This window comes from Manihot esculenta, chromosome 1, assembly GCF_001659605.2.
Source record: "Manihot esculenta cultivar AM560-2 chromosome 1, M.esculenta_v8, whole genome shotgun sequence".
NCBI lineage: Eukaryota > Viridiplantae > Streptophyta > Magnoliopsida > Malpighiales > Euphorbiaceae > Manihot > Manihot esculenta.
Window position 1 is genome coordinate 26,281,391 of NC_035161.2, and position 72,089 is coordinate 26,353,479.

The 72,089-nt window shown below is 36.2% G+C and overlaps 2 protein-coding genes, 2 non-coding genes and 1 pseudogene across 5 annotated transcripts; 4 read left to right on the forward strand and 1 right to left on the reverse strand.

Annotated features, from left to right (window-relative positions):
- Positions 1-8,952: 8,952 nt before the first annotated feature.
- On the forward strand, positions 8,953-10,776 carry LOC110626906 (elicitor-responsive protein 3). Its single transcript, XM_021773093.2, has 5 exons — positions 8,953-9,273; positions 9,509-9,574; positions 9,993-10,116; positions 10,209-10,326; positions 10,430-10,776. Exons 1-5 carry the CDS (start codon positions 9,207-9,209, stop codon positions 10,445-10,447), a joined length of 393 nt encoding a protein of 130 aa, XP_021628785.1. The 5' UTR covers positions 8,953-9,206; the 3' UTR covers positions 10,448-10,776.
- Positions 10,777-16,889: 6,113 nt separating this feature from the next.
- On the forward strand, positions 16,890-23,909 carry LOC110627895 (general transcription factor IIE subunit 2). 2 transcript variants are annotated; one of them, XM_021774288.2, is made up of 6 exons: positions 16,890-17,071; positions 17,360-17,465; positions 18,110-18,379; positions 20,812-20,943; positions 21,083-21,199; positions 23,196-23,909. In XM_021774288.2, exons 3-6 carry the CDS (start codon positions 18,110-18,112, stop codon positions 23,532-23,534), a joined length of 858 nt encoding a protein of 285 aa, XP_021629980.1. In that variant the 5' UTR covers positions 16,890-17,071; positions 17,360-17,465; the 3' UTR covers positions 23,535-23,909. The 2 variants fall into 2 exon arrangements, with proteins under 2 accessions (XP_021629980.1, XP_021629973.1); XM_021774281.2 differs by having other exon boundaries at positions 16,890-17,061.
- A 14,311-nt stretch (positions 23,910-38,220) lies between these two features.
- On the forward strand, positions 38,221-38,292 carry TRNAC-GCA. Its single transcript has one exon. It is a non-coding gene; the product is annotated as a tRNA-Cys (tRNA).
- Positions 38,293-43,881: 5,589 nt separating this feature from the next.
- Positions 43,882-43,953, forward strand: TRNAC-GCA. Its single transcript has one exon. It is a non-coding gene; the product is annotated as a tRNA-Cys (tRNA).
- Positions 43,954-46,163: 2,210 nt separating this feature from the next.
- LOC110622316 lies at positions 46,164-48,123 on the reverse strand (annotated as a pseudogene).
- Between the last annotated feature and the right edge of the window lie 23,966 nt (positions 48,124-72,089).

A 72,089-nucleotide genomic window follows, 5' to 3' on the forward strand; every position in this document is an offset into this window, starting at 1 on the left:
GAATGTGTCTTTATGGCTATCTGCTAATATAGAAAAAGTAGGGTTATTGGCTAATGGAATACCATGGGATGTGCTTTTTAGTTCGGCTGTTTGGTGGTTATGGAAGCGAAGAAACTTGTTGGTTTTTAATGAGAATAATGACCAGGATACTATTGATGCGTCCTTTATTCAGTTTCGAGCAAAAGAATATGTTCATGCACGGAGGTTTTCGATGCAAGCTGGGTCTGGACCGAAAGGCCGGTCTTTGAAGTATGTTGGGTGGAAGCCGCCAGAAACAGGCTGGGTGGTAGTGAATTCCGATGGTAGTGCATTGTTGTCAGTGGGAAGGGCAAGTTGTGCAGGTTGTTTTCGAAACAATGAAGGTAGATGGCTTTTGGGATTTCAACGGTTTTTGGGCAATTGTGGAGCAATGGAAGCTGAGCTATGGGGAATATATTATGCTTTAGTATTAGCATGGGATTCAGGGTGGAAGAAGATTGAAGTTCAAATGGATTCTCAACTTGCGTTAGATTTATTTGCAGGTAGAGGTGCAGGAGTTTTTAGAGTTGCTAATTTGGTGAGGAATTGTCGTGATCTTATCAATAGAAGCTGGGAAGTCAAGATGGTAAAAAGATCGTTTGACTAGTTTAACCATTGGTGATGATTTTAATTTAAAAATTCATCAATGGCCTCCTGTTACTATTAAATTTTTACTGGATGCTGATAGGTTGGGGCTTTCATGGCCTAGATTAATAAAATAAGGGCTCTATCCCTCTTTTTCTAAAAAAAAAAAAATAAAATAATTATATTAATATTAAAATATTAGATAATAAATATAAATTTATAAATTTAAAATTAAATTGATTATATATAATTTTAAAAATCAACTGTGAACTATATATCAAAAAAATTCTAACAATTTTAATATAATCTAAAAATTTCTTTATGTAATTATAAAAAATTTATAGTTTTAATTATATAAAATTATCATATAATAAATTATTATTTACAATTATATTTAAATTTTAAAGTGGACAATAATTTTTATTATCTCAATTTATTTAAATAATTAAATAAATATTTAAATTATGATATATATATATATATATATATATTAAAAAATTAAAATTTTAATATAAAATTATCAAAATAACACATTTAAATATCGATGAATTCTGAAAAATAAATAAATAATTAATTTAAAATTATGAAAAAATATAAATCATTACAGTGATAGATTATAATTTTAAGAATAAACTTAATTTTAAATGTTAACCATTTTGATTTCAGAAAAAAAAAATGTTAACCATTTTAATATTTTCTAAAAAATTAATTATGTGCATATATTGATAATTATAAAATAATAATAATAAATTTAGTAATATTATATTATAAGATAATAAGTTGTTTATATTATTAACTATTATATTGAAAATTTAAAGTGAATAATAATTTTATTATTTAAATTAATTTGGAGTTAGTAAATATTTATTTTAATTTTAAAAAATACATAATAAAATAGATATTTTGAAATAAAATTTTTAAAATAAATTTTAATTTTGATAATATTAAATTGGTAGATAAGAGTTTTAATTTTAACATTAATTATCAGATAGTAAAGTGATAATATAACTTATTTATATGATAATGATAATTTTATATTTATTTAAAAGTATTAAAATAATAATTATAATATTAAATTATAAAATAAAAAGTCTTAAATTTATAAAATGGTAATTATAAAATAATAAAGTGAAAATTTTAATATATATATATATATATATATTAATAAATTTGATAATATTAATCTTAAATTTTTTAAAAAACGAATAAGCTAATAAAATAATTATATAATTAATTTTTTATACTTAAAAAAATCATAAAAAAGTAGTTTATATTAACATAAATTTATTTTTAATGTGTTAAATTAAATTTCAAGATAATTAAAATATTTTATTTATTATTTTTTATACATCTCTTTATTCTAAAAATTTTAACATAATATTTTAATTTATAAATATTAATTATTTTTAATATAATTTCATTTTATTTATACTTTTATAGTTAATTTTTAGATGAAATTATTAATATAATAATCAATGTATAAATTATTTCTATTGATAATTTATTATTTTAATTAAAAATATAAATTATTAAATTTTATTTGATGAAATTAAAATATACAGACTAAACTATTAAATTTTAAAACAATAAAACATATATGTTAATTATTATATAAGTTAGGATCGAATGAAAAAGTAATTTAGCAAGTCAATTAAGATTATATATAGAGATAGAAGGTCCCATAAAATAATTAGGTAGTAATAGATTCCATAAAAATAAATAAATATTTTTAATAAAAAAATAAAATATTATTTTCTATTTTTCGTAAAATATCAATTTAGAATAAAATAAGAAAAAATATTTTTTAATACCTGAGGTATAATATAATTAATAAATTTGTCTCCTTATTTTTAAAATTCAACACTTTCATATTAGAGATTTAATTCCGTTAAAATTAGAGTTTTCTCTGTAAAAGATGTCGTTAGTGACAAAAAAAAAAGATCATATTACCATTTCTAGAACCGAACACTTTAATTCCTGAAATTTAATTCCTATAAATTTATAGATCCATCTCTTAAAAAATTAAAAAAAAATAAGTTTTTGTCTTTAAGATATTACATAATTAACAGATTTGTTCCTCTATTTTTTAAATTCAACACTTTAATCTCTTAAGTTTAATTTCGTCAAAATTTAAACTCAATCTCCATAAACAAATAAAACTTTCAATAAATTTAAGATTCAAATTCAGTAAAGATAATAAAAATTAAAATATATAAAATTTAAATTATTAAAAATAAAAAGTTAAAACTCAATAAAAATTACTTTTGTGATGCCGTTCGTTGTCAATCACTGCTCGTCATTTAAAAAATTTATTAAAATGTCTCTGATATTTTAAAAATTCTACTATTTAGTTTTTCCATTAATTTTAGTCATTAAGTATTATAAAAAAAATCTAAAATACCCCTGATATAGAGGGACTAATTAGTAAACTTTTTAATAATTTGAGGGACCAACTAATAATTTTGCTAAACCATATGAAATATATAGTAAAATTTTTAGTGATAAAATTAATAGAGTAACTGCACTCCGAGGCTTAGCCTAGTGGAAAGTGCATCCTTGTAGCCTTGTGAGGTCAAAGGTTCGACTCCCCCCACCCCCTATTTCAAAAAAAAAAATTAATAGAGTAACTAACTAGTAGGTTTTTTAAAATGTCAATGATATTTTAATATATTTTTCAAAATTGAGTGACTAAATAATGAGTTTTTCCATACTATAGGACTAAATAGTAATTTTTTATTTTAGTATTGATAAGGATATTTTTGGAATTATATTTATTCTCTTTCATTTGACTAAGTGGAAATTGTTGACTTAACATAAATTTTTGATGGAGAGACCTTGGATTTTGACGGAATTAAACCTCAAGGACGAAAGTGTTAAGTTTTAAAAATAGAAGAACAAATCCGTTAATTATGATATACTTTAGAGACTAAAAAAATAATTTTTCCAATAAAATATGATATATAAATGAGATTGATAGAAGTGAAAAAAATACTTTAGAAAGATAGAAAAATAAAAATAAATATATCATAGTTCCATGTTCGAGTTAAAGATATGTTTTAACCATTGTGAATGATTATTTAAGAGCAAATTGAACGTTTTTACTAAATAATAAAACTAGAGTCCTGAGAACCTTACAAGATTTTATTCCCATGGTCGGTTTCAAAAGCTTATCAAAATTGTCAGGTCAAACAATATTAGTGAATTTGCTAGTGATTCATGTGAAGACTTATTCAAGACAAAGGGAATTATTCATAAAAAAATCTGTCCCTACACACCATAGCAAAATAGTATTGTAGAAATAAAGCACAAGCAACTACTACAAACTGCTACGGCCCTTATGTTTCGTTCAAAGCTACCTAAACAATTCTGGGGGATTCAATCTTAACAGCTACTCACCTAATCAATCTCCTACCTAGCAGTGTTCTAAATTGGAAAACACCACACGAGACTCTATTTGGAAAAATGCCAAATTACTCAGATTTAAAGACTTTCGATTGCCTTTATTTTGCCACTAATATCCAGCCACATAAAGATAATTTTGCCCTAAAAGCCACTAAATGTGTTTTTATTTAGTATGTAACAGGTTCCAAAGCCTATAACCTCTACAATTTGTCTGAAAAAAGGATTTTTATATCTAGAGATATCATGTTCTATGAAACGCATTTTCCATATATCCCTCACTCTGAATTCTCTTCAAATAGCCACCCACCTTTGCCCATAGTGCATGAAGAATCACAAATTAAAACTCCTCAACAAAGCACAATCATAGAACAATCACCAACACAATCCTCAAAATCACCTGATTCATCCCCTGTTTCATCCTTACAACCTATGACATCAATCCCTACATTACCCAACCCTTTCAGGAAAAGTAGCAGGGCTACTACTAGACCAATGTGGTTATTAGATTTTATTGCATCAGCAAAGACACAGGCATCCAGTGGCTATGCTGAAAATGACCCCATTTCATCATTCTCTCTTTCCTTCCTAACACCTTTTTTTAGTGACTCATATGTGAATTTTGTGGCTAATGTTTCTATTACCAAGGAACCTAAATCTTATATGCATGCTAGAGAGGACAGAAATTGATTAAAAGCTATGCAAGAAGAACTAGAGGATTTGGAGAACAATCATACATGGTTTCTCATAGACCTACCCAAAGGAAAAAATCCTATTACATCCAAATGGGTATACAAGCTGAAATACAAGTCAGATGGTACCATTGATAGGTATAAGGCAAGGTTGGTTGCCAAAAGATTCAGTCAAATCCCTAGTATTAACTTTCATGACATTTTTCTCCTCTTGCTAAATTAGTAACAGTTAAAATTTTCTTTGCAGTTGCTACTGCATAAAATTGGGCAATACACCAGGTTGACATAAATAATGCATACTTGCATGGACACATTGATGAAGATATTTATATGACACCACAACCAGAATACATGAAAGTAAAAGAAGGAGAAGTTTGCAATATGATTAAAAGTCTGTATCGGTTAAAACAGGCAGGGAGGCAGTGGAATAAAACACTAACTTGTAATTTAAAGTAATATGGTTTCTCTCAATCTGCATATGATCATTGTGACACTATGCATCCTAACTATAAATTTCTAGCTATAATTTTCTATGTTGATGATTTACTAATCACTGGAGTTTGTGAAGAAGCCATCTTATAGGTAAAAGAATACCTAGACAGCAAGTTTGCAATCAAGGATTCGGGATATGCCAAATACTTTCTAGGCATCAAAATAGCTAGATCAGAAAGTGGAACTTTCATGAATAAGAGAAAATACATCTTTGATATACTCAAAGATACTGGATTACTCGAAGCTAAAGCCACAACTTTCCAATTTCCTACTAGTACAAAGTTAAATCCAGACGAAGAATCTTTACTTGTAGACCTAGAACAGTACAGACGCCTAGTTGGGAAACTTTTATATCTGAACCTAACACGTCTAGACATTACCTACTCTACTCAACAGTTATCTTAATACATGCAAAACCTAAGAATACCATATCTACAGGTAGCTATTCATGTATTAAAGTACCTTAAAGGAAGTCCTGACAGAGGCTTGTACTTTCCCTGGGATGCTGACTGGGCGACAGGCACGACTACCAGACAGTCTTTAATGGGCTTCTGCGTGTTTTTAGGGGTCTCAATTATCTCCTAGAAAATAAAAAAGCAAAATACAGTCAATAAATCAACCGTAGAAGCCGAATATAAAAGCATGGCTTCTACAGTTTACGAACTCAAATTAATCTACAATGTGTTGCATGAATTTGAAATCTCACCTCCTTTACCAATTCAATTACTCTGTGATAATCGTGTCGTTCTCCACATATCAGCCAACCCGATCTTTCACAAGCGCACCAAGCACATCAACATCGATTGCCATATTTTTCGTGAATAGTTGGAGAAAGGGTTAATCTTGCCACTGTATATTTCCTCCAGATAATAACTCGCTGACATTTTCACCAAACCCTTTGGTACTTTCGTCTTCAGCATTCTACTTGATAAAGATGAGACTTATCAGTTTGAACCTGTCTCCATCTTATGGGGGGAGTGTTAAGAATCAAATAACAAATGACGCATTTTTGGATAAAAGGCCGAGAATAAGTAAACGTTGGGCCAAAATACACATAAGAGTTTCGAGCCTTAAGCCCAAAAGGAGGCAGAAACCCTTCAAGAAGGCAGAGAACATTTCTTTTAGAATCTGCTAGATGTTTCTTTAGCGAACAACTGTACAAATTTTATTGTAACAAATTCTTTCCATTCTTTTCTAGAATCATCAATAAACCTGTATATAAACACATCATTCAATGAGAAAAATATGAGATTTTTCTTCTCTCCCTATATTTTGTTTTACAGATACTAGCGTTACTCCTCTTATGATGAAGTAACTAGTTGCGGATGAGGCCATCTTCTGGAGGGGGCCAAGAAACATAGAACTCAAGTAGTCTCTCAAAAAAGAATAGACAACATAGAAGCACAAATGGTCCAAAAGCCACAAAGCACCAAACGATGGAGAAAATCTCTAGATTCACTTTGCACCAATGAGAGGTGGAGGCACAAGGGCTCTTTGGCAACTCCCTCATGCCTTTTAGGCCATCCACAATTTCTTGTGATATACCACTTGCAAACAAGTTTACTACACCTTTTGTCGAACGAAGGGCAAGATGAACAATAATTTGATGTTCTCAACCTTATCTATATAGAAAAAAGTAAACACTAACGCAGCACAAACACAACAATTTCTGTTGATAAGAGACTAAAATCGATCCATAGAGGAGATAGTTCAAAGAGAAAATTTAAAAGAACACTCTCCCATGAAGCCCAATCTACAACAAAAGGAACTCAAAAAAGGTATCTACATCTTCTTTGACACACATGTTGAATGAGGAGCTATTCCCTACTTAAAAAGACGGGAGAGCCAGAGGGACTGTAGGAGAAAAAGGCCTAGGGCCTTAGAGAAAAAAAATCCATAAGAGAAAAAAAATTATCTATCTTAACCCTGGTGAGAGAAAGTTTCTTAATTTAATTTAACCAGATGGATGACTTAAGTGTCTAACAAAAGAAAATTTATGGGATTAAATAGTATTTTAAATTTTTGAATACAAGCAGTGGCGGAGTCAGGAGCTTCCCTTTGATAGGGCATCGGCTGCGCCACTGCGGCACCTTCATACCCCTTCAAAGCATTTTCTGGTCGCCGGTACGGCACGTGCCCCTTGCCGTACCTTTCCTCCGCCCCTGAATACAAGGATTTCAATATTATTGACTATAAAATTCAATGACTAAATTAGAACTTCTTCTATAATCATACACAGTCAAATGATCAAAAGATAAGTTTTAAAAAATTTATTTACGTGTTGGTGTTGAGTTGAAACTTATTTACCCAAAGATTGACATGAGTATAAATTGTGAATAAATTAAAAAAAGAAAAAAGTCAATCAGGATGGTCAGTCACATTTGTCAAATACAATCGACAATTTGTCATACTAATATGTCAGCACTGAACGCGTTAGTGATAGTGTCTTTTTTTGTAAATATAATAAAATATTTAAAAATAAAAAATTTACTTTTAATTATATAAAAATAAAAATTATTTTTTCTTTAATTTATTACACTATTTTTTTACTTTTAAATATTAAAATAAAAAATGAATATTAATCATGGAGTAATTCCTGAAACTGCAGCTTCCATATTTTTTTTAATTTAAATATTAAAATATTAATATCAAACATAAAAAATATATAGATTAGATTTAATGGATAGTGATAAGTTTTCATAGTACTTGACTTCTAAGGATACAATTTAATTATAGATATTATTATATATTCCGTAGATTGTACATTTTTATCAATAAATATTATTATTATAAATCTTAAATTGTATATTTGAATATAGATATTTATTGATAAATTATTATTATTTTATTTTTATATTTTTTAATAAATTATTATAAAAAAATATAATAATAAATATTTTATATTATATTTTATTTTTAGAGTCGCAACTGAATTTTCTTTTTTAAAAAATTATATATAATTTTTTTATATACGAAATTTTATCTATAATCCATTTATAATAGACTTATGAAATAAGATTTATAGTACGATTCAAACATAAAATAAAGGTGATTCATATAAATGTATCTTGATTTCATCAAGAATATGAATTAACACCATTATTGCATTGTTAATGAAATACATGGCCATTTAAGACAAGTATTAAATTTATTAAATTTTTTTTAATAAAATTTTTGACATATTTTATTATTATTTGATGGGTGTACAAATCCCATGAAGAAAAATTTTGTTTCTACTAAGTTACACTTTCAACCAATTATGAGCGACTTTTGAATTTGGGTAGTGAGAGGACGGTAAGCAAACTGAGAAAAATCACCTAAACAAACTAAGAACTTATTTAAGGGAGAGTTTTTTAAAATTATGAAAAGTTTTACAAAATTTAAAAATCTTAAAATTTGTGTTGAGTAGTGAGAGGGGATTTTAAGGCAAGACTTTTGGAGATTTTTAAAAATCTCTAAAAAAAAATTAATTTCAATTCATCAATTTAGTAAATAGTTTTTAACTAAACATTTCTGAATATCTCTATTTCTTCTAAATAATAATAAAATTTTAATATTTAAAAATTATAAAAAAATCCTATTTTATAAAACTGTACCCTACGCAACTTTACTTTATATCTTTCTAAATGGTGTAAGGTTCATAATGGGTAGAAAAGGCTTACGTTATCTTCTAGATCAATTGCAATAACTTTCAAAAGAAAATTCATTTACTTAACCATGAAAAAAAAAAAGCATTTCAGCTTGTTAATGGAAGTTGTTTTGCAGCTCAAAAAAAAGGAAAAAACCGCGTAATTGGGTTATCGCCTTGGAAGGCATCCATGTCCTGCCTAAGTCTTTCATTATAAATCAGCATTAGTAGTCCTCATTAATCATTCACTTTCCTCTTTACACAGATACCCAAAAGGCAGAGATCCAAGAAAAATCTTATTTCAACTATTATATTTGCAGCTTTTGTTTTCCTTTTTAAAAAAAAATAATAAAAAATTTGATATTTTTGGCTTTGAATTTTGGTGTGAGAAAATGCCTCAAGGAACTCTCCAAGTCCTTCTCATTAGTGCTAAGGGTCTTGAAAACACTGATTGCATCAGTAAGCCTAAATTTATCATTTGTTTGATTTGAAAATTGAGATATGGGTTTTCAGTTGTGAAATCACTTCTCGTTTTCTCTGTTATTTGGTCTAATCTGTTTGTGTGTTGGTATATATTTTTTTTTCATTGACGATTTTCCTTATAGAGTCAATCTCTATGGTCTGCAATGGATTGTTGTTTGTATTGTTTTCTTCCATTTCTAGATTGATGAGTTTTAAAATAATATATGAACAGAGGGCATGGATCCTTATGTCGTCCTCATTTGCCGTAGCCAGGAGCAGAGAAGCAGTGTTGCTTCAGGTAGTCAGACTCAGATCTCTAATCACTCTCAATTCTTACCTTCATTTCAATTTTTTTTTTAGTAGATTATTGGCAAAATTTTGCATTGCAACATTTATCTTGACAGGCTTTTTGCTCAGGCAGAGTGTAAAAAAAAAAAACAAAAAAAAAAAGAAAAAACTCACCTTGGGAGTTTGAGAAAAAAAAAAGGTAATTGTAATTTCTAAAATTTAGTAAAACTCAAGACTGACTTCATACTTTTTTTCATAATAAATCATTTAATTTTTAAAAATTTTATTTTATTAACAAAATAATTATTCTATATAAATAAATAATTAATAATTAATTTCTTTTTTCCAAAACTCAGGTATGAGAAAATTTATTTTTTTGTAACCTGGTTGGGCAAAATGCCGGATATTGACGGACAAAAGTGGTGCAGGGCAAGGGAGTGAACCAAAGTGGAATGAGAATTTCATATTTACAATAACAGAGGGTGTCACAGAACTCATATTGAAAATCATGGACAAGGATCCTATTGCACATGATTTTGTTGGAGAAGCAACGTGAGTTCCATTAAGTTTTCCATCTATAAACTAAAAAATTTCATAAAACGCTGAAAAGTTCTTCTTGGTTTTGGGTTCTGTAATACATGCAGAGTTCCTCTGAAGCCATTGTTTTTGGGAGGTAACATTCCACCAACAGCATACAGAGTAGTGAAAGAAGAAAAATACAAGGGAGAGATTAAAGTGGCCCTCACCTTCACTCCAGCTCAGGTAATTAGAGATAAATCTTTATTTTTTTTTCTGGGTTTTTCGAATTATCAATGATAATGTTATTCTGATAACTGAAGTTCGTGTTTGTTATTGCTCATTGTAGGGTGGCCGAAGCCGTTGATACTAGGCAGAGGAGGAAAGCTTCGGAGGATGGAAAGAGTATGAAGCAACTTGTTAAGTACGTTGTTTTGGAAATGGCGTTGTTTGGGGATTGTTGGCCCAGTGAAGGTCTCTGGCTCTGGTCTGGCTTTTAAGTGGATGTGCTGTAAGGACTTGTTTTTGTGTTTTATTTTCTTTGCCGAAGATTTGTTTTGATGTATAGTGAAATGTCGAATTTGAGAATCTTTTCATGTTGAAACAGACTTGGCTTTGACATATCCATGTAAAAATTTTATACTTTTATCAGTAATTAATACATCATATGAATATCTCATAATTTCTATAATAAAATATATTATTCTCATTAATTTTTTAGTATATATATTAATTTAAATATCAAGAACATTGTTAAACTTATAAATAAATATGATGCGAGTAACGTAAATAATAATAATAATAATAATAATAATAATAATAATAATAATAATAATTTTTAATGTGAAGGAGATAGACTTGGCTACGGTCCAGTTTGGACCATGAATTAGATCGATTAATTAGTTATCTCTGTTGTAAAGCAAAACTAAAATAAAAATGAAATTCGATTGCTTTGAACTTATAGTCCTATTCAGTTTCAATTCAATTTTTTATTTATAAAATAAATTATTTTATAAAACTATTTCATTGATGTATAAACAAATTAAATTATCAATAATTAAGTTATAATTTTTAACTTGTAAAAAATATTATTTTCATTTAAGTGTAATAATTTTATTTTTTATATTATATATAATATTATTTTATTTTTATATTATGTAAATGGTACATTTGTACAATTTATTTATTTAATAAAATATGCATTCAACAATATTTAAGACTCTTATTTATTGTTTTATTTAAATTTTTACCTTTTTAAAAATTTTTTAAATTAAAATATCAATTATATTTTAGATTTAATTGAATCGAAATCAGAACCGTAACACCCCATAAAATCAAACTGAAACAGTAAAAAAATTAAAACTATTTTTGAATCATCATAAATCAAACCGATCCAATTCGACTTATAAATCAAATCGAATATAAAATGGGCTTTTGGCCAGATCTAAAAGGAGGAGATAACTTAAAAAATCGGTAACCAGCAACTCACTATACTAGAACAAGCAATACTATATAAATATTATGGATATCGAAATCATTAAAAATAATTTGGTCGATTCCATAATACTCGAAGAGAAATAATTCTATTGAATGAATAAAAATAATAATAAAAATAAATTAGGAAATTTTAAATACAAAGAGATAAAAATTAATTCAATGGAAAAATAAATTAAATTAATTTAAAGAGAAAATCAATATGAGATGAATTCAGTCAAAAAATTAATCTTAGTTTCAGTTTTATTGGTTGAACACAAATGCAAAAATAATTCTAAATTATTTATTAATAAACCAGTTATAGATATTAAAAATATTTTATATACCTAATCCTTCCTTAGTTTTTAAATTAGCTAAGAGACACTCGTTAATTAGCTCTAAATCTTGGACAATCGTAGGAGACGCTCCTAGAATTTAATCCAATTATCGCATTAAAAATTAGAAGAACTTGATTTTAACTAATAAACGCGAGATACTCGGTTCATTTAAGTTAGATTATATTGTTCTTTAGAAAAGTCTTACGGAACATAATTCATCACTTATTTCAGACTAAACTAAACAATTACGGATTTAACTAATATGAATAGCAATATGTTATTCTAATAATTGCATAATGGGCCCTTATTGTAACAATCAATAGAGTAATAATAAACACTAGTTATAAGAACAATATAAATACTAAAAGATAATAATAATAAAATAATAAAATCAATTAGATCTCACAACCCATTGAGATGAAACTTTAATTATCATTTAACTGAAAATGAGAATTTAGCCACACATATTCATGGCTGACACACAAAAAGAAGAAGAGTGTTTTCAGTCTCCTAAAATTAATTCAGAATAAAAGATGATGTTATACATCAAAATATCATCTTTATATAGTACTAAAAATCCTAGTTCAGCCTAAATACTAGTAACTAAAATAAAATGGAAAGTTTTTTTTTTTCCAAAAGTGTAGAGTCTGATATGTATTGATATATGAGGATTTTCTGATTATGTATCAGATTTGAAATTGGATGTTGATTCTTCTCATTAAATACGTTATGCCTATTATGTAATCTATAACACAGTACGTCCGAGAGTTAGAGTTCAAGTACGACTCTACTTCCTTATTCTCTTGTGAAATTAGTTATATCCATAACTCTTTTTAATTTCAGAATATAAAGTCCAAATACGATTTTTCTCTTATTATTCTCCAATCCTTGATTATCCTACCAAGATATCAAAACTCAAATAAATCAACATGTTTTAAGTAAAATTAAATTCAAAATCTAAGTGTTTCAGAACATTAAAACTACAAAAATATGCAGATTATCAATTTCTCTATACTTAGATCAGACTTGTCCTCAAGCATTTACTCATTGATCATTCTATCTTAAAAATTCACATGCAGCTATCTACCATCCTTAAAATTAATGGCTTAAAGAGTTAAGCTAAATCACACTAAGCAACTAGCATGTTACAACAAGATCTCATCAATGTATACAAATCATAAAAGAAATATCAACACAGTTTTTAAAGCTAAAATGCAACAAACTCATTTTTAATATGTAATTACACAATTTAGTTCAATAATTTTTTAAGTTAATACATAAAGAAATATTTATCCAACCAATTAAGGAAGTCTCTAAAATTGTAATTTTCACTAAGGAACACAGAAAAAATTTTTCTTTCTTTTTTTCTTTTTTTTTATTTGATGATCTTGGTTCGATATTTTTATCAGCTGGGAGTGTACTCTTTCAACACTAGTTTTTTTTATTATTATTCACAAGAGACATCCCTTACTTAAGAGGAATTGGTTCGAACTACTCAAACCAACCAGTGATGATAAATCATCTCATTAATGGTATGTTTTGAAGCATGTGGTATAATTCTTCCAGTCATAGGCTTTCTCTATTCATAAGTGACATTCCTTACTTAAAAGGACAAATGTCGTACCACTTAAACCGGCCAATATTTGTGAATCATTTATTTATCTTATTTATTTTTTAACATTCTAGGTTTCTCGGGACATTATTCTTCATTAAGACTCATCAAAGCAAGTTCAGCAAAATTTCAGAATGCACTAACATATCTTGTAACAAGCAATATCAGTTCATTTAAATAGAAGTTTGTACATTTTAACCTATAGAGATAAATTTTAGAATCGCTCATGATTTGTATAAAAAAATAAGAGGAAGTCATTTTGCTAGTTACCTAAAGTAATTCAATCTAACTCTAAAAGTCACAACTCTTTAGATCTTATTTTTTATATCTAGAAAAGAAAAAGAAACAATAAATAGATAAATAAACATAAAACAAAAGCTAGAACAGAATAAAAATTAAAACAAAAATAAAATAATAAAACTAAACTAAAATAAATAAACTAAAGAAAAACAAAACTGGACATCACGAACATAGACATATACTCTCTAAACTTCTCCCCCACACTTAAGTCACATTTCTCTAAATGTGGAATAAATTCATATAAAGTAAGTTATAAAAAAAAAAACATTCTTCCCCCACACTTAAAATTCACATTTAAATCAACAAATAACAAAAGATAGAGATTCAAGTACTTCTCTAGTGGGAGGAGAAGAACTGTTGATGGACGGGAGACAGTATCGTAGGTTTAGTTGTGGGCATAATTAAAAGCACAGACTTACTTCTTGTAAGCATATCAGATAATAAAATCATCGAAAGTGTTGTGCATATTATATCTTTATGTCTTTGCTTTCCTTTTTGCCAAAAAAAATTGTTTTTTCTATATTTTTTTAATGAAGTTAAAAAAAATAACTAGGAGGATAATGAAAGAAATGATTTTAATTTATAGTCTAAGCTAGACTTTATTTAAACATTATGACCATCAAATAATTGGTGTTGAGTCACTTAAAATGACCTCCTTAGCTGGTTCCATCTTGAATCCTTCATGAAATCGTTTGAGAAATACTTGTTGAAATGGTAATTTCAAACTATATGAAGTGTGATTATCATTCATAAATAGAGGTGGTTGACTGGGCAACGACTTCAGTTCCACTTTTGGTTCCTCCACTTTGCAAAATCTCTCAAAGATCTCATTTTCTTCTTTCTCCTTTTTGGACTTGCTAACCTTGATCAGAAAAATCAGGTTTGATTAGGTTTAGCTTGTTTATGTACCGATGTCGATTTACTATTTACTTCAGGTGCTGGAATTTCATTCTACAGGGCTGCACTTTGGTTGTGTCCACTACTTATCTCACGAGGATTTTGCAACAAATTTTTTTCACTTCTCAATGTAACAATACTTACATTCTCCCCTGAGTTGACTATTGTTTGGGAAGGTAATTCCTCTTAAGACTCCAATTTGCTTAAGGAGGTAGTTAGTTAGCTTATTTATATTTTTCAAATTTTGGATCATTTTCCTTATTTCCTACTAAAATTTTTGAATGTTAATTGCTAAACATTTGACAAGATTCTCAAGAGACATACCTAAATTTGATGAAGATGCTGGTTTTTGCTGAGATTATTGAGGATTTTAGGAACAGGTCGGTGTTGCTCCACAGTTGAAATTTGAATGATCTCCCTATCATTAATTGTAAGTATTTAAACAAGCGGACTATAAAATTCACTCATTGCATTTATTTGTTGTTGCAAGTTTCTTATAACACTACTTTGAATCAAAGTGATCAAATGTAAAAGTTGTGACGCAAGCCAATTTAAACCAGTTTCCGACGATAGCACAATGGGTGTCGAAATCATAAAAAATAAATTCCTACTTTTTTTAAATTTTAACAATAGAATAAATTTGAATTTAAATAAATAATCATTTATTTAGTTTTAAAGTTTTAAATATTTTAAAAAATTTCTTAACTAACTTTTAAAATTAATTTCATAAATAAATTAAAATTATAAAATTATAAAAAGTAAAAAAAATCATTATTATCAAACTCATAATAGTTTTTTTAACTTTTACATATTTTACTACTAAAATTATTTTTAGTGTCTTTTTTTTTTTAAAAAAAGATTGTATATTTTAACAAAATTTAAAATATAAATTCCTTTAAAAAATAAATATGAGTGCAAATAGTTTTTACATATAAATATAGGAATCCTTTTATTTATATTTATATTTATATAATCTATATACATAGTTTTTTTCATAAATATAATTACATAAAAATATACGTCGAATTAAATTATTAACGCACGTAATTTGAAATTTTATATTTTTAATTTAAATTATAATATAGAATTTAAGTGCAAATAATAACAGAATTTTAAATTATCTAAAAATTTTAATAAAACGTTTTAATAGCCAATTAAATTTAATTGTTCATTGTAAATTATATTAAATCAAATAGACAATTTTTATATATTTTTTAAAATTTCCTTAATTATAAAAATAAAATTATTATTAATTTTAAAAAAATAAAATTATTAACTATTTGAATAATTAAATATTATTATAAATAATTTAAATGACTTAAAGATATTATAGTAAATTCCATTGTTTTTCTCTCTTTCCTTATAATAGTATAGATATAGATTAAACATAAATGATTCATATTACTAAAAATTTATCAAAAGAAAGTGAATATTAATCATGATTATATTCTAAATTTTACTATATTCTGAATTAATAAACTTAAATAAAAGTAATTTTATCTTAAAAATTAGAGTTTAATTAATAAACTTTTGAATAATTATTTTTTATTTCTTTTGATAAATTATTATTAATATAATTAATTTATATATAATTGTTATAAATTTTCTAAGTTTAAGTATTTAATAAATTATAATTTTAATGAACTAATTTAAAATAATATAAAAGTATAAATATATTTATCAATATATAAAAAATTACTATTTAATTTTTATATTATAAAAATTTATTAATTAAAATTTTAATTTTAAAAAATATATTTCAATATTAATTAAATTTTAGAAAATTTATTAATTAGTCAATATATAATTTTAATGTTTAATATTATTAAAAAATTAAAATATCTCCAATACAAATAGATAATTAATAGATATTTTTATAAAATATGAATTTTTTATATTATAAAAATCAAATAATAAAAAATTTAATGAATAAAAATAAAAAATATTTAGTAAATATTTTAACTATATTTTTAAAAATAAATAAATTAATTAATAATTTTTCCACGATCAATGAAAGCTTGAGACGTTTACAAAGATTTTTTTTTTTTGTCAGAATTTACAAAGATCCGCATGCTAATGGAGGATAAATATATATATATATATATTGAGAATAGTGGATAAATAATTAAATATATAAAAATACAAGTGTCGTGGTTTTATGATAAAATGCAGCCGTTTGTCCTGGGCTCCCGATTCGGAAGCTCTCGGCCCAAGTTTCGAAGGCAGAAAGTATTCATGGCTTGTGGAGGCTGTTTATTTATACTTCTTATCGGCACAAAACATGGGAATTTGCGGAAGACGAATAACGGCGGGAGTGAGGAATTTGTTTCTCCTTGAATTCGATGCCACTGATCCAAGAATGTACGTATACGTGCGTACACACATCTACTGTGAATTTCTCTATCATCACTTATCAGCTGGTTTATGCATTGGGAGTTAGGGTTTTAGGCTTTACTTTCTTGGATTGAACTTTTCAAGTAGGATATATCAGAGAAAGATAATGTTCTCTGTTCTTGTTTAACTTTATAATGAAGTTCAAAATTAGTGTTTAGCGCCTTTCAATTTCAATCTTAGCTTTCTTCTTCACCACCTTCCCATCCCTCCTCCTATTTCTACCATATAATTGTTTAATGATCTCTTTAATGTACCATGATTGCAGTTGGAGCAATCAAATTATCAAATAGCGGCTGCAGCCGTAATTAGAGCGATCAAATCATCAGAAAGGAAGTGATAGAGAGTGTGCTCGAATTTTCGAGTATTATCAGGTAAGTCTTCATGATTTTAGCTTCAAGGTCTTGATTATGGTAACCGTTACGAATTTTGAATGCTATTGTTTTGGGTTTCTTTGGTTTCATAAGTTAAATTCTACATCTTAAGGAGAATTTGGATGGGACAATTTTTTTTAATTTCTCTCTTAGCATGGAAAAAAATTGTCATGAAGTTTGGATGGTCTAAGTTGGTTAGCGAAATCGTAGTTGATTTTAGACAAATTAGAAGATATATCGTTTGAGCTAGAACAAAAGTTGGAGGTACTGGGATTTGTTTCGCTGGCTTTCTTGGGTCAATATGGGTAAAGTTTTGTTTTCTTGGATCCTATACTTTCATTTTTTGTGCATCTCAAATTATCACCCAATTTCTTTTTGAGGTAGTAGTTTATTTAAAATGCCTCTATTTTATAGATATTGAGAAAATAATCCAATAGTTTGAATAATAATTAACATGAGGTTTCGGTTTTTTAATTTTTAAGGGAGCAGTATGAGTGAACCATATATTAGGAAAAGACTAAACAAAATATATTGCTTTAACTTTATTAACTATATTTTCTTTCACTACGTGAAATTATAAGTAAGCCTATCTATCTTTGTGCTTTTCTAATATCGAATGTTGAGGATTATGTTGCTGTGCATAGATGGCGCTGCAAGAAAAACTAGAAAGATTCAAGAAGCAACAAGAGAAGTGCCAGTCGACCCTCACCAGCATTGCAGCCAAAGCAGGGTCTTCTAAATCAGCCTCGATTAAAAAATCTTCACCTGTAGCTGTAACACCATTAGCAAATCCTAGGACTCCAGGACCACCAGTCAAGTTTTCAAATGACACAGAGAGACTCCAGCACATCAATAGCATTCGGAAAGCCCCTGTTGGAGCTCAGATCAAGCGTGTTATAAACCTGCTGCTAGAGGTTCAATTCTAAGTGCCTGTTCTTGATTTTGTTTTCTGATGCTGCTAAATAGATTACAGCTTTATAAATGATGTTCATAATGGGTTAATGAGGATTTATACAACAATAATAACTAAACCTTAGTCTCAAATAAACAGAGAAAATAAAATAGTGCTTCTGAGGTTTGGATTTGGCCATTCTGCATGCCTATCAAGTTGTTAAAACAGTAATTTTTTTTCCTGTTGGCTGTTGCTTCTGCTTTCACTTTTACATTTTTGTTAACTTATTCATGTAGCAATTGTCCTCCTAGTTCTTATTGAAAGTCATAAAAGAAGGCCCCTTTTTACCTCCTCGCCTCTGAGAGCACGTATTTACAATCATCGTATGCAAAAGAAAATATGAAACAAGTTTTTACAATCAAACACATTTCTGACATGCGTATGTTTTTGGTTTTCTACTAGATTGTGATGGTTCTTTGTTAAAGAACAAGCAAGATCTTCCTAAAACCATAATGTTGTTTACTTTAAATTGACATTGGTGCAATGAGGTGTATGGATACATTCGATGAATAAATTACAACTGTGGTATATGAACTTAAAGTATGTAACAGTATGGATTTAAATTGTGATACAAAACTCCTCCAACATTAGTTTAGGTAACATAAAAGCTCATTTGACTTATAATCATCAGTTCACAATCCTGCTAATGTGGCATCAAATTAAATAAAAATAAAAATAACCTAAATACCGTCACTATCAATCTTCCTTCCCCTCACCATCAACGTTTCTCCCTATCCAATGCCAAATTTCTATCTTTTTATTCTTTCTACAAACACCAAAATAAAATTCAATTAAATATAAGATTACCAAAAACCCCATTAGATAGATAGATATGTAGATGGAGAGAGAGAGAGAAACCTCCATATTAGGTTTCCCAACTATTAAAAAAAATAGAAGAAGCAAAAAAAGAAGGGGTAGAAAAGCAAATTCATAACCAAACTTACTGTCTTCATCATTGAAAAAAAAGAGAGATTAAAATTAACCCTGTTGTTTTAATGTTAGATTTGGGTTTTTATATTATTATAAGTAGACATTTAAAAGAGAGAGAGGGAGAGAGAGAGAGAGAGAAGAAGAAGAAGAAGAAGTTAACCCTGTGGTTTTAAGGGAGAGAGAGATAGAGAAGAAGAAGAAGAAGTTAACTCTGTGGTTTTAATGTTAGATTTGGGTTTTTATATTATTATAAGTAGACATTTAAAAGTGTGTGTGTGTGTGTGTGAGAGAGAGAGAGAGAGAGAAGAAGAAGAAGAAGAAGAAGATGACATTGTGGGAAGAGAACATTGTGTTGAGATCAGTGCGAAGAGAGAGAAATGATTGTGGTTAGAGAGAAAAGTGGAGAGATAAACTTGGGTGAGGAAGATAGATAGATTTTTTTGCATAATATTTGAGACGTATCAATTTTTTTTAAAAAAATAAATTTAATGTATCAGATCTGTTTTTATAACTGGAAAAATGATAAATTATAGAAGAAGAAGAAGAAGAAGACGACATTGTGGGAAGAGAACGTTGTGTTGAGATTAGTGGGAAGAGAGAGAAATAATTGTGGTTTTAGAGAGAAAAGAGGAGAGATAAACTTGGGTGAGGAAGATAGATTTTTGCAGAATATTTGAGGCGTATCAATTTAAAAAAAAAAAAAATTAATGTGTCAGATCTGTTTTTATAACTGGAAAAATGATAAATTATAGGTCATAAGGGCTTTTATGTTATTGAAATTAAAATTGAAGGGGTTTTGTGTTACAAATTAAATTTTAGGTACCTTATTGTTGTAAACCTTCAAGTTCAAGTACAAAACAGATGTTATTTACCTTATATTTGACTATTTGTTTTTGCTTGCACTGTTCAGTTGTTGATTTGCTGTTGATGATGATCACCTTTATTTTGTAGTCAATATGCTATTCCTGTCAGCAAGACTAGATGATTGTATCATTGTAAGATGTTGGCTAGTTGGTTGTGAATATATTAGGTGAAGAACATTTGCAGCTTAGATTAGACAGCCAGCCGTATTGGTTGGTGGGGTTCAGACTTTAATGGAGGAAATGAATAGCAGATTTGGTATGTGAAGTCAAACTGGGATTCTGGTTGATCTGTTTGCTTGCTGTCTTATATTTTTTTTGGAACCTATTGTGTTTCATACTTCGTGTGCCTTCTCTTGCTAGTTGTCCTGTCTCCTTCCTGCTTCTTATCTTTGAAGCATCTCTTTCTTGGATGATGTGCTACGGTTTTTCCCCTCCCTCCCCCCACTTCTACTTTCAATTGGTGGTGGTACTGTTTTGTTAATGTTGCACGTGCTTGATTAGCTTTCTTGGTACCATTTGATTTCTTCTTTCACTGTGTGAGAATTCCCTTTGTGCATGTAATATATCATTTGCCCTTTTTCTTGTATTTCCATGATCGCAGAAAAGGCAACCTCTTACTCCAGAACAAATAAATGAAGCATGTTTTGTTGATGTGAACTCAAACAAAGCTGTATTTGACAGTTTGAGGAACAACCCAAAAGTGAACTACGATGGAAAGCGCTTCTCTTACAAGGTGACTAATATTATGTTCCTGCAAACCCTGATAGTTTGTGCAATCTGGATCAGTAATTAAATCTTTGTTGCTGTTCTAGTTACTACCTTAAAATCCCCTTTCATGGAAGATGATAAATTGGGCTTTTAATTGTTTATAGTCCAAGCATGATTTAAAGGACAAGAGTCAGCTACTTGTCTTGATACGGAAATTTCCAGAGGGCATTGCTGTAATTGATCTCAAGGATGCATACCCAACTGTGATGGACGATTTGCAGGTATGTTTTATTAGTGAATATTGCTCTATTTTGGTGTATGTTATAAAATTTGTTTTTTCAATTTTCCAACAAATGTTTGAGAGGAAAATGCTGAAGACTTCCCAATTTAAAGCAAATCTGAGCAAGTGAACTGGGATAATACCTCATTCATGAAATTGGTCTTGGGTGACCCTCAACACATACCTGTCATTTAAAAGAAGCAACTGAAATCCCTTTGGCTTTTTTTGGCGAGCTATCTTAAAAAAGCCATTTTACTTGAAGGGCAAAAAAGGGTTTTTTCTTGAAAGGAGAGATTTGCTTCAAGTGTTGACTCTGGGAACCATTTATCTTCAATGTTTTAGTTTAGTTTTTCTTTTCCTTTGTTTGCATTGTCTCTCCCTTTCTTTTTAGGTGGCTGTGGCTCTAAAGATTTTCTTTTTTTTTTTTTTTTTTTTTTTTTTTTTTTTCTATTTTTTCAACTATCTCCATTATCCAAAATCAGTTGTATACTTCTTATAAATGCTTTTATCTTCATTGATGATGTCAAGTTTTTAGTTGTCATTGATCTCTCTCTCTCTCTAAAATCTAAACCAACTAACAAGGTTATTTTCAGCCATTGTCCTTCAACTTAAATGGTTGTATCGGGAACGTCCCTCAGTTTCAATTTGTGTCGTGAAATCTCTTGAACTTTAATTTGAGTATCGCTAAAGTAAGTATCAATATCATTAAAGTCCCAGTGGCTTGCTATCGCTACTCTACGAGTTAACTTATAACAAAATTTCACTTATTGTTCCTCAACATGGATAACTAAATTATAAGCGTCTCTCAACTTTAAATTGTATCACAAAATAGTTCAGTTTTATATAAATAATTTTTATGCCAAATATGCTTCAAAATTATTTGATTTGACATTTTATTTTATTACTATAAATAAAAATAAAATATAAATATAATATCAACCTATGTAAAGAAAAAGGAATATCAACTATATTAAATAGAGCGTAATTAAAATAAAGTAAAATAGATTTTTTTTTACACATTAAAGTAAAATCAACAAAGTTAAAATAAATAAAAAATAAAAAAGTAATGTCGTCCTAAAATCAAATTATAGAATTTTAAGGTAGCTATAAACTTAAATAAATAGAAATTACATAAACAAAAAATTTAAAATTTAAGCTAACTATAAATTTTGAAAGAAAATTGCACAACTACAATTTATAATTTATTATGAATGTTTTTATAAAAATTATACAGAAAAATAAGTCGTACTGAAATTTGAAGATTTTTGTTATGCAAATTAAAGTTAGAGGTGGTTCTGATGTGACCTTATCAAGTCAATTAATGAAAAATAGTATAGTTGCCAATATCTAGAGCAAGTGGAGTAGTGGGTTGTTGAAAATCAGTGACTGCCTTAACAAGCTTTAAGTTTGTCACCAGTTAAATGGTTGTGTGGGTTGTGATGAAACTGTTTTCTGGTCTATCAACATACCATGAAGGAGGGTGACTGGACCTCCTAGATCTGGACTGTTTTGCACTTATTTTCCCTCCTATGTGTTTTGTTTGCCAGGGATTTTTTTATCATTCTTTGCATTCCACAAAGATAGGCATACATCCGTCCCAAATTATGAGGTCAATTTCTTTTTTGAGATGCTAGTTTATTTACTAGCTTACTATTATGCCCCTGTTTAATATGCATAGTAAAAAGTAAAATTCATATAGTTCCAAGGACAATTTAGTAATATGAGTCATTTTTTAAATAGAGCAATATAATGGAGGATATATTAGGGAAAAAAGTAGGTAAAATTTGTTGCATAAATTATATCAATTTTATTTGCTTGAATTGTGTAAAAGTTGAAGGTTATCTTTGTGGGATAGCGGGAGTATTATTTTGGAGCGAAGTAGTGAATCTGTTATAATTCAGTATTGAAGTATTGCTTATATTAATAGTTAGTCCTTGGTCCTATAACCTTTCTTGTTTTTTCCATGCCGAGGCTTGAAAAATTCCTTACATTTGTAGGCATTGAAAGCTGCTGGGCAGATGTGGTTGCTCTCAAACTTTGATTCACAGGAGGATATTGCATACCCAAATGATCCCAGGGCAGTTATCAAGGTAGATGACGACCTTAAGCAGCTCTTTCGGGGGATTGAATTGCCTCGTGATATGCTGGACATTGAGAAGGATCTGCAGAAGAATGGCATGAAACCTGCCACAAACACAGCAAAGAGGAGGGCTGCCGCGCAAGTGCAAGGCATTTCCTCCAAGCCTAAGATCAAGAAGAAGAAGGATACGATCAGCAGGAGGACTAAGCTGACAAATGCACATCTTCCGGAGCTTTTTGCTAATCTTGGTTCTTAGAACTTTTGAGCTAAATAGAGTTGCTAAGCTGACCGTATACAGATGATCATATGTAGACTGAGGAATTCCATTTGCTTTGTACATACTAGCTTGCAAACTTAAGAGAAATGGAATTAGTCAAGTTTATCATGATTCTTCCTTTGTTTTCTATATTTGTTAATCATATGTGTAGCAATGAGTTAATCATGTAATTTAAATGCCAAACTGTAGCTAATTTCCCAGTATTTTAGGCTTTGCTCAGCACAATGGATTTGTACAGTTACTTCTTTTGCCGTGTTAGACTTGGCAAATGATGTGATATTGATTTAGTTTGGCTTAACTGTAATTTCATCCCTGTACTAAAGGGAGTTAAATTTATTCTATTTTTAATTTTTATGCAAATTAGTTTAAAAGCTTAAAATTAAAGATTTAATCCAGTTGACAAAATAGGTTTAGCAATGGATACTTAATTATACAGTCAATCACCTACTAGCAGTTCTTCATAGAAAAGAAATACGAGAGAATTAGTCATTATTACATATTAAAATAGACTCGAATTTCTGCTTCTGCTTTGCTAAGAATCCACTCTTGTAAAGCAGAAAGGCATCCGTCTACTCTCATTCTCCTATCAATATGGTTTAAACCCCAAACTTTTATTAAAATTCACATTTAAATCTTGTTATTATTTTTATTTTAAGAAAAAATTAAAAAGCACTCAATTTTTTAATTTTATAATACTTATATAATTAAAATATTACATACTTAATCTTTAAGATTTTAATTTCAATAACATTTCAGTGCTTGAATTTTAATATAGAATTTATTCTTTATTTCTAAGAAAAATCAAAGACAAGGGACCATTGTTTTATTTAAAAATAAACTAGTAAGTCCTTGTTTAATATATAATTCTTCTCTCCTTGTTTAATACGCAATTCTTCTAAAAAAAAATTGAATTCTTATTGGAATTCAATTCATTTCTATTCAAAAAAGAATTGATTTTTTTGAATATAATTCAATTGAATTCTTTTATATTAGATAAATTAATAATAAAATTTAAATTGATTTATATTTTTATTATTTTTAAATAAAACATAAATATTATTATTATAAATAACAATATTTTTATCACATTCATTAAAAAAATTATTATTAATATTTTTATAATATTCAAACTATCAATTTTACATAATTTTTACCATTCAAAACATAAAAATTATTTTTTAAAATTAATAAAATAATATAATAATTTTTTGATATTAATTATAAATACATTAAATAATTAAAACAATTTTTATAAAAAGTAATTATTAATTAAAATAAAAAATAAATTTAAAATTAAAAATAAAAAAAATAAAAAGAATTTTCAATGGCTAATTAAATAATTTTGATGTGAATAATCTTAAGTGAAATTAATTTTTATAAAATTTTAATAATTTTAGCAAGATTTATTTTTAATTCAAAATTAATTCTTACATAATTGAATTCTTTATACAAAAATTTGAGGAAAAAATTATTTTTTTTAAATTTTTTCAAAATTTGACATTCCATATTAGGTAAGAATTTTTTTTTATAAAAAAAAATATCATAAACTAGTAACAGTTATTCATTGAGGAATTAAAATGTAATTAAAGGATTTTATTGTATCTATTTTTTAAAGTGAGAATACTTTAATTCACTACAAGATTTTACAAAATCACCAACAGAAATTTTCGTTGGTGAGCGTTAGTAGAATTTTTCACTAACAGATCTGTGACGGATTTATTCTGTCAGGAAAATCCTTGTTGGTAAATTATTCACTAACGAAAATTTGTATCTGTTAGTGACAGTGACGGCCGTTGGTGACAGTGATTCGGAAAATTCCATTGGTGACAGTGACGGATCATTAACGGAAAATTCCGTTGGTGACAGTGACAGATCACCAACGGAATTTTCTGTTGATGACACTAACGGATTTTTGGTTACTAATCCGTTAGTGAATAAAAATGACACAATTGCAAATTCTACACTCTTGTACCTACCCCTGTAACTGTACCCTGTACATTCATATACATCCATCTGTACCCTGTACATTCATATATATCCATCTGTACATTCATATATATCCATCGACAATAATAATACTATAAACGGACAAAATCAAATTACTCATTAAAATATATTTAAAACGTAAATAATTTGTACTACAATTATAATTTGAAATAAAAATTATCAACTGGTCATAACAAAATATACATACTAAACTAAACTAGCTAGCTTATCATCTGTGTCTAGGGCTGAGCACTATTCGGTTTAAACCGAAATAACCGACCGAACCGAACCGAACTAAAAATTTAGTTCGGTTTTATTTTTAATTCGGTTCGGTTCGGGTTTAATTTTTTGAAAAATTGGTGATTTCGGTTCGGTTCGGTTTTAGATTCAAAAATTTCGATCAGACCGAACCGAACCGAAATCACTAAACTACGTCGGTTTTAGCTCTTCCCCGCTCTTCCCGCTCCCCGCTCCCCGCTCCCCGCCCCCGCCCCCGCCCCCGCCGCCGCCCCCGTCCCCTTCCCCGTCCCCGTCCCCCGTCCCCAGTCCCCAGTCCCCAGTCCCCAGTCCCCGTCCCCAGTCCCCGCTCCCCGCCCCCGCTCCCCGCCCCCGTCCCCGTCCCCATCCCCGTCCCCAGTCCCAGGTCCCCAGTCCCCATTCCCCGTCCCCGTCCCCAGTCCCCGCTCCCCGTCCCCGTCCCCAGTCCCCGTCCCCGTCCCCGTCCCCGTCCCCGTCCCCGTCCCCGTCTCCAGTCCCAGTATAGTCCCCGTCCCCGTCCCCGTCCCCGTCCCCGTCTCCAGTCCCAGTATTGATTTTTTATTTATAAAAATTAAAATTAAAATATTTTAATTGGATTTTAGAATGAATGTGAAAAAAAAAATTTAAAAAATCGAATCGAACCTATCGAACCGACCGAACCGAACCGAACCAAATCGGTTCGGTTCGATTCGGTTATTCCTCTTATTCGGTTCGGTTCGGTTTGTGTAAAATTCTGCAATTCGATTTTCGGTTATTTCGGTTCGGTTCGGTTTTGAACCGAACCGACCGAATGCTCACCCCTATCTGTGTCATCATCACTGTCTGTATGATGATCAGCAATGATAGGTGCATCATCATGCCGCTGCTGTGGGGACGGAGCTGGAGGTGCCCTAGGAGCAGATGGTTGTATGGATGTCCCAATACCGTATTGTGCCATCATCCTATGCATAAACGTCTGCAACTCGTCCAGCACTGTGGTAATTCGACCATTCTCTGTCTCTAGCTGATCTATTTTATTCTGCATCCTAGTCATTGCTTCAATTGCAGGAGGATCCATTAGGGTTGCAGACGTGTATGAAGCAGAAGAATGAGATGGGTCATGAAAATATGCTGAAGCCTGGGATCCTAACCCATAAACGCGACTCTTTTTCTGCCCGCCAACCGCTTCGTAGTACAACTGGGCCTCATTAATGCACGTCGGCTCATTGCTTCCCTCCTGTTGCTGTGTTGCAGCCTCCTTCAGTTGGACGTATTTATCCTGCATTACAAATTTAAAGTCACGTATAAGTAAAACAATTTAAGTAAATCAAATTTGTTAATAACTACATTTAATATCAACTTACATGAATAGCTTTTGACCTCGCATCAATAAACTCCTCCGTCCCTTTTCTCTTATGTGTGGCCTCAAAAAGCTCATGAGGAAGTGGTTCTCTGCCTAGTCTTTCTCTCTGTTACCAATTATAAGAAGTGTAGCATTTATCATCGAATCGAAACAAAATATTTTTAAGAAGATAAATATGAAATAAAAATTTTTACTAATATCATCCTCCGTTGGTGGGTATACTGTGAAACTGAACCGCATGCGTGCCTAGAAATGCCAGATCCTAAACCTCCAGCCTCACTGCGCCTATTTGCAGAAAACTTGTCACACTTCTCTTTGTATTCAGAAGTGTTCCAAGTTTTCTGCCACTTACTCAAAACAGAATCTGGTGTAGCAAGATTCTTTGTTTTCCCTTTCCTAATTTCCCACATTAAGCCCCTGTATCTGTCAGCTGCCTTTTTCTGCCATGCAATTTTGACCAAGCTGTCAATTGCTTGGTCCCATATGAAGTATTTCTGCAAAAAGATTCAATTATATGAGTTGTTAGTACTTACTCAATTCATAATATAGGTGAAAATGCTTAAAGAAGTACACATCACCTTGAATTCCTGCCAATAAAACTCCTTGATGTCATGTGGCACTATCTTCCAACAGTGCCCTTCCGCGACCAGTCTTTCTTTTATTATCAGAGTAATCCTGCGACTGCACATCTCCGACGGATGTAAACTACATGAAAAAACGTGACTTAGTATAGGGTAACAATGAAATTTATCGTAATTAAGAAATAATTAACTATTACTTATTATTAATGAGTGAAATGGTCTGTCGAAATGACTGTGTGCCGCCTACAGCAGTGGTCGATCCTGCTGATGCTGGAGCAGATGATGGAGTGGATGCTGATCCAGATCCTGTCCCTCTATCTGATGCAGTACCAAAAGTGGATGCTGGTTGAGGAGAATGTAAATGTGATACCGCAGGTCGTGGAGCTGGAGTATGACGGTGCAGACAATGACTGTGACGGTGAGGAGGTGGAAGGGGACGGGGAGGCAATACATCGGTACATGGTGGAACTGGTTGATCCTTATGACATGGCTGTACACCAGATGCAAGTGGTACCCATATCTGAAGCTCTGTATCCCCAAGTCCCGTCGATGCCTGTGGTAACTGCGGCTCATGCTCTTGTCCGTCATCTGCATTCGCCTCCTCTTGGCTTGTACTAGAAGGAAGTCGAACCGGTCCTCTGGGCTGCTTTACCCGTCCACATCCCCTCATCTGTGTACAAATTAAAAATAATCAATGCCAATAATAATATAATGTGTAGATATTAAATTAAAAAATACAAACGTAGTAAGTTACTCACTGAGAAGTGATGGAAATATACTACTCCAACCTGAATTACATTACAAATTAATTTAATCTGATTCATACGAATCGCACTCATTATCACCATCTGGATCTGCATCAGTACTAGGGTCACTAAGTAACTCATCTTCATCTGTCGAAACATCATCAGGAATCTCAGTCATTCCTCCACTAGGATCATTCAGGCAGTGTTGTTGAGTAATATCATCCAGATCTACTTCAGTGTAATCAATGTCATCCTCTTGAAAAGGTTCATATGTCTTTGAAGACGTTTTAGATACTTCAACAACGGGTCTACCTTTAACTTTCATCACAGCCCACCAATCATTTTTGTCACGACGCTTGCTCGGGTATGAAGCATAAACGACTTGTGTTGCTTGAGAGGCTAATACAAATGGCTCGTACTTACTGTATCTACGCTTGTTGTTGACATCGACCATTCTATACTGTCTATGCACCTTGGTGTCGGTATTTGGTGTTGGATCAAACCAGTCACATTTGAAAAGCACAGTCCGCTTAATTGGTAACCCTGGATACTCCAACCGCAACACCTCAACCAACAGTCCATAGTAGTCACTTTCTTCAGAACTGTAATTACTCCTTTTTATACATACACCAAAATTCATTGACTTACTACTTGAATTTCCATTGATTGTGTTGAATTTACATCCATTAACACAATACCCCTCAAAAGTTGTAACACTTCTGAGTGGTCCCTTTGAAAGATCTTGTATAAACTGATTTTCTAAATTGTTCTGCAACTCATGGGCATATTTGTAAAACCATAGGCCAAACTCTGTCTCCAGTTTCTTATCAACTTCTGCATCTGTGATATTTGATTGTGCCGACTTTACTTGCTCTACATAAATGCTATACATACAAATTAACAAGTTATGTTAAACAATATTGTACAATATATGAGGTATTACACTATTAATATAACTAACAATACTTACTCAATATATGTTTTGACCTCTGGACAATTTAAGAGAATATATGTTTGAGCAGCTTGGATTTCCTCTTCAGTCATATACCTCGATTTTTCCTTTCCGAGTGTTCTACCTGTGCATTTGAATATGCTTAATTTACCCGGTACATCATGATCGGGGACAAATTCATGCAAGTTGCGTGGAACCTTTCGATGTCTGGTCATTACATGTGCTTCAAAATAATGAGCAGAAAATGCACTTGCTTCTTCTACCAAGTAAGCATTGCATATTGAACCTTCGACCCTTGCTTTATTCTTCACATTGTTCTTTAACTTTCTCAGGTATCTAGTGTGTGGAAACATAAATTAGAAATGTGTACTAAGTAAATCATCACGTTGAGCAGTATACGTAAAGAATTAGTAATTGTACCTCTCAAATGGGTACATCCACCGATATTGTACTGGTCCTGCAATTAATGCCTCATATGCAAGGTGTACTGGTAAATGTTCCATCGAATCAAACATACTTGGAGGAAATACTCGTTCAAGCTTACAAAGGATCACAGGAATTTGTTCATTTAACCGTTGCATGTCCCAATTAGTAAGTGTAGTTAAAGTAAGTTCTCTAAAGAAATTGCTAAGCTCTGTTATGGGTTGCCAAATCTTCCCTTGATTTTATATTGTCTTTCGTCTTCCCCTCAACATTCATCACTGTATTAAAAATATTTTCAAATACATTCTTTTCAATGTGCATTATATCAAGATTGTGGCGAATCATATTTGATGACCAATATGGCAAATCCCACAGTATGCTCCGCTTACGCCAACCAGTTGTCTTTGAAAGTCGACTATTTATTTCATGACTGTCAATGTCTATTATCCACATCAAACCAATTTGCTCAATCTCTTTTAGCAAGTATTCCCCAGTTCTAATTGGCGGCGATGACTTGGAGACAGTTCGGTTTTTAATAAAAGATATCTTGTTTCGACGGAAGGCATGGTCGTCTGGTAAAAACTTCCGATGACTGTCAAACCATGTATGTTTCCCCCCCCCTTTTTAATGTAAATGCATCTGTGTTTTCCATACAGTAGGGACATGCAGTTCGTCCAACTGTGCTCCACCCTGAAAGCATTGAATAAGCAGGGAAGTCACTAATAGTCCAAAGTAAAGCAGCCCGCATAGTGAAATTATTCTGGTGGCATGCATCGTAGGTATTCACACCAATTTTCCACAATTCTTTCAATTCCTTCACTAATGGTTGCATGTACACATCAAGCTTCTCTTTTGGATTCTTGGGACCAGGTATGATAATTGTCAAGAACATATACTCATCTTTCATACACATACCTGGTGGCAAATTGTATGGAGTTAATATTATTGGCCATGAGGAATACTGTTGCCTAGGGTGACCGAATGGTTGAAATCCATCAGTGCAAAGGCCGAGTCTTACATTTCGGGCCTCCATTGCAAAGGTTGGATGAGTTTGATTGAAATGCTTCCAAGCAGGAGCATCTGAACAATGACGCATCACCCCATCATCATTTGCATGGTCATTGTGCTAAGTCATATACTTAGCTGTAACACACGATGCATAAAGTCTTTGCAAACGTGGTGTAATGGGGAAGTAATATATCTTTTTGTATGGTATTAGACTCTTCCCTTTCTCCACAGTGTGCTTGAGGCGTTTGAACCTTTTATGGTCACAAAATTTGCATCTTGTAATGTAATACCTGGCTAGACTCCGGTATCAGAATTCCTACCGCCCGGTGGAATCTCGGATGTCGGAAACCTCTAGAAGGGTAAAAGCATATTTTCATAAATGTTTTAATGTATTTTATGGTTTTAAGCAAAAAGAAAATTTGAGTTTTAAATGGAAAAGACCAATGAGACATTTCCAGGTTCGGCCGCCGAACCTCAAGTTCGGCCGCCGAACGTGGGATGGTTTAGGGGGGCAAGTTAGGCTTCCGAAAGTTTCAAAGGTTCGGCCGCCGAACTTGCATGAGTTTTGGAGGCACTTTAGGCTGCCGAAAGGTGGTCTGCCAGCCCCTATATAAGAGCTCCATGGCTGAAACGGGTGAGTTTTCTCCCCATTTTTGGCCACGGTGAGTTCTTGCTCTCCCATGGTTCATTTTAGATGTTTTTCCTTCGATCTTTCATGTTTTAACGAGCTTTATGTTGATTTGAAGATATTTGAACCAAAGAGCGAGTTTTGGAAGCTTGGAGACCAAAGAGTTGAGATCTCTCCCATCTCCAAGTTGGATCGTCTCTCCTCTCGTTCTACAAGAGGTAAGAGTAGATCCATAGTTCCTTTCATGTTTTAAGTAAGTTTTATGAAGTTTCTTGGGGTAGAAATGCATGTTAGGTCATATTTGAGTTTATGGGTTCATGTTGATGTTTTGATCAATGTATGATGTTTGTGGATGTTTGATGTGTTGTAGTTGGGGTTTAGGATAGTTTGAAGCCCCTAGGAGCTTATATGCTTGAGTATGCATGTTGTAAAATAGGAAAATGCATGATTGAATGTGTTGGGAGGCATTTATGCATGAGGAAGGCTGAGTTTCTACCCTTGGGAAGAACTCAGGTTCGGCAGCCGAAGGCTCTTTCGGCCGCCGAACCTGCCTGTGGTAGCATGAATCGGCTGTCGAACCCTGCCCCCGAAAGATGACTTTCGGCTCTGGAAGGGACTTTCGGCCGCTGAAAGTGCCGTCGAACATGCATGAGTTTCGTTTCTGGAGGGAACCTTCGGCTGCCGAAAGTGCCGCCGAAGGTGCATGACTTTCGGCTCTGGAGGGCCTTTCGGCCGCCGAACCTGCCGCCGAAAGTGCCCTGTTCAGCCCTCCTTTGTATGATTTATGTGATTGTTTTAAGGTGTTTTGGGGGGGTTTTTGGGGAGTATTTTAGAGTCATGTTTATGTATGTTAGGTCCCTCATTTGAGTCCACCTGTGTAGGTTCGGACCCGAGGAACCGAGGACCCCAGCAGTGAGTTCAGCTGCTTCTGAGTCTGTTAGAGCTTCAGCCAGAGGTGAGTGGAATACCTTATTTCATTTCAAAGTAAATAAATAAATTCTGAGCATGATACACGCATCATGAATGCCATGAGATATACTAGGGTGCTTGCATTAGAATTCACGAATATGTTGCATTGCATATTATGTTGTTGATGTGGATGAATGTTGAACGATCCATTAGCCCTCACACGTTATGACATGATGTTATGATATGGAAGTTCAGGCGTGCCTGCACTACGCCCCTGGCACTATGTAAGAGAAAGACCGGGTGAGCCTGCACTACGCCCCCAGCACTATTGGATATGTATGTTATGCTATGGAAGTCCAGGCGTGCCTGCACTACGCCCCTGGCATGGTTAGACTGTATGGAGGGCTACATGGTGACAAGTTCATCCTTGATGTGAATTGTTTGTGATATGTTGCATTTCATGAAAGCATGAAATTTAAATTGAATAATTAATTATTCTGCTCACTGGGCTTTATAGCTCACCCCTCTCCCTTAACCCCCAGGTTTGCAGGTACAGGGTAGACCAGGAGGTCAGCAGGAGTAGAGTTATGTTATTGTAATAGCTAGATGTGAACATGGATATGATGTAATGTAAAAGTATGATATAGAAATGTTATCTAATGATGCTTATGAAAGTTTAGAGTTGTGCTTGACCATAGTATTATGTTAATCCCTTTCTAGTACATGATCTTAATGTTTAATGATGATTATTGTAAACCAAACTTAATTTATGTTATGTCACCCCATTGGAGCATTGATGAGGACTCCAAGGTGGGGTTAATGTTTATGTTTATGAATAGTGCATGCACAGGTTGAGTTTGGTGATTGAATGGAAAGAAAAGTTCAAATTTTTATGTATGTTGTTGATCATGTATGGGATTAAACAGGTTCACAGGATGAATATTTGGCTTGCTACGGGTCCCGGCGGCCTTAAGCCGATCTGGATCCTAGCGCCGGTAGCGGTCCGATTTTCGGTTCGTTACATGTAAGTTCTTCATCATTTTCCCAATAAATCATACAACCATTAACACAACAGTGTATCTTTTGTACAGGAAGCCCCAATCCTTGGACTAGTCTCTTTGTTGAGTAAAAGCTGTCCGTCATGACATTGTCACTCGGTAACATTTCCTTCATAAGTTCACATATCTGATCAAAACACCATTCAGAGAAATGATGTTCCGCCTTCAGATTTAGTAAACGTGAAATAGTTGATAACTGTGAGTGATTTTCACATCCAGGCCATAGTTCTTGCTTAGATGCATTTAACATATCATACAGTTTATGTGCAGTGGAGTTTGGCATCTCATACGTATCATTATGTATTACATGACAGCTTGATGCATCCATGACCATGTCCTCAAACCGATTGAAATTTGGGTGATTAACACTGTCAGAGCCATAAGACATGTCTAATAATGTATTATCATATCCGTCATGCACATCAGTTTCGTCGTGCAAATACCAAACAGTGTAATTTTGCACAAAACCATGCTTCATTAAATGATATTTAACTGTATTTTCATCTTGAAAGCTACGGTTGTGACACTTAAATCGATTGCAAGGACAACGAATCTGGTTTCCATTTAAATATTCTGGGCAGTTCTTAGCCTTCTCTATAAATTCATTGATACCCTCTAAATATCTGGGATTGAGTAAACCATCTCTCAGATGGGCATACATCCAACTTTTTTCAGTAGTCGTATTAACTACAATAAAGATGCTGATATATAAAATTATCCATTCTATATAAAATATGCATAATTATATCATGTGTAGACATTACTGAATTTCAAAGTCAAATGTAAATGATAATCTAATAACCTCATTAATTTTGGAGCCAAATATAAGAGAATTTGAACTTGCCTGATATCAATTGCAGTATCTTCCACTAGAGGGGGAGGTGCCGGGGCAGTATAACCAGGTTGGTAAGGCTGTTAATGAGAAATTTGAGCAATCAGTACATGTATTCAGCCATGTATTGAGCAATCAGAAATTTCAAGTGTGCACCTGCTGGTGCACTTGGCAAGTGCACCGGCAGGTGCAATTTCAAGTGCACTTGCCAAGTGCACCAGCAGGTGCAATTTCAAGTGTGCACCTTAAACATGCACGAACTTGTCAAGGAACCCATTCACAGCCCAAAGCAGTGATGCACCAAGTCTTGAACTTATATGCAATCAGTTATACACTAAATATGAATTGCAAGGACATAAAATTCACAAATGCAGGAAGAAATTTATTCCCCAGCAATGATTTAGATAGCAAAGTGCTATTACATTCCAAAGAAATCTCAGTTTCTGGTTTCAAATAGCGAAACACGGCTACATGTCTATAACATCAATGAGGATGCATAGCTCCATTATTTCTAATTCAGAAGAGCAATAATATTGCAGAGCAATATTACATAACATCCAGTACAGTCTCTTACCCTCAGTGTCACGAGATTTTGGGTGATACAAGTTTTACATTTAGTTTATCTAAATGAATGCCTGGATAATTTGATGATTTAGTGCAGACAATGGGCCTTAAAATTTTCAAGGGGAAGGTACTTGTAGCTACTGATTTAAGATCCAAGATTCTATCTATTAAATTGGAACCAAAAAGATGACCCAACAGGCAAATATCCCAGGATAACATTTCCAAACAAAGATTGGACCATACTTGGACTTATACTCGAATTCTATTATTTTTCAAGAAGGTGAGCATTCAATGATTACTTAAAAATCAAAAGTAAAGAGTAGTTCTTAGATTCATGGGGCTAAGTCACATGCAATATCTTTAGCTTTGGCAAACAACCCAAAAGTCAAACTCAATGCAAGCGCCCTAAAAGTTGACGGAGTTCATGAATCAGCATAGACAATACTCGTATCAAACAGATGGTGTTAAAAATTGCTTCTTCTCTCACTCAACATGCTAATAACATCTTCCAAAAGCAAGTACTTATAGTCATCTGAATCTAGCAAGACAACTAAGAAATTAAAGCTATTGTGAACCCAGACGTTATCCATGAAGTAGAAATAGATCAACTAAGAAAAAAAGAAGAAGAAGAAGAAGAAGAGGAAGAGCAGTACCAGGTGAGAGCTGAACCGCAGGATTTCTCGTTAAAACCAAAGAGCAGTCCAGTAAATTAGACAGCTTGTACTCTAGATGAAAATTACAAGGAAACTAACACACTTAAAGAATGGAAGAAAAATGACATCAAATAAATTTATATCGTGTTAAAAATGGTTAATAAAGAGATGGATAGGGTACCCGTGGACACTGTCCGTGGAGAAGGGAAAGACTGGTGAGAGAGACGGGCTCACTCGTAGACAGTGATGCCGAGAAGGGGCGCACTTATCGGCGATGGACGGCGGCGGACCGTTGATTGCGGCGGACGAAGGATGCCGGCAGCAGTGAACGAACGGGAGGTTGGACGCAAGCTCAGATTTCAGAGTGATTTTGATTTGGCAAACACACGATTTAGGGATTTCATTTAGGATTGTGTATTTGGCTCCACAATTCACTAACGGAATGATTAGTCCGTTAGTGAAAAAACGTTTACATTAAATAAATAATAAATTAACTTATGGATACTTACAGATTTCTAACGGGGAAAAGATCCGTTAGTATTTTACCAACGGACTTCTAACGGATGGTTTCATCAGTTAGTAGATAATACGATACAAATATTCCGTCGATGAATCTGTTAGTATCACTAACGGACTTCAATCCGTTGGTGAAGTCCGTTAGTGATCTGCTCAATTTTTGTAGTGATTCAAAGTCTTTTTTATTATAATAAAACTGATATATTTTATTCACTCAAATCTTGTAATAAAACATTCCTTGTATAGTTGGATGGTTGTTCTATCCACTCATCAACATTGACGCATAATCTATGTGTAGCCATATTTGCAAATCGTGAAACACAATTCCAATGACAAGAACTTCGAAATTGAAGTCGCAGCTACTGGATGTTTCTGATGACAATTCAAAATGACGTGAGATCCAGTCCTAGACTTCTAGAAACATCATGATAAACCTTGTGGCAATCACTCTCAACCATAATCTGGTTCCACCCCTTATCATACAATCAACCAAGCGCTTCTTATAAAACAAAAGTCTCTGCAACTTTGGGAGTACAAAGTCCAATTAAAAGCATATTTTTTGCTGTCACAAAGTTATTTCGTTCATCCCTAGCTATGAATGCCAAACCAGTTGAAGAGTCATTAACATTAGTTGCCACATCAATATTAACTTTGATCCATCCACTATCTGGTATTTGCCATGACTGGCTTCGCCTTTATCCATGCTCTCTTGTTTTCTACACTTGGGCATTTTTCTAGTTATTTTGCATGCGCTTCGTACATAACTAAGTTTCCACTGGCATTTTATACTTATTTTTCGAAATGATGAAATTACGTGATCTCCAAATGGATCAACACACCCACAACACCATGCTAGCATCAATCTCATTAAAAAATAAAACTAAAGATGTTAATCATTCAACAAAAGAGCTAATATATAGTTTATACCACCCAAGAAAAGAAACACTCCAAACCTGTTGAGCATACCCACAACAAACTAACAAATGTAAAGTTGACTATGCCTTCAAATTACAGTGTGGTTAGATGCTAGGCATAGGGACTCGTCGCTGGATCAACACCTCTCTAGTGGGCAAAATATTATTACCCGCTCTCCATATAAAGTTCTTTACTTTTAGAGATAGCTGTAAAGTCCATATCTTCTTCCACATACAGCTCAAGTCTACATCTACCATCACTCCAATACTTGGAAGCAAACTTCTATAAGCAGATTTTACTATATAATTTCCCTTCTTGTTAAATAACTAGATCTATGAATTTTCGGTCGCATTGCTCAACAAAATCGAAAGTATCTACTGCACATCCTTTTCATCAAACACTGACTGGATCAAATCGCTATTCCATCTTCCGTTCACAATCAGATCACTAACCATAAACACATTCTTCTCCATACTATATTGAGTTACGATAAAAGAGTATAGTTAGTCATGTATCCAAGGGACTAACCAAATCAAAACATTAGCCCATTACCAATTTTTCAATACAAACCCATTCGAATTAGCTGCTAGCTTTCAAAGATTCTTCACCATACATAGCTCGGATTTGAACCAATCTTAGCTTGTAAGAAATATATATTTGCAAAATAGCGAGCCTTCAACACTTGCGCCATTAACGATGCAGGATTATTAATAATTCTCCATTCTAGCCGACCCAATATTGAGACATTAAACTCTCTAACTTGCTTAAATTGCAATCCCTATGAGATTTATATTTACACAGCCTCGACCAAGACATCCAGTGTAAATTAGCTGTGCCATGCGAATTTCAACCCCACTAGAAATCAGCAAACATCTTCTCCAAGTCCTTACACGTCCCTTTTGACAGCAAAAAGAGAGACATCACACGGTTTGGAATAGCTTGAATCACTATTTTGATTAAAATTTCCTTCCCTGCCTTGAAGAGAAATCTATTCTTCCATAATTCAGCTTTTTCCAGACTTTATCCTTCACAAAACTAAAAATATCCTTCTTGTTATGCCCTATAGTCGTCGGTAACCCCAAGCAATTACCAAGATTGTCATGTTCAACTATACCAAAAAATATACAAATAGCTTCTTTAACATTTGGAGGAGTATTTGAATTAAAGTAAAGAAGGGATTTGGCAAAATTAATTACTTAACTAGATATGATCTCATAAACACTTAAGCATTATGTATAAAAGGATTTACTACAAATTCAAAAATTACCGCAATGTTTAGATATTGTTTTATCTTGGGTCCATAGCTCAGTGGTAGAGCATTTGACTGCAGATCAAGAGGTCACCGGTTCGAACCCGGTTGGGCCCTTCTTTCTTCTTATAATAATAATTTTGTCAAAATCGAAAGAAAGATAAAAATGAAGTGGTGAAAGGGAGATACCCATATGGAGATTGGCTTTTTGCGTCTGTATTTTTGTTTAACAGTGAAATAAATGTAATTTATTTTTTTATCAATAAATTCTTATACCGTTAAATGTGAAATAAGTTATAATTTAATATAATATATTTTTAATAATATAATATTATTTTTGTAATCTGAATTATTAAAAGTCTTGGTATTTTAATTAACATAAAATTTTTTTAAAAAATATAGAAATAATAAGTAATTTTAAAATGGCAAAAATGAAATTTTAATATTATAAAAATAATATTTTATTAATTCAGGATATATTTAATTTTTAATAAAAATATAAAAATTAATTGATAAAAAAAAATTAAATTAAACTTATTTGATTGTTAAGTAAAAATATAAGAATTTAATTTAATTTATTTCATAAATATATATATACTTAAGGAAAATTTCCTTTCTACTCCTAAAACTTCGACTCTTAAGAAATACTTAAATTACCTCAAGTCTTTATATAAAAACTTGCATGCAAGTAGTTTTTGAAAGAAGAGATCCTTGTACTATTATTTACTCTAATGATAATATCATCAAGATATACAAAAGGAAAATAGTATCACTATTTGAATTTCTATAAAAGACTGAATGGTCACACTTGCTTTTTTTCAATACAAATTTTTAAACAACTTCACTAAACTTGCCAAACTATGCATGGGGACTCTGCTTCAAACCAAATAAAAATTTCTTCAAATGGTAGACTTTCTCTTACTCCCCCTGAGTAAAAAACCCTGGTGGTTGCTCCATATACACCTCCTCATGGAGATCACCATGTAAAAATGCATTCTTGATATCTAATTGGTATAAAGGTCAATGCTAAAAAGCAGCTAGGGAGATGAATAAGCGAACTGAGATCATTTTTGCCATAGGAGAAAAAGTGTCAGAATAGTCAACGCCATAGGTTTGGACATAACTTTTGGCGACAAGACGGGCCTCAAGCCTCACATGGAGCCATCTGAATTGACTTTGATGGCAAAAACCCATTTACAGCCCACAACCTTCTTGCCAGAGGGTAAATCAACTAGTTCCCAAGTATAATTTTCATCTAGAGCCTTGATCTCCTCAAATATTGCATCACGCCATCCAGAATGAGCCAGGGCCTCTTTAACTATCTTAGGCAAAGAAATGGAATCTAGAGAGATAATTAAGGAGATAGAAGAAGGAGACAGGTGATCGTAAGACAGAAAGTTAGCAACATAATAGATAGATTTACACTGTCGTCTACCTTTACGAAGACTAATGGGGAGGTCAAGGTCACTCGGTGGTGGATCTGATAACGAAGAAGATTCTGGTGCAGGACATGTATCATCAGGTACTGGTCTCCGAGAGTAAATTTGAACAGCTGATAGTTTAACACGAGGCTGAGTGTTAGGAGGAATGTTACCATCAGATTGTACAGCAGAAGGCATACTCGAAGAGGTCCCACCATCAGATATGATTCTATAGATGAGCCACTCATCATCATCCTCTTGATCAAGACAGGTTTGTGCAACAGGATAAAAAGGAATTTGCTCGGAAAAAACTACATCTGTTAAGACTAGATACTTGTTGAGGTCTGGAGAGTAACACTGATACCCCTTCTGAAGGCGAGAATATCCCAAGAAAACACACTTCAAAGCTTTAGGATCAAGTTTAGTCACATGAGGTCTGACATCTTGAACATAGCAAGTACTGCCAAATAGTCGTGGTTCGAGAGGAAATAATAGCTTCTCAGGAAAGAGGACATTATAAGGAGTATTACCGTTTAGTACTGCAGAGGGCATGTGATTAATGAAAAAGCATGCAGTAGAGACAACATCGGCCCAAAATTGCTTAGAAACTTGCATTTGAAACAATAAAGCTCTAGCAGTCTCAAGGAGATGTCGATTCTTCCTTTCAACTACCCCATTTTGAGTAGGTATATCAACACATGACGATTGGTGAAGAATACCATATTGAGTCATATAAGCTTGGAATGATTCTAACATATATTCTTTAGCATTGTCGCTCTGTAAAATTTTCACAGAAACATTAAATTGAGTTTTGATTTCAGCACAAAAAGCAGAAAAATGAGAAAACATTTCTAAACGATACTTCATAAAATAAATCTAAGTCATTCTAGAGTAATCATCCACAAAAGTAATAAAACATCTGAATCCAGTCTTAGATCCAACTGGACATGGGCCCAAACATCTGAATGAACTAATTCAAAAGCAAACTCAATTCGTTTATTGACTCTAGAACTTAAAGAGATTCGATGATGTTTTGCAAAATGATATAACTCATATTCCAATAAAGATACCTCATGAAATTGAGGGCATAACTTCTTCAAAGCTGGTAAAGAAGGGTGCCCCAACTGACAATGTGCTTCAAATGGAGACATGATACTGGAGCAAAGCAACAGACTGAGGTACCCATGCATTCAAAATGTAGAGACCCTCAAATACATGTTATTTACCAATAATCTGCTTCTTCATAAGATCTTGAGTGAGACAATGATCAGGAAAAAAAGAAACACAACAATTTAGATCTTTGGTAAGTCTACTCACAAAGATTAAATTAAAAGTAAGATTAGGTAAATTTAACACAAATGATAGGGTAATAGAAGGAGTAGGTTTAACAGTCCCATAACCCTCAACATTATAGGTTGACCCATCAGCTATAATAAAAGGAGAAGGTGCTTTATAAGATCGAAAACTAGTAAAAATATGAGGATTACCTGTCATGTGATCCGCGGCACCAAAATCAATGACCCATTTATATGAAGAGAAAATAAGATACGTTTTACCTGTCTCAACCACTATTAAAAATATTTGGATAATTTTAATAATTTGGGTCTTACTTTCAAAAACCATTTCAACCAAAACTCTATACTCTTATACCTTCAAATGAATTAAAGGAAGATAACAAAATTTAATCCAGTGAACTGTAAAAAAAAAAAAGCGCCTCCACCTAACACTCAAACGGCAAACGAACTACAGATCTGACAAGAGGGCTGTAAGGCAACTTCGGCGTCCCCCTTAGGTGGACGGTGAGAGATAAATATTACTTTAAATGGGTAACACAAAAGAATAGGAGCCCTAAGTCTCCAAAAATTTAAAACTTGATGAGAGAGAAAAAAAAATTAAATCTCTACGAGAATGGCTCTGATACCATGTAACAAGATACTGAATAATTGGATAATTTCAGTATATTTTTCCATTGAAGTGGGTATATATACAGATTACAAGGTCTTGTTAAGGCAACCCCTAATAATCCTCTATCAATCAATTAGTCTATGATTATGTAATCTCCTATAATTATGTACAGATTATGTTCACACTTTAATATTTATTTTTTAAATTAAGAATACTTTAATTCAAGTATTTTTTTAATAAAAGTGATATATTTTATTCACTCAAATCTTTTAATAAAACATTTTTTATATAGTTGGGTGGTTGTTCTATCCACTCACATAATCTAGTAGCTTGGACAAGCTCATGTGCTGCTATATTTGCAAACTGTGAAACACAAGTCCAATGACAAGAACTTCGAAACTGAAGCCGTAGTTGCTGGATATTTCTAATGACAACTTCAAATGATGTGAGATCCAGTCTCAGACCACTAGAAATAGTATGATAGACCTCCTAGCAATCACTCTTAACTACAACCTGGTTTCACCCCTTGTCATACAATCAACTAAGCGCTTCTTTTAAAGTAAAAGTCTCTGCAATTTTGGGAGTAAAATCTCTAATTAGAAGTATATTTTTGGCTTTCACAAAGTTGCCTTGTTAATTCCTAGCTATGAATGTCAAACTAGTTGAAGAGTCATTAACATTAGTTGTCGTATCGATATTAACTTTGATCCATCCACTATCTGGTATTTGCCATGACTTACTTTGCCTTTGTCCCTACTCTTTTGTTTTCTCCACTTGGGCATTTTTCTAGTCACCTTATATACGCTTTGCACATAACCAAATTTCCAATGGCATTTTATACTTATTTTCCCAAATGATGAAATTATTTAATCTCCAAATGGACCAACACACCCACAACACCAGGCTAGCATCAATCTCACTAAAGAATATAATCAAAGACGCTAAGCATTCAACAAAAGAGCTAATATATGATTTATACCACCTAAGAAAAGAAACATTCCAAACCTGTTGAGAATATCCACAATGAACCAACAAATGTAAAGTTGACTCTATCTTCAAATGACAATATGAATAGATGTTAGGCACAGGGACTCATCGCTGGATCAACACCTCTCTAGTGGGCAAAATATTATTACCCGCTCTCCATACAAAGTTCTTTACTTTTAGATATAGCGGTAAAGTCCATATCTTCTTCCACATACAACTCAAGTCTACATTTACTATCACCCCAATACTTGAAAACAAACTTCTATAGGCTGATTTTACTGTATAATTCCCCTTCTTATCAAATAACTAGATCTGAGAATCTTCGGTTGTGTTGCTCAATAGAATTGAAAGAATCTACTACACATCTCTTTCATCAAACACTGACTGGATCAAATCACTATTCTATCTTCCGTTCACAATCAGATCACTAACCATAAAGACATTCTTCTCCACACTACATTGAGTTGTGACAAAAAGGTATACCTAGTCGTGTATCCAGGGGACTAACCAAATCGAAACATTAGCCCATTACCGATTTTTCAACATAAACCCTTTCAAATTAGCTGCTGACTTTCGAAGATGCTTCGCCATACATAGCTCCGATTTGAACCAATTTTATCCTCTAAGAAATATGTATTTGCAAAATAGCGAGCCTTCAACACTTACGCCATTAATGACGCAGGATTGCTAATAATTCTCTACCTTAACCGACCCAACATTGAGACATTAAACTCTTTAACTTGCTTAAATTGCAATCTCCCATGGGATTTATGTTTACACAGCCTCGACCAAGACATCCAGTATAAATTAACCGTGCCACGCGAATTTTGACCCACCAGAAATCAAACATCTTCTCAAGTCCTCACACATCCCTTTTGGTAGTAAAAAGAGAGATATCACATAGTTTGGAATAGCTTGAATCACTATTTTAATTAAAATTTCCTTCCCTACCTCAAAGAGAAATATGTTCTTCCATTAATTCAGTCTTTTCCATACTTTATCCCTCACAAAACTAAAGATACCCTTCTTGTCATGTCCTATAACTGTCGGTAACTCCAAGCAATTACTAAGATTGTCATGTTCAACTACACCAAAAAATGCACAAATAGCCTCTTTGACATTTGAAGAAGTATTTGAACTAAAGCAAAAAAGAGATTTGGCGAAATTAATTGCTTGGCCAAATACCATATCATAAACACTTAAACAAGTATAAAAGAATTAGAATAACTACAGGTTCAAAATTTACCCCAACGTTAAGATATTGTTTTATTCTACGTAGAATCCTGAGTGAGGTGCTAGAATTTTTTTTTTTTTCTTATTGATGTAATAATTTTTAGTTGCATATTTTTAGATAAAGGAGTTATATTTGAACACAAAAGGGGAATGAAGTCTTGGGTCCATAGCTCAGTGGTAGAGCATTTGACTGCAGATCAAGAGGTCACCGGTTCGAACCCGGTTGGGCCCTTCTTTCTTCTTATAATAATAATTTTGTCAAAATTGAAAGAAAGATAAAAATGAAGTGGTGAAAGGGAGATACCCATATGGAGATTGGCTTTTTGCGTCTGTATTTTTGGTTAACAGTGAAATAAATGTAATTTATTTTTTATCAATAAATTCTTATACCGTTAAATGTGAAATAAGTTATAATTTAATATAATATATTTTTAATAATATAATATTATTTTTGTAATCTGAATTATTAAAAGTCTTGGTATTTTAATTAACATAAATTTTTTTTAAAAATATAGAAATAATAAGTAATTTTAAAATGACAAAAATGAAATTGTAATATTATAAAAATAATATTTTGTTAATTCAGGACATATTTAATTTTTAATAAAAATATAGAAATTAATTGATAAAAAAATTAAATTAAACTTATTTGATCATTAAGTAGAAATATAATAATTTAATTTAATTTAATTTATTTCATAAATATATATATATACACCTGTATAGGAGTTTAGAAAAATAGGGCGTTTAGAGAAAATACCATAAATGGTATAAATATAAAATAAAATATACAAATTTAAATTAAATTATTTATATTAATCTAATAAAAAATATTTAATATAATATTACTATAAAATATAAAAAAATTAGTTATTAAAATTTTATTATATTAATAAAATCATCATTTCATTAAACTTCATTATTAAACATTAATAATTTAACTTTTCGAATTTTATTTTTTTTAAAAAATTTAATCCCTTTACCTTTGTAACAATTTATCCTTTATAATTTTTAGTATTTATAATAAATTAGTCATTTTAATTTATATTTATTTTTTTAATCAATAGTTGATTAATAATAAAATATTTATAATAAATTAGTTCAATTAATGACTGTGGATAAAATATTTAGTATAACACTATTATAAATATTTTATTATATATTTAAAATAAATTATTTAATAAAACATTATTACAAAATATCTTGATATATACTGAAAATAAAAATAAAATTAGATTAACAATTAAAAGTTTAGTTGATTTCTTCATGACTAATTGTAAATTTGGTTAATCAAATGAATATTTTATTAATACAATAATAATTTAAAAATTAAATTATTTATTATTTAAAATATAAAAATAAAATATAAATTTTATTTCAGTAGATTTCTGTTTGAATTTTTATAATGTAATTGAAATCAAATTTTCTAAGAAATTAAATTATGAAGCCCGAAGCTCTTTATCATTTTTTAACAAAAATTTATTAGTTGCATCAACCGGGTATAGCATGAAATAAATATTATAAAGCAACCCATAATTCAGGCCTAAAGTACTAGAAATACAAAGCAGCCTAAGCTTTAGGCTCATGGCCCATGAAACTATAGAAAGCAAGCAAGAGCAGAGCCGAAGACATTGACTAACTAGATGGACCGCTCTAACTCTGCCAGGAAGCTGAAACACTGATGTATTGGACTCAATCAGACTCCTCCCAACAATATAGCACCATTTAAATAATTTTTAAATTTGTTTGATTAAAATTAATTTAAATACTTTTTAAATTTATTTTTTACTACAACACAAAATATTAACCCAAATAATTGAATAAAAATTCCCCCCGAATATAAACAAACATCAAAACTGAGTTTTAACTAATTCAAACTCAATTCATCCATTCAGTCATTTACAATATTAAAGGCTCGGTTTGTTTATTGCCTAAACTCGATAAGTTTATTTACAATGTTAAATTTGAATTTTACTCTTTTATTATTTAAATTTCGATAAGTTTAAGTTTAAACTCGAATTTTTTACTATTTATTTTTAAATTATATTTAAATAAATAAAATAATAAAAAAGAAAGTTACAGAAAGTTTTAAAAGAAATAAATTAAAATACCATAAATTAAATAAAACTTCCATCAAACGACACAAATTCTAGGATGAAACACACAAATTCTTGAATATTCCTTAAGCTTGAAATTGTAGAGTGAATATAAGCCATTTTGCATCCATGTGACCTTCAGAATTTAACATTGCAAAACATCAATATTAGCAATATCAAAATAAAAGATCATAGAAAATTAGTAAAATAAAATTCTAATTGAACTCAAAAGAAAAGTACATCCATTAATAATTTGGAGGCAAGTCAAATGACATGAGTAGACATCTAAGTGAAGAACAATCTCAAGGAATAATGACAGCTAAAATTGAAGACACAAGCAGTCATTGAAACCCATTATCTATGCACCAAAAATATCCAATCAATCTTTTTTTTTATAAAAAATTACAAATTCAGAAGTTGAACTAATGTGATAACAGAACCAAAAGAGAGGATTTCATTAAGATGCATATATGGAAAAAAATTAGTAATGTTCCTACTGGAAAAATGATTTTATTGCCCATTATATAAAACCTAGGAGGCAGAAGCACTGAAACATCAGTCCACCATTCTTATCTCATAATCTCATCATCTACTGCTGTCTGTGGAAAGACAAGAAAATGGCAATTGCTAAGGAGAGTAAAACCCAGGAAATGAAAGTTATGTTAGCTTAACTTAAGAAAATTACCAGTGTTCTGCTTTAATGCTAGCACCATCAATTCTTGTTTAAAGGTCTTCAAGCTTCCATTATCAGAACGTCAGGTAACTACATTTTTGCCTGAAACCCATTGTCAATTCCTTGATCAGATAAGGAGCCCAAATAAATTCTTCATAACAACTCATAATCACTATGACTAAAGAAAAACTGGAGTCCATTAATTTCAAATCTAAAATCTGTGCAATCCCTAAAACTCACAAGTAATCACAAGCTATTGGGAATTGCTCTACTAAGAAATTTGAAGGACAAAAACTAGGGCTGCCAATGCTCTCTTCATATAAGTCAACTGGCTGTCTCCTGTCGTCGCTGCTTCTCCTTCTTTGAGTTCCAATTCCCTTTCTCCTCATAAGAACATGACTTTTGTTCCTTCATCTTATTCATTGGATTCTGATTCTCTTCCTTGTCATCAATCGAGAGATTTTTTTTTCAAGATATGGGACTATTGCCTCACCCTTTGAATGATCAACACTGATATGTTCTTTCTTGAGCAAATCTCTTGCATGTTTGTTTAAGATTATACACATCACAACTTTTCCATCAAACTGCAAAGGAAAAATGCAAGAATTAATCATATAAAATTGCACTCAATCGATTTAGGGCAAGATTATCATTAAGATTAATTACGAAGTAACAGAAATCCCAAAACAAAAGAACTTTAACGCTTTTTCTTACTCCTTCATTGCCTTCTGAAAACTCTACCATAAGCTAGCGCCCATTGTTTCGGCCAACAGCTTCTGAGATTTTCTTGTCGACTTCAAATACGAATTGTTTCCTTGCCCATTGAGTTTCCCCTTCAGATTGAGGAAATCGATTTGTACTTTGGCCCTTCCAGGTCCTAAAACTTGCCCTTCTCTCAATCATGGTTTTACTCATCCTCTTCAATTTGTAAACACAAAATAGTAGCCATCAAAGTTCTTGACATCGTCCAAGATCTCCCATGGATTTCCAGTATAACTATCATAGTCGATGATCAAATCAGGAGGCAATGGTTGTCCGTTAACCTTCCTTTGAAGAAAGAAGTGGGCATTTTCTCTCTCGTGCTTCTTCTCAAAAGAAAGATGCCCACACGCGCATGCCCTCGAACTCCAAATGAGAAATGCAAATCTCTTACATATTTGTTAAAGATTCTACACAGCATAACTTTTCCATCAAACTGCAAAGGAGAAATGCAAGAATAGATCATATAAAATTGCATTGAATCTAAAGATACCACACTCTAAGACGAGTGTAAGAGGTTCTCTTTGGATTTAGTTTGCTCTGCTCATGCTAAACTTTTCTTGGATTCTTTTAATAAAATTTTGCTTATCAAAAAAAGGCAACATAAATCTAAACATCATATTTCAAAAATTTAGCAGCATATACATCCACTATTGATTATTCAGAAACCCACACTATATTTGCCCATAGTGTATACTATTCCAACTCCATTTAAAGTTAATACAGAATAAAATTGTAATAGAAGAAAAGGAAAAATCTCATCTATTCTATCCCTTGATTCCTCATCACATGGAGTATCCAAGAGTTGCTGCCAAGTTTGAGAGGCTTCAATCTCTCTTAACATGCAACAACTTGTTCAATAGAGTCATCTTTATTAGGAATTGGTCTAGTAAGCAAAACAACAGCCGTAGTAGTTGCTACCTAGATTATTTATAGTTGGGGAGAGAAAGGAATCACTGAATCAAATACAAATTTTCAAATGTCGAAAGAAATTAAATTTGATAAATTGAAAGACCAAACAAACAACACCAATTCTAAATTATAATCATAAATTAAATGAAAAGCTATAGCAATCAAACACTTGTAAGTAGCTCCCTTAAACTGACCGACTCGCGGTTGTCGAGACTGGTCAAAAATAATCTTTTTGATTATCAACAATTTTACAACTGTAGATAGTGGCAAAAAGATCGAATCCACATGGACTTACTTATTTTTCTTGTTAAGACCAAGTAAATAAAAGACAATAATAAAAAAAGGGGGGTTTTGAGATTGTTGAGTTAAACTAGAATTAAAAGCAAGCAAGTAAAGTAAAGAATAAAGTAAAGAGAAATCAATAATGAGAAAAACCTAGTTGAAGAGTTGGATCCACTTTAGTTGTTGGGATTGATCATTGACACAAAAATTCTTTTATTTGATTCAATAAATTAGTTATGGAGGTGGAAGACGCTTCTCACCAACCAAATCCCTCCTTAAGCATATATTAATTAGGGAACGTCCTCTAATTAATCACTAACCAATAAGTTGTCAAGGAACGTCCTTGGGGCTTAGGCAACAAACAAATGTCAATTGCGTTAAGAGATAGAAAGACCTAATTCTAGCTACCCAAACGCATGGTGATATTGCTAGATTATGCAATTTCCTAGGTTTTTACACCAAGGGTTCTTGTGTTTGAATAATTCCAGCAATTACGGACTAAAAACTATCCAAACTAACAAATTATTACCTTTCCATCAAGATTCAATGGGCCCTATTGATCTAAAATAACAAAGCAACAATAGAATTCAACATCAAATTGCATAAATATTGATAAATAAAAGATTAACATAGCATGTTCAGATCTCTCAATCTATAAACAACCAAAGTTTCACCTTATTCTTCAACTAAAAAAAGGGTTTCAGCCACTCATGGCTGAAACTAACATAAAAGAAAAGAAAAGAAAAGAAAAAGAAGAAGAAAAGGGCCAATTGGCCTGCTGGTGTGGTGCGGCTGCTGGTGCAGCTTCTACCTGATGATCCAAAGATGTAGAGATAATTCTTCTGCTGGTTTGCTGGTCCTTTTATAGGCTGGAGTGGCTGCCTTAGGGTTTCCTTGTAGAGTTGGGACTCCTTTTCCTATTTGGACTTGGATTCTTGGAGGGCATTTTTGTCTTTTTGATTTTTGGCTTCCCAAATATGTAGGTGTAACGACCCGGAAACCGGACCGCTATCGGCGCTGGGATCCAGATCGGCATAAGGCCGCCGGGACCCGTAGCAAGCCAAATATACATCCTGTATACCTGTTAAATCCCATACATTATCAACATATACATAAAAATTTTAAACTTTCTCTTTCATTCACCAAGCTTAACCTATGCATGCACAACTCATAACCATAAACATCAAATCCCACACTGGAGCCCTCAACAAATGCTCCAATGGGGTAACATATCATACATAAAGCCTGGTTTACATAGACATCATAAAACATTTTATAGATCATGTATCAAAGGGGATAACCATACACATAGAGTCAAGCACAATTCTAATCCTCAATATCAATATTACATGACTATACTATACTTTATATTACATCATTTTCATGTCCACAACTAGCTATTGCATGACTTCTAATCCTGCTGACTTCCTGGACTAGCCCGTACCTGCAAACCTGGGGGATTACGGGAAAGGGGGTGAGCTACTAGAGCCCAGTGAACATAATAATAAAACATTATATTTAAAGTTCATGCTTTCATGAAATGCATCACATCACAGACAAATCACCTTAAGGATGAACCTGTCACCAATAGCCCTCTACATTTCCATTAGTGCCAGAACGTAGAATGGATCATGGTCTTTTTCTTACATAACATATCATAACATTTCAAGGTACCAGGGACGTAGAATGGGTCTTCCTGGACTTTCTCTTACATAGTGCCAGGGACGTAGAATAGGTCTTCCTGGACTTCCATACCGTGTCATCATCATATCATATCATACCATACGAGGGCTAATGGATCACTCAATGTTCATCCACAACAACAACATAATATGCAATGCAACATATTCGTGAATTCTAATGCAAACAACCTAATATATCTCATTGCATTCATGATGCGTGAATCATGCTAAAACATTTATTATTTGCTTTGAAACATAAAGAGTCATTCTACTCACCTCTGGCTAGCTCTGACAAGACACTGAAGCAGCTGACTCACTGCTGGGGTCCTCGGTTCCTCGGGTCCGAACCTACACAGGTGGACTCAAATGAGGGACCAAACATACATGAACATGACTCTAAAATACTCTCCAAAAAAACCCCTAAAATACCTTAAAACAATCATAGAAATCTTGCAAAGGAAGGCTGAACAGGGCACTTTCGGCGGCAGGTTCGGCGGCCGAAACTCCCTCCAGAGCCGAAAGTCATGCACCTTCGGCGGCCGAAACTCCCTTCCAGAGCCGAAAGTCCACTTTCGGAGGCAGGGTTCGGCAGCCAAAGGCTGGCCTCCACAGGCAGGTTCGGCAGCCGAAAGTCCCTTCGGCTGCCGAACCTGAGTTCTTCCAAAGGGCAGAACTCAGCCTCCACAATGCACATTTGCCTCCCAAACCAAACCAACTCAAAACCAACACTTCCAAAACATGCATACATACTTCCATAAGCAAAAAGGGGTCTTAAACTAGCCTAAACCCCAACCAAAACACATCAAACATATATAAACAACCCACATTGCTCAAAAACTCAACATAAACCCATAAACTCAATAATAACCTAAACATGCATTTCTACCCCATAAACTTTCATAAAACTTGCTTAAAGCATGAAATGAGCTAAGGATCTACTCTTACCTCTTGGAGATCGAGAGGAGAGGCGATCTAACTCGGAGATGGGATAAATCTAACTCCTTGGGTCTCCAAGCTTCAAAACTTGCTCTTTTTGTTCAAATATCTTCAAACCAAGATAAAACTTGTTAAAACTCGAAAGATTGGAGGAAAAGCATCAAGAATCAACCATGGGAGAGCATGGACTCACCGTTGGCCGAAAATGGGGAGAAAACTCGCCCGTTTCGGCCATGGAGCCCTTATATAGGGGCTGGCCAGACCACCTTCGGAAGCCTAAAGTGCCTCCAAAACTCATGCAAGTTCGGCGGTCGAACATGAGGTTCGGCAGCCGAACCTGAGCCACTTTCGGAAGCCCAACTTGCCCCCCTAAACTATCCCATGTTCGGCGGCCGAACTTGAGGTTCGGCGGCCGAACCTGGAAATGCCTCCATGGTCTTTTTCATTTAAAACTCAGCTTTTTTTCTTACTTAAAATCATAAAATACATTAAAACATTTTATAAAAACATTATCTTACCCTTCTAGAGGTTTCCGACATCCGAGATTCCACCGGACGGTAGGAATTCCGATACCGGAGTCTAGCCGGGTATTACATTCTTCCCCCCTTAAGAACATTCGTCCCCGAATGTTCACCAAACAAACATGCAAAGCATAAAACATGAATATACATACAAAGCACATAAAACTCACCTTAGAAGAGATGAGGATATTGCTGGAGCATGGACTCCCGTGTCTCCCAGGTACACTATTTGATGTTGTGGTGATTCCAAAGGACTTTCACCATCGGGATTTCCTTGTTCCTTAGCTTTCTGATCTGAGTGTCTATGATTCGTACCGGCTGCTCAACATAGGTGAGATCTTCTTGGATCTCCACATTAGGCTCACTAAGAACCTTGCCCGGATCTGACACGAACTTCCTTAACATGGAAACATGGAAAACCGGATGGATTCTCTCCATTGAAGTAGGTAAATCCAGCTTATACGATACATTCCCGATCTTTTGCAAGATTTCAAAGGGTCCAATGTACCGCGGAGCTAGCTTACCTTTCTTCCCGAACCAAATCACCCCTTTCATAGGAGACACCTTGAGCAATACCAAATCCCCCTCCTGAAACTCTACTTGTCTTCTGCGGATATCTGCATAACTCTTTTGCCTGCTCACATCAGTCTTGATCCTTTCTCTGATTATGGGCACCACTCTGCTGGTGATCTCTACTAGCTCAGGCCTTGCCAAGGCCCTTTCTCCAGCTTCTTCCCAATAGATAGGCGACCTGCACTTTCTTCCATACAAAGCTTCATATGGAGCCATCCCTATGCTAGCATGATGGCTGTTATTGTAGGCAAACTCCACCAAAGGTAGATGCTGCCTCCAGGAACCGCCAAAATCTAGCACACACATTCTGAGCATATCCTCTATTGTCTGGATGGTCCTCTCTGATTGTCCGTCAGTCTGTGAATGGAAAGCAGTGCTAAAATCCAACCTGGTACCCATGGCATTCTGCAGACTCCGCCAAAACCTGGAGGTGAACTGGGGTCCTCTATCAGACACTATTGAAACAGGAACCCCATGCAACCTGACAACCTCATCAAAATATACCTGCGCCAACTTGTCCACAGAATAGCCACTCCTTACAGGGATGAAGTGGGCAGATTTGGTCAGTCTATCCACAATCACCCATATGGAGTCCAATCTGTTGGACGTTGTCGGTAACCCCACTACAAAGTCCATAGCTATATTCTCCCATTTTCACTCTGGAATAGGTAGTGGGTTGAGCATTCCAGCCGGCTTCTGATGTTCCAACTTCACCCTCTGACACACTTCGCAGGCTAACACAAACTATGCCACTTCTCTTTTCATAGCTGGCCACCAATAAACTCTTTTCAGATCTTGATACATTTTGGCGGCTCCAGGGTGAACACTGTATCTGGCATTATGAGCCTCCCTCATAATGTCTCCCTTCAGACCTACGTCATCTGGTATACACAATCTATTCCCATAGCGGAGGACCCCCTTGCTGTCAAATCTGAACTCTTCATTCTTGCTTGACTAAACAGTCCTAGCAATCTTCACTAACTCTGGGTCCTCGTGCTGTTTCTGAGCCACCAGTTCCAGAAACACAGGTGTCACTCTCATCTGGGCTATCAAAGCACCTGTACCAGATAACTCCAACTGTAGACCTTCATTCAAGAGCTTATGAAACTCTTTCACCACCGGTCTTCTCTCTGCTGTAATATGGGACAAACTGCCAAGTGATTTCCGGCTTAAGGCGTCTGCCACAACATTCGCCTTACCCGGATGGTACTGAATCTTGCAATCATAATCACTAAGCAGTTCTACCCATCTCCTTTGCCTCAGATTCAACTCTCTCTGACTCAGGATGTACTGCAGGCTTTTATGATCTGTGAAGATCTCACATTTAACCCCATAAAGGTAATGCCTCCACATCTTGAGTGCAAAGATTACTGCTGCCATCTCTAGGTCATGTGTAGGGTAATTCAACTCGTGCTTCTTCAGCTGCCTAGAAGCATAAGCAATTACCCTCTCATTCTGCATCAGCACACAACCCAGTCCCACACGGGACGCATCACAATACACTGTGAAGTCTTCATTACTAGTAGGCAGAGCTAACAACGGTGCCGACGTCAACCTCTTCTTTAGCTCTACGAAGCTCTCTTCACACTAGTCAGTCCACACAAACCTCTGGTTCTTCTTAGTCAGTCTAGTCATAGGAGCTGCAATCTTAGAGAAGTCTTGAACGAACCTCCTGTAGTAACCTGCCAAACCCAAGAAACTCTTGATCTCTGTCACTGTCGTGGGTCTAGGCCAGTTAGCTACGGCTTCCACCTTCTTGAGGTCCACTTCTATTCTATTTTCTGACACAACGTGCCCCAAGAATGAGATGCTCCTCAACCAGAACTCACACTTGGAGAACTTGGCATACAAGCCGTGTTCCCTCAAGGTCTGCAAGACTAACTTCAGATGATGGGCATGCTCCTCTGCATTCCTGGAATACACTAAGATATCATCTATGAAGACAATAACAAAGTGGTCCAGATACTGACTGAAAACTCTGTTCATGAGGTCCATGAATGCTGCAGGGGCATTGGTTAACCCAAACGGCATCACAAGGAACTCATAGTGCCCATATCTGGTTCTGAACGCCGTCTTCGGCACATCCTCTTCTCTTATCCTCAGCTGATGGTACCCAGATCTCAGATCTATCTTGGAGAAACAACCTGCTCCCGCTAGCTGGTCGAATAGATCGTCGATCCTTGGCAACAGGTACTTATTCTTGGTAGTGACTTTGTTCAACTGCCTGTAGTCGATACAAAGTCTAAGGGATCCATCTTTCTTTTTCACAAACAGAACTGGAGCACTCCAAGGTGAGGTACTCGGTTGGATGAAGCCCTTATCTACCAGCTCTTGCAACTGCTCTTTAAGCTCCTTCAATTCTGTTGGTGCCATTCTGTAGGGAGGGATAGAGATCAGTCTGGTTCCAGACACCAACTCAATTTCGAACTCTATCTCCCTAGCAGGTGGTAAACCCGGCAGTTCGTCTGGGAAAACATCTAAAAACTCACTGACCACGGGCACTGAGGCGGGCTCTCTGACATGACTATCCAGCTCTCTCACATGAGCCAGAAAACCCTGACAACCCCTCCTGAGCAACCTACGAGCCTGTAGGGCTGATATCAAACCTCTAGGTGTACCCCTCCTGTCTCCTCTGAAGACAACCTCTGACCCATCCTGACATCTGAACCTGACTACCTTGTCTCTGCAGTCCAAGGTAGCACCATGGGTAGATAGCCAATCCATCCCCAGAATGACGTTAAAATCTGTCAAATCTAGAACCACAAGGTCGGCTGAAAGACATCTCCCCTCCACAAAAACTGGACTACACTGGCAGACTGACTCTGCCACTGACGGGTCACACTTGGGTCCACTGACCCATAGGGGACACTCTAACCCAGAGACCATCAAATCCAACCTCTCGACGGCTCTCGAAGCAATAAAAGAATGAGATACACCAGGGTCCATTAAGGCATAAACATCTGAACAACCAATGATGAGATTACCTGACACCACGATGTTTGATGCATTTGCCTCCTGCTGTGTCATGGTGAAGATCCGCGCTGGAGCTGATGGACCTTCACCCCTGAAACCCGCTGAAGAAGAGGCTGCCCCTCTCCCTCTGCCTCTGCCACTGGCTTGAGTCGCGGCTGGAGCTGCTGGCTAAGCCACACTAACCAAAGCTGTCTGCTGGGACTGTGCCACAAAAGCTGCTCTGGGACACTCCCGTGCCAAGGGCCCCTACTGCCCACATCTGAAGCAGGCTGTCGTCCCAAACCGACATACTCCTTTGTGCGGCTTCCCACACTTCACACATACTGCATTATCTGCACCTGAGCTCGAGCCACTTCCTAATCCCAGACCCGACTTGATCTTGTTCCAGAACTTGTTCTTCTTTGACTTCTTGGTGGTATTACCCCACCTCTTACTGCCTGAACTCAGAGAAGAAGGGTCTAACTTTCCCCCACCTGGGGTCTTGGAACCAGAAGGCTGTGCCACTGACTGCTTGACTTTTCCTTCGATTATTGCACTAGCCTCCATTCTCCGGGCCATATCCACTATGGCATGGAAGCTCTCCTGCTTTGCTGACTGGATCAAGGAGGAATACCTGGAATGAAGCCTCATGATATACCTCCTAGCCTTTTTCTGATCTGTGTCAAGATTCTGCCCAGCAAACGGCAACAACTCCAAGAACCTGTCTGTGTACTCATCTACACTCATCTCCTCTGTCTGCCTTAACTGCTCAAATTCAATCATCTTCAGCTCCCTTGAACTGTCAAGGAAAGCCCATCCTGCAAACTCATTTGCAAACTCTTCCCATGATAGGCTATCCAACCTCGGCTTCACATAGTTTTTAAACCACTCTCGGGCCTTCTTACATTTCAGTGTGAACTCGGCCATCTGAATGGCTCTACTGTTATCAGCTCCTATCTCATCTGTAATCATCTTGACCCTCCCAAGGTACTCAAACGGGTCATCACCAGTTTCATACTGGGGAGCACCCAGCTTCATGTAATCGGTCATTTTGACCTTGCTCCCTCCAAATGAGCTAGGCTTAGGTACTTGGGTTTCTGGGACCATGGGTTCTGCTGGTGGTGGAGGAGGTGCAGCATCCCCCGGGTTAGGGTTTGCTGTACTTGGGTAGAAAGATGGGGGTGGGTACATAGGGTACTGTGGGTATGGTGGGTAGAAAGGTGGGTATGGCATGTGAGAGTGATAAGGGTTAAAGCTGGGGTAATCCGATGTACCTCCCATCGAATACCCGAGATTCTGTGAAAAAGGTGGGTACTGGGGTGGCTGAACAAATCCCGAGGCCTGAGTGCCTCCTTGAGACTCTCCCATACCCTCTTCAGACATACTCACTCCAAGACTGCCATCCCTCCTCTGATCCACATCCATATCATCCCCCACATCTTCTGACATTCCACCTTGAACTGTCCCCCTTCTACTCACATCAAAAGACCTTCTAGGGTCCCTTGACGCTCTCTCCCTGCTAGACCTGCAGGACATTGCCCTAGGCAATGCAGGAGGACGGGCATCCGTGCCCTCGTCCTGAGGTGGTACTTTAGTCAATCGTGCAAATCGACGAGTTCCTCTCATCTTGCTTACTGAAAAACAACACACATCACATAAAACATTAGCATCAAATGGTTCATGTGGAGACACATGAACCCGCATCACATACATCACATATCATTAATGCACATGCATATAATCATGGCATTTCACATCATCATTCAAGACAGGACTCTACATCCTATCCTAGTGGACATGATTTTCCTATTGTGTTTGACCTTCTATAACATCTATGAGCCCAACACTCTCTAGGTCCGACCATATGAACCTAGGGCTCTGATACCAATCTGTAACGATCCGGAAACCGGACCGCTACCGGCGCTGGGATCCAGATCGGCATAAGGCCGCCGGGACCCATAGCAAGCCAAACATACATCCTGTATACTTGTTAAATCCCATACATGATCAAACATATACATAAAAATTTTGAACTTTCTCTTTCATTCACCAAGCTTAACCTGTGCATGCACGACTCATAACCATAAACATCAAACCCCACACTGGAGCCCTCAACAAATGCTCCAATGGGGTAACATATCATACATAAAGCCTGGTTTACATAGACATCATAAAATATTTTATAGATCATGTATCAAAGGGGATAACCATACACATAGAGTCAAGCACAATTCTAATCCTCAATATCAATATTACATGACTATACTATACTTTATATTACATCATTTTCATGTCCACAACTAGCTATTACATGACTTCTAATCCTGCTGACTTCCTGGACTAGCCCGTACCTGCAAACCTGGGGGATTAAGGGAAAGGGGGTGAGCTACTAGAGCCCAGTGAGCATAATAATAAAACATTATATTTAAAGTTCATGCTTTCATGAAATGCATCACATCACAGACAAATCACCTTAAGGATGAACCTGTCACCAATAGCCCTCTACATTTCCATTAGTGCCAGAACGTAGAATGGGTCCTGGTCCTTCTCTTACATAACATATCATAACATTCCAAGGTGCCAGGGACGTAGAATGGGTCTTCCTGGACTTTCTCTTACATAGTGCCAGGGACGTAGAATAGGTCTTCCTGGACTTCCATACCGTGTCATCATCATATCATATCATACCATACTAGAGCTAATGGATCACTCAATGTTCATCCACAACAATAACATAATATGCAATGCAACATATTCGTGAATTCTAATGCAAACAACCTAATATATCTCATTGCATTCATGATGCGTGAATCATGCTAAAACATTTATTATTTGCTTTGAAACATAAAGAGTCATTCTACTCACCTCTGGCTAGCTCTGACAAGACACTGAAGCAGCTGACTCACTGCTGGGGTCCTCGGTTCCTCGGGTCCGAACCTACACAGGTGGACTCAAATGAGGGACCAAACATACATGAACATGACTCTAAAATACTCTCCAAAAAAACCCCTAAAATACCTTAAAACAATCATAGAAATCTTGCAAAGGAAGGCTGAACAGGGCACTTTCGGCGGCAGGTTCAGCGGCCGAAAGTCCCTCCAGAGCCGAAATTCATGCACCTTCGGCGGCCGAAGGTTCCTTCCAGAGACGAAACTCATGCATGTTCAGCGGCACCTTCAGCGGCCGAAACTCCCTTCCAGAGCCGAAAGTCCTCTTTCGGGGGCAGGGTTCGGCAGCCAAAGGCTGGCCTCCACAAGCAGGTTCGGCGGCCGAAAGTCCCTTCGGCTGCCGAACCTGAGTTCTTCCAAAGGGCAGAACTCAGCCTCCACAATGCACATTTGCCTCCCAAACCAAACCAACTCAAAACCAACACTTCCAAAACATGCATACATACTTCCATAAGCAAAAAGGGGTCTTAAACTAGCCTAAACCCCAACCAAAACACATCAAACATATATAAACAATCCATATTGCTCAAAAACTCAACATAAACCCATAAACTCAATAATAACCTAAACATGCATTTCTACCCCATAAACTTTCATAAAACTTGCTTAAAACATGAAATGAGCTAAGGATCTACTCTTACCTCTTGGAGATCGAGAGGAGAGGCGATCTAACTCGGAGATGGGAGAAATCTAACTCCTTGGGTCTCCAAGCTTCAAAACTTGCTCTTTTTGTTCAAATATCTTCAAACCAAGATAAAACTTGTTAAAACTCGAAAGATTGGAGTAAAAGCATCAAGAATCAACCATGGGAGAGCATGGACTCACCGTTGGCCAAAAATGGGGAGAAAACTCGCCCGTTTCGGCCATGGAGCCCTTATATAGGGGCTGGCCAGACCACCTTTGAAAGCCTAAAGTGCCTCCAAAACTCATGCAAGTTCGGCGGCCGAACATTAGGTTCGGCGGCCGAACCTGAGCCACTTTCGGAAGCCCAACTTGCCCCCCTAAACTATCCCATGTTCGGCGGCCGAACTTGAGGTTTGGCGGCCGAACCTGGAAATGCCTCCATGGTCTTTTTCATTTAAAACTCAGCTTCTTTCTTACTTAAAATCATAAAATACATTAAAACATTTTATAAAAAATTATCTTACCCTTCTAGAGGTTTTCGACATCCTAGATTCCACCGAACGGTAGGAATTTCGATACCGGAGTCTAGCCGGGTATTACAGTAGGAGAGAGTGCTGAGGTGGAATTATGTGTTGCTGAGCTGTCTCATGTGATTGGAGTGCAAAAAGACTCGTGTTGACTTGGTCTCCAAGTTTGGCAGATTTGCTGGTTTTCTGGTTGCTGGTGCTATTTGCCCGACGTTGTTTGGGCAAACAGGCTATCTGTCGTGGCTGTTGTAACAGCCCGCTTACCGGACCATTACCGGCACTAGGATCCAGATCGGCTTAAGGCCGCCGGGACCCGTAGTAAGCCTACTGTTAACTCTGTGTACCTGATAAATTCCATACATGATCAAACTTAAGCTTAAAACTGTTACTTACTCTTTTCTCTTTTTTTTTTTTCTTTGCTTGACTTTCTGTAACACTGAAACTTTTCTCATCAACTAAGCCTGGACTATGCATGCTCTGTCTATATGCACTCGAAGAGTAATACCTGCTATGGTACCATACAGTAACTACAGAGATAGAGATACTACCATGCACCAAGCCTAGCTCTCATAACAACATTATCTCAAACATATATAACATAAAAGGATCATGTATAAAGGAATAACAAGCACTAGGGCCAAGCACAATTCTATAACTCAGTACATAACTTACTATTACATCATTTCGCTACATTACATAAACTCTGTACTGTACATCATTATCATGTCCACTACTCTATACTATTACATATGCCTTTTACCCTTGCTATCTCTTTCTCTTTCTCTTCTCTGAGGCCCTGTAAAATGGGGTTAGGGAGAGGGATGAGCTGCTAAAGCCCAGTGAGCGGAATCTATAAAAACATCACATTTAAAACATGCTATCATATGATGCATCACTGCACAAACATTTCACATCTCGGATTGGACATGATCTCAAAACTCCCTCTGTCAGTGCCCGGCCCCCAAAGGAGCTCACACAGGTCTTTCACTAACTACTCATGGTGCCCGACCCTATAAGGGCTCACACAGGACTCATCCAAGGTCAATGCCCGGCCCCAAAGGAGCTCACACAGGTCATACAAGAATGACAGACTTATGGGCTATTGAGATCGCCTCGGTCCAATCCACATATACAAGTAATAATGCAATGCATCAACTTGGTGTATACTAATGCAAAACATCCTACATAAACATGGCATTAATGATGCATGAATCATGCTAAAACAGTTCTTAACTTTTAAAATAAAGTTCTGTTCCACTCACCTCTGTCAACTGCTGAGCAGTCTCTGTAACTCTAACTCTGTGGGCCTCCTTGGTCTCTCGGGTCCGTACCTACACAGGTGGACTCAAATGAGGACCAAACTTACTTAAACATAACTCTTACTATCTCCCCAAAACCCCTCTAAAACATCATAGGCATGCATGGAAAAATGGGTAAAAGAAGGCTGGACTGGGCACTTTCGGCGGCTGGTTCGGCGGCCGAAACCTCCCTCCAGAGACGAAACTCATGCATGTTCGGCGGCACCTTCGGCGGCCGAAAGTCTCATCCAGAGACGAAACTCATGCACTTTCGGCGGCCGAACTTCCTCTTTCGGCGGCCGAAAGTCTCTTTCTCACCCAAAAGCCTAGCTTTCGGGGGCAAGGTTTGGCAGCCGAAACTGCCTCCACAAGGGGTTCGGCGGCCGAACCTTGCTTCGGCGGCCGAACCTGGATTCTCCAGAAAGGTAGAATCCGAGCACAACTCATGCTCTCAGCCTCCAAACTCTTAGCAAACACCCATAACATGCATACCAACACTTCTCAACTAACATATAACATAACTCATGCATATAGAGGCCTAAAAACTAGTTCAAGCCCCAAAAACCACAACAAAACGCATATGAGCAACATATGCTCAAACTCATGCTTATACCCCAAAACATGCCATAAACCTCTCCAAAACTTCTAAAACTTGTTTTAAACATAAGGGGAGGTGAGGATCCATGCTTACCTCTTGAAGAACTAGAGGATTGATGATCCAAGCTTGGAGATGGGGAAAAACTCAATCAAACTCTCCAAGTGCTCAACTTTGCTTCCTTTTGCTCAAATCTCTAAAACAAAGCTCAAATCAAGTTAAAACCTGCAAGATTTGAGGAAAACATGAGAAATCACACCAAGGAGAGCTTGAACCTACCTTTGACCCAAAAACAGAGTGTTTAACACTCAAGTCTCGGGCAAAAGGGGCTTTTGTAGTGGCCAACCGACCCTTCCTTCGGCGGCCTAACGTGCATGCGAAACCATGCAACTTTCGACGGCCGAACTTCACCTTCGGCGGCCGAACCTGGCTTTTGTCCCCTTGGCCTTTTCATTTCAAAACTCAATTTTCTTAACTCAAAACATGTAAACATGATAAAAACACTAAAATACATCTTAAAAACCTTTCTTATACCCTTAGGGCAAGCTCCGACATCCACGAATCCCGACTTCCAACGGAAAATCCGTCGGAACGTAGGAATTCCGATACCGGGGACTCGCCGGGTATTACATTCTCCCCCCCTTAAGAACATTCGTCCCCGAATGTTCCTCTCTAACTCAAACATACTCCAAACATAACATAAGGCACATAAAGAACAAAAGAAACTCGAACTAACCTCAAAAGAGATGGGGGTACTGTCGGAGCATAGACTCCCTTGTCTCCCAGGTGCACTCTTCGATATTATGGTGGTTCCAGAGGACTTTTACCATCGGGATCTCCTTGTTCCTTAGCTTTCTGATCTGGGTGTCAATGATCCGTACTGGCTGCTCTACATACGTGAGATCACCTAGGATCTCCACATCTGGTTCGCTGAGAACCTTACTCGGATCTGACACAAACTTCCTTAGCATCGAAACATGGAAGACTGGATGGATTCTTTCCATAGACCTAGGCAAATCAAGCTTATACGACACATTTCCGACCTTCTGCAAAATCTCAAAAGGTCCAATGTACCGCGGAGCCAGTTTACCTTTCCTCCCAAAACGAACCACCCCTTTCATTGGAGACACCTTCAACAAGACCAGATCCCCCTCCTCAAACTCTATGTGCTTTCTGCGAACGTCTGCATAGCTCTTCTGCCGACTAACAGCAGTCTTGAGTCTCTCTCTGATGATGGGCACCACCCTGTTCGTGATCTCTACTAACTCAGGCCCTGCTAGGGACCTTTCTCCAACCTCTTCCCAACAAACTGGTGACCTGCACTTCCTCCCATACAGAGCTTCATATGGGGCCATCCCTATGCTAGCATGATGACTATTGTTGTAGGCAAACTCCACTAAGGGTAGATGCTGCCTCCAAGATCCGCCAAAATCTAGCACACACATTCGAAGCATATCTTCTATGGTCTGGATGGTCCTCTCTGACTGTCCGTCAGTCTGTGGATGGAAAGCAGTGCTAAAGTCTAATCTTGTGCCCATAGCCTCTTGCAGACTTCGCCAAAACCTGGAGGTAAACTGGGGTCCTCTGTCAGACACTAGAGAAACAGGAGCCCCATGTAACCGCACAACTTCCTCAACATATACCTGCGCTAACTTGTCCACAGAGTAGCCACTCCTGACAGGAATGAAGTGAGCAGATTTAGTCAGTCTATCCACAATCACCCATATGGAGTCTAGTCTGTTGGACGTCGCCGGTAACCCCACTACAAAATCCATCGCTATGTTCTCCCATTTCCATTCTGGAATCGGCAGTGGGTTAAGCATTCCAGCCGGCTTCTGGTGCTCTAGCTTCACCCTTTGACATATCTCGCAGGCTGACACAAACTGTGCCACTTCTCTCTTCATTGCTGGCCACCAATAAACTCTCTTCAAATCTTGATACATCTTGGTGGCTCCAGGGTGAATGCTATATCTCGCATTATGAGCTTCTCTCATAATGTCTCCTTTCAAACTGATGTCATCTGGTACACATAGTCGATGCCCGTATCGGAGAATCCCTTGGTCGTCGAATCTGAACTCTTCGCTCTTGCCTGACTGAACAGTCCTGGCAATCTTGATCAACGCTGGATCCTCATGTTGTTTCTGAGCCACTTGCTCCAGAAACACGGGTGTAACTTTCATCTGTGCAATCAAAACACCTGTACCAGTTAACTCTAACTGTAGCCCTTCCTCAACTAACCTGTAGAAGTCCTTCACCACCGGCCTCCTTTCTGCTGTAATGTGAGATAAACTGCCTAGTGATTTCCGGCTTAAGGCATCGGCTACAACATTTGCCTTTCCCGGATGATACTGGATCCTGCAATCATAATCACTAAGCAATTCTACCCACCGTCTCTGCCTCAAGTTTAACTCTCTCTGACTCAGGATGTGCTGTAGGCTCTTATGATCGGTAAAGATCTCACATTTCACCCCATAGAGGTAATGCCTCCACATCTTGAGTGCAAATATAACAGCTGCCATCTCAAGATCGTGTGTTGGATAGTTCAGCTCGTGCTTCTTCAGCTGTCTAGAAGCATAAGCTATTACTCTGTCATTCTGCATTAACACACAACCCAATCCCACTCGGGACGCATCACAGAACACTGTGAAGTCTTCATCACTAGTAGGCAGAGCTAACACCGGTGCTGAAGTTAATCTTCTCTTTAACTCTTCAAAGCTCTCTTCACATTGGTCAGACCATGTGACTCTCTGGTTCTTTCTGGTTAATCTGGTCATAGGAGCCGCTATCTTAGAGAAGTCCTGAACGAACCTCCTGTAGTAGCCTGCCAAACCCAAGAAACTCTTGACCTCTGTCACTGTGGTGGGTCTAGGCCAATTGGCTACAGCTTCTATCTTCTTGGGGTCCACTGCTATACCTTGATCTGACACTACATGCCCCAAGAATGAAATGCTCCTTAGCCAGAACTCACACTTGGAGAACTTGGCATATAAACCATGCTCTCTCAAGGTCTGCAGGACTATCCTCAGATGATGGGCATGCTCCTCTGCATTCCTGGAATACACCAAGATATCATCTATGAAGACAATAACAAAGTGATCCAGGTATTCTCTGAAAACTCGGTTCATGAGATCCATGAATGCTGCAGGGGCGTTAGTCAACCCGAACGGCATCACTAAGAACTCATAATGCCCATATCTGGTCCTGAAAGCTGTCTTAGGTACATCCTCTTCCCTGATTCTCAGCTGATGATAGCCCGATCTCAGATCTATCTTAGAAAAACAACCTGCTCCTGCTAGCTGGTCGAATAGATCATCGATCCTGGGTAGAGGATACTTATTCTTGGTAGTGACTTTGTTCAACTGCCTGTAGTCGATACAAAGTCTAAGGGATCCATCCTTTTTCTTGACAAACAACACTGGAGCACCCCAGGGTGAGGTACTTGGACGGATGAAACCCTTATCTACCAACTCCTGTAGCTGCTCTTTCAACTCCTTAAGCTCTGCTGGTGCCATCCTGTAGGGAGGAATAGAGATCGGTCTGGTACCAGGCACTAACTCGATCTCGAACTCTATTTCCCTATCAGGTGGTAGTCCTGGAAGCTCATCTGGAAACACATCTGGGAACTCTCTGACTACGGGCACTGAACTGGGGTCCCTAACCTGACTGTCTAGCTCTCTCACATGAGCTAGATACCCCTGACATCCCCTCCTGAGCAACCTACGAGCCTGTAGGGCTGATATCAGACCTCTAGGCGTACCCCTCCTGTCTCCTCTGAAGACAAACTCAGATCCATCCTCATCTCTGAACTTAACTACCTTGTCTCTGCAGTCCAAGGTAGCACCATATGCAGATAGCCAATCCATCCCTAGAATGACGTCAAAATCTGTCAACTCTAGAACCACAAGGTCAGCTGGAAGGCATCTACCATCTATAAATACTGGACTATGTCGACAGACTGTCTCTGCCAACGATGGATCACATTTAGGGCCACTAACCCATAGGGGACACGCTAACCCAGACGTCATCAAACCCACTCTCTCTATGGCTCTGGGAGCAACAAAGGAATGCGAAGCACCAGGGTCTAACAAAACATACACCTCAGAACACCCAATGAGGAGATTACCTGACACCACGGTGTTAGAAGTGTTTGCCTCCTGCTGTGTCATCGTGAAAATCCGCGCCGGAGCTGACGGACCTCCACCTCGGGGACCCGCAGATGAAGAGGCTGACCCTCTCCCTCTGCCTCTGCCCTGCGTCATACCTGAAACTGGTGGCTGTGGCATGCTAGCTGGAGCTGTCTGATGGGATGGTGCCGTGAAAGATGCCTGAGGGCACTCACGAGCCATGTGTCCCTCCTGGCCACACCTGTAACATCCTGTAATCCCAAAGCGACAAACTCCTCTGTGCGCTTTCCCGCACCTATCACACACTGGAACCTCTGAACCTGAACTCATGCCACTGCCTAATCCCAGACCTGCTTTAATCTTATTCCAGAATTTATTCTTCTTCGACTTCTGCGTGGAACCACTCCACTTCGTACCACTGGAAGTTGCTGCACCCTGTGAAGAGGGCTCTGACTTACCCCTACCTGGGGTCTTAGAACCAGAAGACTGTGCCGGCTGCTGTTTCACTGTACCCTGTATAATGGCACTAGCCTCCATTCTTCGTGCTAAATCCACCACGGTGTGGAAACTCTCCCTCTCGGCTGCATGGATCAAAGAGGAATACCTGGAATGCAGTTTCATAGCATACCTCCTGGCCTTTTTCTGTTCCGTATCATAGGCCTGTCCTGCATACCGCAGCAACTCCAGAAACCTGTCAGTAAACTCATCAATACTCATATCCTCTGTCTGCTTGAGCTGCTCAAACTCTATCATCTTTAGCTCTTTCGAACTATCTGGAAATGCCCATCCGGCAAACTCATTAGCAAACTCCTCCCAAGACATGTTATCCAACCTAGGGTCCACATAGACGCCAAACCATTCCTTCGCCTTCTTACATTTTAAAGTGAACCCTGCCATCTGAATGGCTCTGGTATCATCTGCCCCTAGCTCATCTGCTATCATCTTGACTGCTTTAATGTACTCAAACGGATCATCTCCTGATTGATACTTAGGAGCATCTAACTTTAGGTAATCAGTCATCTTTACCTTGCTCCTCACAGATGGGCCAGGTTGAGATGTTTGGCTAACTGGGGCTTCTGGTTGTACCACTGGTGGTGGTGGGGGAGGTGCAGAACTTTCTGGTGTAGAGTATGCTGGACTGGAGTAAAAAGGTGAGGGTGGATACATGGGATATGGCGGATATGGGGGGTAATACGGTGGATAAGGCATATATGTGGAATATGGGTGAAAACTAGGATAATCCGATGTACCTCCCATCGAATATCCTGGGCCCTGTGGGTAGGGCTGATAGTGGGGTGGATAACCATACCCCGAGGCCTGACCGCCTCCCTGTGATGATCCCACATCCTCCTCCATAGTGCCAACACCTAACCCTCCATCCCTTCTTGGATCCACATCCATCTCTTCCCTTGTCTCACTAGATCTTCTTCTCTGTTCTGTCTCCCTCCTGCTTTCATCAAAAGACCTTCTAGGGTCCCTTGATGCTCTTTCTCTGCCTGCCCTTTGGGACATAGCTCTTGGCAAAGCAGGGGGACGCCCTTCCATACCCTCATTCTCGGGCGGAGCTCCAGTCAATCTAGCTGATCGACGGGTTCCTCTCATCTTAGCTTCTGAAAACATAACATAAACTTTAGCATCATAGGATCCATGCAACAACATGAACCCGCAACTCATACCATAACATATCATAACATATCATTAAATGCACATGCATAAAATCATGGCATAACACATCAAGACAGGACTCAACATCCTATCCTAGTGGACATGATCTTCCTATTGTGCTTGCCCTTTAAAACAACCTCTTTCCGATGTGAGATCTCTAGCTCAGCACACCGTACTCTAGAGGCCCTATGCTCTGATACCAATCTGTAACAACCCGCTTACCGGACCATTACCGGCACTAGGATCCAGATCGGCTTAAGGCCGCCGGGACCCGTAGTAAGCCTACTGTTAACTCTGTGTACCTGATAAATTCCATACATGATCAAACTTAAGCTTAAAACTGTTACTTACTCTTTTCTCTTTTTTTTTTTTTTTTCTTTGCTTGACTTTCTGTAACACTGAAACTTTTCTCATCAACTAAGCCTGGACTATGCATGCTCTGTCTATATGCACTCGAAGAGTAATACCTGCTATGGTACCATACAGTAACTACAGAGATAGAGATACTACCATGCACCAAGCCTAGCTCTCATAACAACATTATCTCAAACATATATAACATAAAAGGATCATGTATAAAGGAATAACAAGCACTAGGGCCAAGCACAATTCTATAACTCAGTACATAACTTACTATTACATCATTTCGCTACATTACATAAACTCTGTACTGTACATCATTATCATGTCCACTACTCTATACTATTACATATGCCTTTTACCCTTGTTATCTCTTTCTCTTTCTCTTCTCTGAGGCCCTGTAAAATGGGGTTAGGGAGAGGGATGAGCTGCTAAAGCCCAGTGAGCGGAATCTATAAAAACATCACATTTAAAACATGCTATCATATGATGCATCACTGCACAAACATTTCACATCTCGGATTGGACATGATCTCAAAACTCCCTCTGTCAGTGCCCGGCCCCCAAAGGAGCTCACACAGGTCTTTCACTAACTACTCATGGTGCCCGACCCTATAAGGGCTCACACAGGACTCATCCAAGGTCAATGCCCGGCCCCAAAGGAGCTCACACAGGTCATACAAGAATGACAGACTTATGGGCTATTGAGATCGCCTCGGTCCAATCCACATATACAAGTAATAATGCAATGCATCAACTTGGTGTATACTAATGCAAAACATCCTACATAAACATGGCATTAATGATGCATGAATCATGCTAAAACAGTTCTTAACTTTTAAAATAAAGTTCTGTTCCACTCACCTCTGTCAACTGCTGAGCAGTCTCTGTAACTCTAACTCTGTGGGCCTCCTTGGTCTCTCGGGTCCGTACCTACACAGGTGGACTCAAATGAGGACCAAACTTACTTAAACATAACTCTTACTATCTCCCCAAAACCCCTCTAAAACATCATAGGCATGCATGGAAAAATGGGTAAAAGAAGGCTGGACTGGGCACTTTCGGCGGCTGGTTCGGCGGCCGAAACCTCCCTCCAGAGACGAAACTCATGCATGTTCGGCGGCACCTTCGGCGGCCGAAAGTCTCATCCAGAGACGAAACTCATGCACTTTCGGCGGCCGAACTTCCTCTTTCGGCGGCCGAAAGTCTCTTTCTCACCCAAAAGCCTAGCTTTCGGGGGCAAGGTTTGGCAGCCGAAACTGCCTCCACAAGGGGTTCGGCGGCCGAACCTTGCTTCGGCGGCCGAACCTGGATTCTCCAGAAAGGTAGAATCCGAGCACAACTCATGCTCTCAGCCTCCAAACTCTTAGCAAACACCCATAACATGCATACCAACACTTCTCAACTAACATATAACATAACTCATGCATATAGAGGCCTAAAAACTAGTTCAAGCCCCAAAAACCACAACAAAACGCATATGAGCAACATATGCTCAAACTCATGCTTATACCCCAAAACATGCCATAAACCTCTCCAAAACTTCTAAAACTTGTTTTAAACATAAGGGGAGGTGAGGATCCATGCTTACCTCTTGAAGAACTAGAGGATTGATGATCCAAGCTTGGAGATGGGGAAAAACTCAATCAAACTCTCCAAGTGCTCAACTTTGCTTCCTTTTGCTCAAATCTCTAAAACAAAGCTCAAATCAAGTTAAAACCTGCAAGATTTGAGGAAAACATGAGAAATCACACCAAGGAGAGCTTGAACCTACCTTTGACCCAAAAACAGAGTGTTTAACACTCAAGTCTCGGGCAAAAGGGGCTTTTGTAGTGGCCAACCGACCCTTCCTTCGGCGGCCTAACGTGCATGCGAAACCATGCAACTTTCGGCGGCCGAACTTCACCTTCGGCGGCCGAACCTGGCTTTTGTCCCCTTGGCCTTTTCATTTCAAAACTCAATTTTCTTAACTCAAAACATGTAAACATGATAAAAACACTAAAATACATCTTAAAAACCTTTCTTATACCCTTAGGGCAAGCTCCGACATCCACGAATCCCGACTTCCAACGGAAAATCCGTCGGAACGTAGGAATTTCGATACCGGGGACTCGCCGGGTATTACAGCTGTTGTCTGCGTGCCTGGTCCTTCTCTCTGTTTTGCTCCGCTGTTTGCCCAAACAGTCTTGGGTAAACAGTCTGGTCAGTCAGTTCATCGGTTTTCTCCTTCATTTCAGCTTCACTTTGGTTTGGGCAAACAAGTTGGGCAAACCATGCTTGTGCAGTCTTGCTCTCTTTTGGGCAGATTTAAGGCCATTTTTGCCAAATTACCATTTTACTCCATTTTCTGCAAAATAAGATCAAAACCACAAAATTAGGTAGAAAATGTGTAAATCAACATAAATATCAATATGGAAAATGGGTCTAAATTTTGCTCTATCAAATACTCCCACACCTAGCCCTTTGCTTGTCCTCAAGCAAACAGACTTAGTCAAACAAGTTTTGTTTGCTACTTGATTCTTATTTCCACTTAGGCTTCTAACCCTAGACCCCTACTTTGAATCATTGCAGTGAAGAATATATGCACCAAGGTTACTCACCTCCTTTCCTTGTTTTCCCTTTACTTACCATGGCTAGGATTTGTTTTCCTCAAGAGAGACCATACATGCACATATTGTTTGATTAAGACTTTTCTTAGCTTTCAAAGTGACTTGCCCTTACCTTGAAGTACTTTATTCAGGCTTTTGCACTTTTAATCTTGCTTGAACAAGTCACCAACCTATTGATGTGAAAGTTTATATTTTCAGTTGGTCACTTGTCCAAGTGGCTACGGTAACGACTCGGAAACCGGACCGCTACCGGCGCTAGGATCCAGATCGACATAAGGCCGCCGGGACCCGTAGCAAGCCTAACCTACATTCTGTATACCTGTTAAATCTCATACATGATCAAACATATACATAAAAATTTTAAACTTTCTCTTTCATTTACAAGCTTAATCTGTGCATGTACAAACACATAAACATAAAACCCCACACTGGAGCCCTCATCAAATGCTCCAATGGGGCAACATATCATACATTAAGCTTGGCTTACATAAACATCAATAAAACATTTCATTAAAAGATTATGTACCAAAAAGGGATTAACATACTCTAGGGCCAAGCACAATTCTATTCTCAATACAATTCTTTACATTACATTACATTACTATACTTTACATTACAATGTCTTTCTCATGTCCACAACTAACTATTACATAAAACATGACTTTACTCTTACTGATTTCCTGATCTATCCCATACCTGCAAACCTGGGGGATTAAGGGAATGGGGTGAGCTACTAGAGCCCAGTGAGCAGAATAGTAAAAATATTATTTTATAATTCATGCTTTCATGAAATGCATCACATCACAAACAAATCACATCAAGGATGGACTTGTCACCAATAGCCCTCTACACATTCCAATAGTGCCAGGGGCGTAGCATGCGCCTCACTAGTCTTTCTCTTACATAACATAACATAACATTCCAACGTGCCAGGGGCGTAGCATGGGCCTCACTGGTCTTTCTCTTACATAGTACCAGGGGCGTCGAATGGGCCTCACTGGTCTTACACACTATACCATATCATGTCATCATACGAGGGCTAATGGATCATTCAACACCCATCCACATCAACATTATATTATGCAATGCAACATATTCGTGAATTCTAGTGCAAACAACCTAATATATCACATGGCATTCGTGATGCATGAACATGCTCTAAATTTATTTGCTTTGAAACATAAAGATCCATTCTACTCACCTCAGGCTAGCTCTGACAAGACACTGAAGCAGCTATCTCATTGCTGGGGTCCTCGGTTTCTCGGGTCCGAACCTACACAGGTGGACTCAAATGAGGGACCAAACATACATGAACATGACTCTAAACTATTCCCCAAAAACCCCCTAAAACACCTTAAAACAATCGTAGAAAACATGCAAAGGAAGGCGGAACAGGGCACCTTCGGCGACACCTTCGGCGGCCGAACCCTCCTCCATATCCGAAAGTCATGCACTTTTGGCGGCACCTTCGGCGGCTGAAAGTTCTCTCCAGATCCGAAACTCGTGCATGTTCGGTGGCACCTTCGGTGGCCGAAACTCCCTTCCAGAGCCGAAAGTCCAACTTTCGGGGGTAGGGTTCGGCAGCCGAAAGCTTGCCTCCACAGGCAGGTTCAGCGGCCGAAAGTCCTTCGACTGCTGAACCTGAGTTCTTCCAAAGGGCAGAACTCAGCCTCCTCATGCACATTTTGCCTCCCAAACCATTCAAACATGCATTTAGCTATTCTACAACATGCATACACATACCACCAAGCATATAGGGGTCTCAAACTATCCTAAACCCCAACACAAACACATATAGCAACTCAAACAACATACATTAACCATAAACTCAACATTAACCTAAACATGCATTTCTACCCCATAACCCCTCAAAACTTGTTTAAAACTGTAACAGCCCGGCCCTCTCACCGGCACTGTTACCGTTCACGGCCCAGGGCTATCCCTCGCCTGGCCTCTTGCCACCTCGGGCTTTCCACTGGCGTCGTGAACAGCTCTTAACATCCATTCACCCTCACGGGTTCCAGGCAGGATTTGTCCCTCGGGGGAGCCATTACGGCCCGCCCTAGCCCGAGTGGATTTGGCCCAATTCCTTCCTCTGGGAATTAGGTCGCCTCCCCCACTGCTCGAACCCTTGACCTCCCACTTTAAGGGAATAGTATGGTGAGAGTGAGTACCAATTGTGCCATTGGAACAATTGGTACTCACTCTCACCAGACTATTCCCTTAAAGTGG

What these genes read in the sequence shown, in the direction of transcription:
- LOC110626906 (XM_021773093.2), top strand. Translation starts at nt 9,207, where the DNA reads ATGCCTCAAGGAACTCTCCAAGTCCTTCTCATTAGTGCTAAGGGTCTT. An exon ending in TGAAAACACTGATTGCATCA is followed by an intron (nt 9,274 to 9,508) that starts GTAAGCCTAAAT and finishes ATATATGAACAG; the next exon opens with AGGGCATGGATCCTTATGTC. An exon ending in GAGAAGCAGTGTTGCTTCAG is followed by an intron (nt 9,575 to 9,992) that starts GTAGTCAGACTC and finishes AAAGTGGTGCAG; the next exon opens with GGCAAGGGAGTGAACCAAAG.
- LOC110627895 (XM_021774288.2), top strand. Translation starts at nt 18,110, where the DNA reads ATGGCGCTGCAAGAAAAACTAGAAAGATTCAAGAAGCAACAAGAGAAG. An exon ending in TTATAAACCTGCTGCTAGAG is followed by an intron (nt 18,380 to 20,811) that starts GTTCAATTCTAA and finishes CCATGATCGCAG; the next exon opens with AAAAGGCAACCTCTTACTCC. An exon ending in CTGTGATGGACGATTTGCAG is followed by an intron (nt 21,200 to 23,195) that starts GTATGTTTTATT and finishes TTACATTTGTAG; the next exon opens with GCATTGAAAGCTGCTGGGCA.